Source organism: Schistosoma haematobium, chromosome 4 (assembly GCF_000699445.3).
Source record: "Schistosoma haematobium chromosome 4, whole genome shotgun sequence".
NCBI lineage: Eukaryota > Metazoa > Platyhelminthes > Trematoda > Strigeidida > Schistosomatidae > Schistosoma > Schistosoma haematobium.
In genome coordinates, this window is record NC_067199.1 from 6,865,487 (window position 1) to 6,937,575 (window position 72,089).

A 72,089-nucleotide genomic window follows, 5' to 3' on the forward strand; every position below is an offset into this window, starting at 1 on the left:
TCAAAGTAATTTACAGATTACGAATTACGTGAAACAATATCCCAGAGAATAGCTTTCATTACTTATCACTTCTTTTTTGTCTATTCTTCTCTTCATCTCATAAACATTCCATTTCATCTGTATATATATATCGATCAATAATATGAATTCTACTATGCTCTATTATTTTTGGTAAACTATGCATGTATCAATATAGTTGAAGGTTAATTTAAATTTTATAAATCGATTTCGAACTAATAAAATCAATCAATTTTATTCACATTTCAATTGATGATTACGATCATCCTAATTCTTTTCATTAAATATTCTTAAATACATTAATAATTATAATGTCAAGTGAAATAATACCGGCTAATACATTAGTAAATAATCGTAACCAGGGGGTATTTAATGATGAGATAGGTGATGGAGATTGTATACATGAAAAATCAATACATGATTCTATTTGTGTTCTAACATTAAATGATGAAGATATTACTATGAATAATAATGATAATACCAATGAAACAGCTAGTAATAAACTTTCTATTGATAATAATATTAAAGATAATAAATCATTCAAACATTCAAAATCTTCTATCAATCATTTTGATAACAATATTCAAAACAAATTAACAAAGAATTTAACTGGAAAAGTAATTTCTAATACAAACTGTGATAAATCTATAACGGATACAAATAGTTGTTATTTAACATCAACGGTACAATTGCATTCTGATAAAAGCATATACAGTGATGATGATCATATTCCTATATGTTTAAATAAATCGAATACACAATTGTTACAAATTACTGGTACGATGAATAGTAATTCAATGATTTGTAAACATATTGGAAAGGAAAAACATTTAGTAATAAAAGAACAAGAAATATCTACAATATTAGACAAATCGAATGAAATATCTTGTATAAGTAATATGAATCCCAATGTTTTATCAATGTCTAGAGGTAGGCAGTGTTGTATTTGTAATTATGCACTCAATTACCATTGTTACTCCTTGTGGAACATAAACGATGGATCAGAATTATTCAACCAACTCTGTCATAGGCTTTCTACTTCAGCTCTTTCTAAGTGTTATCCATTTTTTGGATATCTGCCTCCAGTACTTGGCAGTGAAACATGGCCGGTAAGAGTAGAGGATATTGGTAGGTTACTAGTATTTGATCATAGGTGTCTTCGAAACATTGCTCGTATATCATGGGACCATCGAGTAAGTAACACAGTTGTTAGGAAACGGGTACTAGGTAAGGATAGCAAATCAATTGATGAAGTAGTGAAACTTCATCAGTTGAGATGGCTGGGACACGTGTTACGTATGCCCAATTACCGTTTGCCTCGATGTGCGATGTTCAGTGGTATAAGAGTAGATTGGAAGAATGCTAGGCGCGGCCAGACCAAAACATGGCACAAGTCCATGAAGTCACTGACAAGTGGACTGAGCCATGTTGGCAGGTGTAGACTACCTGGTTGGGGACCGCGAGATGATAGCAACCGATGGTTAGAGACCCTGAATGACATGGCTCAAAATCGTTTGCAATGGGGTAGGTGCATCCACTCTTTGTGTTCTTACAAATTCTAATCTCCTGATTCCTCCTTGTCTCTTTTTTTCTCTTCCCAAATTTATTTCACTAGATTATACTCTTTAAATAACATCTCCAAACCCTTATCTTTCCTATTACTGCTTATACTCTTACCGCCTCTATCACTACGGGATTTGAATTGACAACTTTATCTCTGTGCTAGTGTGGTATGGCAACTCGAGCTGATGTAGGTAGGTACGAAGTTCTACGTTGTTACTGAATGACTGCATACTTGGCGGAATATGTGCCCTATCCACATCTTTTCATAATTCGCTCTTCGAATGGAAGCTTGTTTGTTCTCTCCCGTAATAATTTGTTGCTAATGGTATTCAGCCAGTAGATATTTAGTGTCTTGCTTAGACAGTCATTTATAAATACATGTACCATTTCGCTGATGGTTGTAGTAGTTCTTTATGTTTTAGCTGTGTACAATAGGACTGTTCCGACATTCGTATTGAAAATTCTGACTTTGATGTTGGTTTGCAGTTGTTTTGAGTCCCAAATATTCTTCAGTTGTAGGGAATGCTGGCATTACTATGCCAATCCCTGTCTTTAAATCTGCACCAGGCCCTCCTTGTTTTTCAATGATGCTCATTAACTAAGTAAAAATTTCTACCTCTTTCAGTGCTCCTCTATCAGTCGTGATTTGATTCATGGAGTAATTACTTATATGTTAAATATTATTTTAAAAAATAATCTCTTTTCTCCAGGTTATCCAGAAAATAATTCAATCATTACTACAGCCTCACCAGTAGAATCAACAAAATCAGGAACATTAACAGATTTAAAAATAAACAACGAAATTTCAACAACATATAGTCAACCATCATCGGATAATGATAATGCACATGACATTTATAGTTGTAATTATCCAAATGATGCTAGTATTTATCACAGAAATGCCAGTGGATACATTGATGATATTGTTACTTCTGACATTCATAAAATAAATTCAAGTTGTAATGGTAACAGTTCACTTAAACAACAAAATCTTGACAATTTTTTCAAAACTAATATGAAATCACAAGTATCTTGTTCAACAACAACAATAGCAGTATCTATCAATACATCACCGATCTCCTCATCATCATTTAGTGTCAACCAATCAAATAGTCTTGAGTCAAATCAACATCAACGACAGAAACAAATACATCATGATCATAGAACTCTTGTCTCTTCATTATGTCCATCTGATTCTCCTTATTTGTTAAGTCAATGTTCAAGTAAATTTGCTAAGAAAAGACCGGTTATTACTACTATTACTACTACTACTACTACTACTACTACTACTACTACTACTACTACTAATAATAATAATAATAATAATAATAATAATAATAATAATAATAATAATAATAGTAATAATAACTCTACAGTACACGATCATAAGGTAAATGGAAATGATATAAACCATCATTTACATTCACCAACTTCAATTAGCAACAATCCAAAAACTCATTGTCTAACAACTACTAAAAAGAATGCTAATAGTCATAATGATAACAACAATTATGAGCATTCAACAAATAATTCATATGATATAAACATAACAGTGAATAATAGTAATGATAATAATAATAATAATAATGATAATTACACTGATGAAACCAATTTAATAATCAATTACTTACCACCATATATGTCACAAGAAGAAGTCAAAGTATTATTTTCTACATGTGGTCAAGTTGAAAGTTGTAAATTAATACGTGATAAAACAAGTGGTGAAAGTCTTGGTTATGCATTTGTAAAATATTCACAATCAAATGAAGCACAACAAGCAATAAATACATTGAATGGTTTGTCATTACAAAATAAAACAATTAAAGTATCATTAGCTAGACCAAATTGTGAATCAATTAAAGGTGCAAATTTATATATTTGTGGTTTACCTAAAACAATGACACAAAATGAATTAGAACATTTATTTAGTCAATATGGTCGTATTATAACAGCACGTATATTATATGATAATAAGACAGGTATATCACGTGGTGTAGCTTTTATACGTTTTGATCATCGTTATGAAGCTGAATTAGCTATACAACAATTAAATGGTCATCAACTACCATCTGAATATTCAAACGATATGCTAAATAGACCAATTACCGTGAAATTTGCCAATTCACCAAGTTCAATAAAATTTGATAATCTTAGTCTTGTATTATTAAAACAAGCAGCTCATTTACAAGCTATTACAACGTCTACTGCTATGCCATCACCATTATCACGAAATGCTACTTCAGCAGTTATCGCCGCAGGATTATTAAATCCACTACAACAACGAATAGCTGCAATATCAAATCGATTAAAATATTCCATTACATCACCTAGTTCCACTGAAACAGATCTACTTTCGACAATCGCTATGAGCAATTCAATTTTAGCACCGACAATTGTAGCAAGTACTGGTGGCTTAACATCTAATGGTTGGTGTATATTTGTGTATAATTTAGCTCCAGAAGTAGAAGAATCTAATTTATGGCAACTATTTGGTCCATTCGGTGCTGTACAATCTATTAAAATTGTATATGATACAACTAATAATAAATGTAAAGGTTTTGCTTTTGTTACAATGAGTAATTATGAAGAAGCTGTATTAGCTATTCATTCATTAAATGGATTTGTATTAGATAATAGAATTTTACAAGTATCATTTAAAATAACCAATAGTAAATCAAGATCATTTGCATTAAGTGCATTATCATCATCATTGTCATCATTATCGACTCAATCAAATTCTATACCTTTTGATACATCCATAAATTCATCAAGTATACAACAAACATTATCAAATCAACAAGATCATTTTAATTCAGAGAAAATAATTAGCACCAAAAATTCACTGATCATTAATACACCCGTTACAAACAATTATGAAAAACAGCAAACACAACTTCAACAACATGCATCACAATTATATCATCAAAATAATCTACAAAATAATCGAAAAAAATTTTCCACCGAATTAAATGATCATACTTCTATCAAATCAGTCATTACAGATACACTGGATAAATCTATATCCCCTAAAAATTCATCTATCCAATTAGTAACAAATAGTTTTAACAAAGCGAACAGTATTAAGAGTAAATATATTAAAACAGTATTAAATGGTAAAACACAAACAGAATTATTTGATCCATTCATAGTTGAACAATTACCAGTGAAATCAAAACATATAGATTTGGTAAATAATTCAAAGAAACAAACAAATAAGAGTAGTAATTCACAAAAGAAAAAAGAACACGGTGACTCTAAAAAGTAACAAACTGAACAACAATCTGCAATAGTAATCACTTGTAGAATATAATAGGAAAAAAAAGATAGAAGCAAATAGTAAGGTCTTATGAACCAGTAGTAGATCATTATTGATTAGAGAGAGAGAGAGAGAGACAGAAGGATTTCATGCCTTCATTTTTCAATGTTCATTTTATTCTTTGTACACTTAATGTCTATTTAGTTCATTTTTTTTCTTTGATTTCATTTGAACATATTACATTAAGTTGAATCCAGTGTTGAATTTTAACGATCAGTTTATATTTCTATTATTCTATTTACCTTACGTTTAGTTCATGTTAAACACTTTGTACTGTAGTATAGTTAAGTGATAGAAATTGGTAAATTTAGCACTAATAACTAATTAACTAACTTGTGTAGTGTTGTAATGAATCTACTAAAGCAACGAAATATATTACTTTATTCGTTATATGAAATTTGCTATGTTTTCCTTGACTTTTCTAAATTGCAGATATTAAAAATAAACTCTAATCACAAATCAGAGATGGATAGTAGCTAGCAGTGGAATCCAGGACGCGCGTTTCGTCCTATTTGGGACTCGTCAGCTGGATGTACCTGCATCTCAGAGTTGATTTTCACTCCGAGACAATACGGACAGTATGCACATATACTAATAAGAGACTGATTAATTGCAGACCTAAACATCAATGGGAAGATTCAAGTAAAACAATACCAAGTGAATTAAACTTCACTCTATTACACAAGCAAGTGGCTATCAGGACTCAGTAGCTAAGTGGATAACGCGATGACGTTTGAAGCGAACGGTACTGAGTTCGAGTCCCAGGGTGAACATCAACTCAGAGATGCAGGTACATCCAGCTGACGAGTCCCAAACAGGACGAAACGCGCGTCCTGGATTCCACTGCTAGCCACTATCCATCTTTGCTTAGAATGCTTGTAAATTAAGGCAATATCGAGGCGTACGCACAGTATGTACATATGCCAATAAGAGACTGATCAATTTCAGTCCTAAAACACCAATGGGAAGATTCAAGTAAAACAATACCAAGTGAATCTAGTCACAAAGTTACTATTTCATATCATTCGTATAGTAAATATCTATCCTATTCAGTAATATTAAATTAATCTATGAGATAAGATTTAAAATATTAAAAATTCTCCTGTTGGGACTGAGAACAATATTGTTTTCAATTAGATCCTCATCAGGCTTTGACGTAATATACAAGGAGATTTATATACATATAAGAAATCATTAGATCAACCAAGGCAGTTTACGAATCAATGATAACACTGAGATGAATTATATTTTCAAAAAAAACATTAGTAAAGAGTAAAAATTGATAGTGTGTTGATAGGTGAACCAGTTGCAATAAGAATAACAAGGGCCTAAATTAATATTTAATAATAGGAGGTAGGTCAATGACTTAAAAATATAGACAATGACAGTATTCATAAAAAATCATTAGATTACATAATAAGAAGTGTTCAGATAATTGGTCAGTGGAACGTATAAGGGTGAAGAAATATAAACGAACAAAGAATAAGGAAATACTAATAAATAAAAACTTTTATTAAGACTTGTTCGGTAAAGGACGATATAAGGGTGTTATAAATTCCAGATGAATACAAAGACTTAGATTGTTAGCTGGAATCCTAGTAACTTCTGATATGTGTAAGAGCCAAGATCGAAAACTAGTAGTAATCTGACCTAAAAATGACCTATTTCTGTTTTATGCATGACCACTATCGACCAAGTGTAATTGAACAGAGAAATCCCTGGGTCCATATTTTGTTACTTGTGTTTATGACAATAGTTTTGTTTTTCTATCAAACGATACGTTATTTTGTCGACGTTTATGAAGACATAAGTTCGGGATGCGGCATATTCAAACACCGTACGTTACGTATAAGTGTCGACAAATATCCCCCAAATACACGACGTAAGGGTGGAGAAATTGATATTTCCCCTAAATAACCGACATGAAGGCGGAGAAAGCGATATTTCCCCTTTATTTACGCTTTTGTCCCCTTTATCTCCCCTTTGTTGATTGATTGGGAAACTGGCTGACTTGTAAGCTGTTTTTACTGGTTTAACAACTTCATATATGGGTATAGATATTCTTGTATATTAAAGACCAATAAGGATCTGATTGTGCTCATTCAAGGGATCTTCACTTTTAAAAAAACAACAACTGTGTATTAGTAAAACAAACCATTCTTGAAAGCTTGAGCCTCAAGCTCTTGTAGGGTCTTTCAACTAAACTTATTGGTCGGTTACCTGATGTTGAAATGTACCAATTGAAACGACGCTAAGCCAAAATTTGATTGGTAGTTAACTTGACCTTGAGAAGGACAACCGCGGTCAATTTTATATCTTTGTTTTCAATATGAGCTATTGATTGGTAGCAATCTAGAGACTATTAGGTGATCCGAAATGGCATCTCCTTTGCTCGCGAAGGTTGGTACGTGCATTGTACATTCTGCTTTGGGCTCGCAAACATGTACTTTGGACTCATTCTGGCGAGTAAGTCATTAAACGTGGTTTCTAATCTACAAATGATGTTTATGAACATTTAAATCCTACTGGTCATATTCTGTTTTGAGTAAAACTGATCGATACTAGAGCCTTTTTGTTTATCATCGGTAGAATTTATTTATACAACTGACTTTGCCGTAAGCCTTTACTGGAACTTAGTATCAGACTTCAGTAATAAGTATAGTAGGTTGGTGAACCTGTGTTAATCTTGGCAGATTGCCGTCCAATGAAAGTTCAGTTTCTCCTTGAAAATCATCACTGGTGGGGATGATACTACTTGTTCGGGTAAGGCGTTCCAGTCATTGACTGCTCGATGAGAAAAACGGGACCTCACTCTAAGTTTATTAGATCGCGGTTTGTGAAGCTTCTATGACCTCGGAGATTATTAGTGCTGGAGGGAGCAAAAAGATAAGACATATTAACACCCAAATCATAGTTAAAGATACGAAATGCCAGTTTAAGATCACCTCGCGTCCTACGATACGACAAGGGGAAAAGGTTTAGGCGTTTTATGTGCTCATCGTAAAGGAGTTTAGAAAGGCCCTTCACTAATTTTGTCTCCACGCACTGAATACGCTCAAGTGAGTTCGTATCATTTATCAGACATGGGCTAGCTGCTTGGACACAGTACTCTAGTTGTGGTCTTACGTAGGTAGGATATAAAATTCGAAACAACTCGTCGAATCATTTCTTAGTATTCTGTACATCAAAACCAGATCACCTGTGATCTGATCCGTCATAAGACGGAGTAAAGAGGTCTGGCTTTTCAAGTCGCTCTTTGTTTGGTAGACCCCACAGTTCTGGAATTGCACGGGTGGCTGCCCTCTGTACTTTTACAGGATATCCGAGTCACATTTTAAACACGGGCTTGCAGCCTGAATTCAGTTCTTAAGATTAGTTCTCACTGAGGTTGTGTATACTGTAGTGAACATGGTAGCATGTAAACGGGTGGATGTCCGTCTTAAAGCTCATAGGGTTCTTAACCCCTTAGCTGCGACCTCCCGGCAATGGGCCGTAGTCTTAATATCATGACTCATTGTCACCCCAAGATCCTTGTAAGACCGGATCACGGGTACAGGCACTTCCCCTATGCTGTACCTATTTACTTTTGTATTCCCGAAGTGCATTTAGATATAATTTACCGCGTTAATAGGCATCAGCCACTCTTTAGACTAGTTAGCCGAAATATTCAAGTCTGCCTGAAATGTGCATGCATCTGCGTCTCCTGTTATTTCTTGCCAGATTTTTACATCGTCAGCGTATAATAACATTGGAGACTGTACTAAACTTGGGAGATCATTTACATACAGTATAAAATGTAAGAAACCTAGGACAGAACCTTGCGGTACTCCACTAAGTACTGATCTTGTAGTGTTAGTCATTAGTTTTAGCCCATAATATATCTTATTCTAGTTTTCGGACATCCCATTCTATTCATTCTACTTGAGTCATATTTTGACCTTGTCAATTATTCGCTTGTCAGTCTTGACTGTTTTTATATGAGCGTATATGTGTGTACACTTCATATCCCATGACTCATCACATGTCTGTGGCTTTATTTTGTCTGCTTATAAATACTGAGTAACGCTTGACTAAAATGGAGTTGGCTTCCCAGCCATCCTCCCTGCGCGTCATTTTGCTCTGTTCCATTACATTCACTTTACATACAAAATATATGTATTCAAAGGTCACTCTCGTTAATTGACTTATCTAAATTCCGTTATTGACTAACGTGATTTGAGTCGACGATGATATACGAGAAAAGGCGATAACAATCATTTATACGATCTTGGAGTCAGATCCATGGGCCACCAAAATCTCCAGGTGGAGCACTTGGAATTTATTCTTACTTCTTGTCTACGACTAACTAGGAAATCCTTAATGTATTTTAGCAGCGGTTCAGCAATACCAAAATTTTCTAGCTTTAATAGCATTCTATTTGTTGGCGTCTTGTCAAATGCTTTGTTGAAGTCTATGTAGACAACATCCAGTCTTTTTCCGTTGTCTAGAGCTTTTATCCATTGCTCCCTTGCTATAAGTAGGTTTGTTGTGCAAGATAAACCTCTTCTGTCCAGGGTATGTATGGTTGAGTTACCCGATCGTATAACCGCCTGAAATGAGTCTATGCCTTTTGTACTAATGCCCTCGAGTCGATTTCCCAGTTTTCAACCGGTGATGCGGAGTTGATTGCCTCCATATCTACCTTCCATATATTAGGACGGGCCGGCGCAACTGTTTGACAGGCAATCTCAGCCATGAACCTGAATAATATGACTGCATGGTCACTTCTCCCTAGTGGTATGAGGAAAATCATTTGACCGACTTCATCACCGTGTATAAAGACTTAATCCAGGAAAGACGTGGAGCTTTGTATATACGCTGCATTAAAGTCGCTTACTATAAAGCTTTTACCCCTATTACACCAGCGTTTAAGTTTGCTTAGGAGGAAGTCATCTATTACACATTCTGAACTGCGATATACTACAACTAATTCAGTATCTTGCCATCTACATTTCAGCCTGCGACGCACCAGTTCACATGTCCCTAAATCATGTGCCACTGTCTCAACACCTCGTATGGCTAAGGTACTTTTCGTGTACAGGATAACCCCGCCTCCCCTACGGTTTAATCTATCAGCCGTACTGGATAAAAAACCAGTCAATTAAATTTCATTATCAAACAATTCTGTTGTTAACCATGTTTCTGAGACAGCAATAACATCCGGTTTTTCTATATCCATCATTGTCTTGAGCTCCTCCATTTTATTTGGTAGTCTGAGAGCATTTGTGTAGCACACCTTTAATTCTGTGGAGAACTTTCCCTTACGACCCAGAGTGGTTTGGGGATCGTTTTGCTCCGAACTTTTACAATCTGAAAACCCTTAAGAACGAGGTTTCTTTCACCATTACGGCGATGCTCATTTATTTTTACTTATACAGCTCGTCTCTTGATACAGTCAACCGGGCTGTGATCCTCACAGGGGGGTCCACCTTTATGGTCTTGTTCAAATCCAGAGCTGGGCTCATGATAACACTCTCTATTTCCTCGAAAGCGAAATTCTACTCATCTACTGCTGTCTGTTTATCTGAGGGTAACATTTTAGCTATGTTTAACAGCTCGATTGCCTCTAGAATCAGCAGAGACTTAGTAGAACAACATTCTTTACACAACCAACGTGATAATGGCTTGCAGCACCGTTTATATGCAGCCGGTGTGAGTCCGGTGCACACATTATGATGCCGTTTATTGCTGTTATCACATTGCATCCCCTCATCGACCGGGAAATAGCAACGATGTTTTACTTGAGCCACAAATTTGCTTTGTGGTCTCACAGTGAAAACTGATCTCTAGATAAATTGTCTTTTAAGGATTGATAGGTGATATACACTGAACACAAACAAAAAACAGAGGTTTGTATATAACTGTACCTAACAACAACAAAAACCCCGATTTCAGTAGTTACAAAAAGACCTTAACACCTACGGTTACAAACAATACTAAAGGATGCACTCAACGAGGAAAAATAAATACCAGTGCCCTTAGTTTTTTTGTATCTGTACTCGAAAATTACAGACGATAAACTCTAGAAAAAAGCGGTACTGTTAGGGATTACTTTAGCTGAAATAAATTCAATTGAAGCAAAAACAGTAGTCTTGATGCGTAATTTAACGATCAATACCATAAAATATACTCAGAGGAAAATGCCACTGTACTTTTTAAGTAGCGACAGAAATGTCTTGCCAACTTGAAGTGTTATCACCTCCGTGGGCACAAAGATATATTAAAGTACCAGTAGATATCAACTATGTCACTAATCAATTAAGTCTTGTTGAAGTGAGATTAAAGAGCACATTCATCTTTATCCGCACATACTCCTCGTCAAATCCTTGTATCATTAGCGTAAAGAAGCTTGAAATTTCATGGAACTTGGTAACTCTTCTACATACATAACAGATAACGACGAATCGAGTATTTCAGTCAGGTTTCCTGCATTTTAAAGAATTTAAAAAACCAATTTTTTTATTCATTTTTTAAATGCATCTGATAATACATCCAACCCACTTGGGTAAATATCCAGGGATTTCGAAGCTTTGTGGCTTCAAAATTAACCTGGTCTTGGAAACTTCATTGTGCGGTTTCCTAAAACCATTAAGTAATAAGCTGTCATCGGGATTAATAAATTTAATTTGTGTCCGTTGGGGTTGTCCGTTTTCCCTGTTTTTTTTTCAATTTATTATGGAGATTCTTTCAGGGATAACGCTCTTATCGTCCGACTTTTCAGAGGTTGATTTCCTACCAAGAGATTCACATATTGACTTAGAATACACAGATGATATAGTCCTGTTTGTTGAGGAAGGTGAAATAATCCAGGTTTTTTGAAATCTTTGAGCAGCAAACCAAGCATGTTTCGGATGCGTATCTCTCCCTCTAGATACAAAATTTAGCTTGAAAACGTATTTGTGTCTTCACATGAACTAATAAGGGTTAAAGTAGTTGGGCATATTGATCATTTCACTTGAAAGTCGCATTACCCCTAGTGGGTGGTGGTCTACCCGATAAAATATCGGTACGGATTTAAAAATCTTGATTGTCTTTTGCCAACTTACATCACTTGTGTCTTAGTCGAGACATTCGCTCTCCAACTTAAAGGTATGTATACCGCCAAATAGTCCCTTTCCTCTTGTTTTATCACTTCAGAACCTTCGTAGGTTACTATTATTTAATCATAGACCCCTTTGAAGCATTACTCATGAATGTTGGGATCATCGAGTGAGCAATTCTGAGGTTAAACTCCAAGTACTAGGTAAAGATGGCAAATCGACTGACAAGACAGTGAATCTTCAACCGAGGTAGCTGAAGCATATATTATGTATGTCCAACTACTACCTACCTTGACAGGCGATGATGGCTGATGTATGCATGTGTTGGAAGAAAATTAGAGGCGGCCAAACTAAAACAAGTCACCAGTCCACGAAGTTATTAACTGTTGAACTAAGATATATGAATGTTTACAAACTACCTGGTTGGTTTCCGAATGATTATCCTAACTCACGGTTGTACACCATGAATTGCATTGACAAGAATCGTACGCAGTGGCGTAGATGCAATCATTCTCTCTTCCTTTGGATCTCATGTTTCTTATTTATCTGAAAGAAATTTTCGTTTTACTATATGAATCCATATTTTATTTTCGAGTCATATCTCGCATGTGTATTCTCTTCTATTATCAGTAATACTGTTATTACGTATACTACTCTGGTATCTCGCTTTCCCTATATGATATGGCAACTTGAGCCGGTGCATATATGTACCAGGTCCTACGTTGTATATGACTGACTGATTGGTTGAAGGACAGTCAATATATAATATACTAAGTCACGAAGCGTTAGAATTACAATTTTTCTATTCACTAGGATATAGCAAAACATATCTTTATTATTAAATCTCTATCCAAAACTCAATTTATTTCAAAACATAATATGCTAGTTTTCTGTTGTTTGTAGACCATATTCAAATTTCTCTTACTAAGTTTATAGTGTGCAAAAAACTTTTAAAAGGTAGGTGATTTCTGCAAATAATTTCAATTTTGTTGTGCAGTCTTCATCACATCATTTGTAAAAATGATCGGTTTATTATTTAGCCCATCAGTCATAAAAAATACACTAATATACATTGACTTATATTTTAACATCAGTATATTAGTTAGTGCAGGAACAGTTCATTTGTTAAAGCACATAAATTTTAACTATTAGGATTCAGGTTGTAACCTTACCTCACGTACTTCTATTTGCGTATCCAACTAGTATCACCAGCCCTCACACTCAAAGTGGTGCCAAAGCAATTACATAAATCTGTGCTTGGCTAATAATTTGCATTTCATCTTAATTAATTTCTAAATAAATGATCCTTTATACTTCTGTACCTGTTTAAACTAATCCCATACCCAGAGATGGCTTATTTGAAAAGATCTCTAAGGTGGTTTTCTGTAGCCACTACGTTCTCTCTGCATATTGGAAATCATATCAGATTGCTCAGTTCCTTTACTGTAATAGACAAGGGTAACAATGTGCTGTAACAGTTTGTGATCAAACGAGTTGGTCGATGACTCTGTTATCAGCTATTTCCAATAAATAAAAGGTGCGATAGTGCCCCTTACACTAGGACTCCCTAGTTCATTTGATCAACGTTTCAGTCCATATAAAAGGAATTTTTAAATCTCATACTTTAGGCTTCGGTATGCTATTTTTATTTCAATATATGATACTGCACATTACAAGAGCTATAGTAAAAGTTTACGATTATTTGTCATGTGGCACTGTCTCTATAGCCTTTATGAGCATCGATATTTACATACAGCATATCTACAAGTTTATCTGTCAGTTCTACACCTTTAATATTTTCAGGAATTACACTTTGTTAATGTAAATCAGGGATCAAGTGATCAGAGAATACCATCAGATCTTGGGTAGAAATAACAATCTGCCTATTTCGATTCGGCAACCAATTATTATCATCAGGCTTTAATCTTATCGTGTAGCTCAAAGCTCAAGATACAAACCCCTTAGTTACACAGTAGCTCTGATTAATAATAAGTACTGCATTATCATTCATTTCAAATATTACTCACGTTTATGAAACCATGATGACGTCAACGTTTTTGATATCACTATGATTTTGTTGATATTGTCAGAAATGTCTAGTCTCATAATTTCTTTCTATATTAGTCATGTTAAATTTAATTTCTTCTACCGCAGTTTCACCCACTTTATTAATCTCTTTCACAATACTAACTACACGTTTGTCATTCACTGAGTATTCTACTTCTTTTTTTCCGTTATCTCAAAGGAATTTGCATGTAGTATGTAACAGCTTTATTTTCTCGTGTAACATGAGAAACTTTGTGGACCAGTACACGACTAAAAACATGCCACTAATAATTTAGCCTCAAAACTTATCTCAGTGTGAAATATGCTTTGTGTCCAAGTAGTATTTCTCATTTTATAAATATCTGTCTATAACAATGCTTAAGGCTTCGGTAAAAAGCTTTCTAGTATATCTAATAGGTTTCAATGCAACCTTTGAGAAAGTCTGTCGAAGAAGTTAAGAACTACATTATCGAGTAAAGCTGCTAATTGTTTATTGGTAAACTTTCGGTGGCCTGGTTCCAAAGATTTTATAGTCTAAAACATCAATGGGGTCCTCAAATGCCTTTAAACTTCTGGTTGGTCGTTTTTTGAGCACTGTTGAGTAAGGAAACAAAAGGGAAGGTTACGAAATTGTTGCTAAGCCCTCAAACATGTTGTGGGACTTTCCAAACATAGTGCTGAATTAGTGCAGCCACCTACGCTTAAGGTATTGTTGTAAGACTGATAGAATAACCACATTTGATGCATTTGTCACAAGTTATAATGGTTATTGAGTATTTAGACAAACAAGAAGAGTTTTTGGACATAGAGTACTTCTTAGTTTTTCGAACGCCTCCACCGCTGGAGACGTGATTTATAGTACTTTGATTCTACTCTTCAACAGATCGGCTAATGGCCAACTAACTTCATCATCAACTGGCTTTATATTTTACAGTTGCGACCACTTGAGTTGACAAAAGTGCACAGTCACGTCCACTGGTTTATCAGCTCTGCTTAGTAACCTATCTCGAATCTCAGTCACTCATTTCAGCATGCTGAAAAGCAACTGAAGAGTATGTAGAAGCTAGTTAGACTTTCTCATTGTTCAGTGGGTTTTTGTTGTGTATTTTTCTGCTATGACTTATTTTACAATCCTGCCTCTTTGGTGAATCTAAGCATTGGGCTTTTTAACATATCTTTCGAATTCCGGTTCTAGGAGATCAGGGACAACATTTTTAAAGCTAAGGTTGTTAGTACTAATTGGATATGTTAAATAAAATGAAGTGAGCGAGACGAAGTCTGTAATAAATGTAGCTGGCACGGGAGACGGGATTATTCTTTAAAGTCCTGGTAACCTAAGAATATGATAACCAGTCCTAAGAAGTACCTTCTTGAAGTCGTTCCAATGAATATTTAATTTGATTTTTCTTAGATTAACTTTGTATTTCTCAAACCATATCCTTAACATCTTACTAATCCCACAGCTCATTTGGCACTACCTTGTCTCTCCATCTGATTAGGAATTTATTGCTTTTGAACTTATCACAATCGAATTTATTGGCTGGATGTTGTAATAGGACTGATCTTAATGTAGAATGGTTGTGGAAGCTAATTCTTCTCTATTTAACTCCAATAGACGATGTCACGTTCAGTAAATATTTTAGCAGGTCAGTTTTCCTAGTTGATACTGTGATTTAACCGGAGAATACTCAAAAGCCAGAACACTAGTTGTTGGGATAGTGTATTGTTAGTAATTAATAAAATCCACAAGAACGCGGATATATATATATATATATATATATATATATATATATATATATATATAAGTTAGGATGTAAGCATGATGAAAATCCATAAGGTCAATAATGATCATAATAGAAAAAGAGAATTTTTGTGTTATATGGATAATCTCAGAATTTGGTCTAGATAAATATGGGGTTACCATATAACTGGCCAATGTACTCTTCCTGATCTTGTTGTAGTTTCTGTTGTTGCTGAACTATTTGGTCACTATTGAGTTAGTTAACGTTAGATAATTATAATACAAATTTGTATGAGGAGTCCGTTCACGCATAAACCTTGTTTCGCTCTTAGTTGTGTTCTTATGATGATCAAAGACTTCAGATAGTATGTATCAATATCGGTTGGAGTGGCTCGAATGTGTGATTTTTCTTCAACTCCTGAACATAGTATTTGTTAGGTCCCGATAAGCATAACGAATAGTAGTTTTTGGGATCCGTTTATGGACCAATACTAAACGTATATTTTTATCGTATAGTTGTTAAATAACTAAGCTGTTCATATTCATGTCCCTCTTATTATGAGCTTTACTTTGACCTATGAACTATTATTATACGATCTACCATTCTTGAATTATGCCCTGTCTATTAATTACTACCTCCCTCATTCACAGCCACATCTGGCTAATACCTGTACAAATGTTGTTTCATATTTTATTGGTACAATGTGGTCTGTTTGATTGGTATATAAACCCCGTATGTTTGCAATAAATGATTCATATTGCAGAGGCTGAGATTGGTGTTCTGGACTCAGATGGCTGGGCTAGGCGGGAAGCAGGACCAATCAGGACTCTAGACTGTTCGTACGTGTTTTATGCGTCACTGGTCCGATCGATAATTCACTGCTCTCTAATTGGCAGTATCATTAAGTACATATTAGAAGGGCACTCAGACCACAAGTTATAACAGTATTATACCATATTTTCATTTCCCAGTTTCATTTATGTCGATCCTCCTTTTTCCTGCTTAGTTTTACATTGTTATTTCCACTTATTTGACTTTCTTCTTGTTTAATACGTTGGTACACCTGTCTGCCTATTTTTAGTTTGTTAATGAGCGAAAATCCCAAGTCTAATTCTTACCAATTATCCTTTAATCATTTAACGTTGAGGTCATTATTTGTAGATAGCGTTCTGCAAATGTTGAACCAATCCCAGGTACATGTACTCTGCTTCTGTCTACACTTTTAAACGAGATCTGGTTATACTAGATAGTTGCCAGAAAATATCTTCGAATCTGTAATGAATTGTTCAGCATTCGAGTGTGTAAGCTGTTATGCTATTGCTCAATATTTTTATAACGAGTATGCTTCACCATCTGTGTTTTTTTGCTAAGTCATACTTCTTATTTATCGTACATCAAGGATCAAACATGTATTATTACGTTCTTTCGTCGTTTGGGATGTAAATTTTGCCGACTAGAAGCTAAAAATTTGAGTCATTTAAAACCTGCTTTGGATGCACGCAATATTAAATTAATGGGAATTACATTCGATGAAAGTGGTGTAAAAGAATTTTTAGATGGACATTATTTTGATGGAGGTAAATAAACCTATATAAACCTACATTTGTAATATAATAATCTTTTGATATTCATTTCTGAAATTAATTAGTGACGAAATTATGGGATTCATTACATACAGTAGCAGATCAGCGTATGTTTTCAGTAATAATTTACTGTTTATCATCATATCGAGGTGTTCACTCAACCAAGAGGGAAGGATAGTTACATTGATTGATCATTGAGTTGTGACCGGTGTCATATTTTTTTAGTCCCTATTTCTTGTCGATTATCATCGATCAATTTGAAATTTAGCCACTACTCCAAGTGATTAAGATCATGCGCACTATTTTTTGATATTAGGTTTTTTGAGGTAGCTGACAGGAAACCCTGCTCGTGGTAAGTTTTCTAGTAATAGTGCGTCTGACAATTTGGTTTTTCAATACCTTTGAATGTCTTGAATTACGTTTATTTGATAATAATAATAATAATATTGAAGGTCAATGATCGTATTTTCTTTAATATTTTTCCAAGTCGAGTTAATGTAACTTGTCTGTATCTCTATTAATTACTTCCAAGTTTCGAGACATTTAATGCTCAACCAATGTGTCGCAGATTATTTCCTATAAAATTATTATCATTTTCTCCGTTGGCTTGCTGTGTTTCTTATTACATACTAACCATATGACTTAATATTAATCGATTCCCATTGGAAAAGGTTGAGATGCATACTCGCTATCAAAACTTGCGATCCCTACTGAAAATGCCGTAAGAAACATGTACAGTTTCCCAATTAGTGTCTTTAAACAGTCATATAAAGTGAATGGTTTATTGTTAACAGATGTATTCAGCTTATTATTATTATTATTATACTCAGTGTAATCTTAGGAAAAGTATTAATAACTATATCATCCAACGTTCTTCATTACTTGACTTTAAATTAAAACCATTATTTAATATCATTGTAGATCTTTATTTAGATCCTGAACGTAAGACATATAAAGCTTTAGAATATAAAAAAGTCTCCGCCTGTTCTGGTTTCTGTTCTTTACTGACGAAAGCTGGTCGTTCTTTAAATTCAAAGGCAAAGGTAATATGCGTTTTCTTTAATAAAAAAGTCATTAAATCGTCAGAAAATTTAAAGTACACTTTTCCTTTTATTTGTCTAAATGCAATAACATAGAGAATAAAAATAAATCGACTGGGATATGAATTCAAACCAATGGTATCGTTATAATCAATTTAAGGTTATGTCACATGATTCTAACGTTTGCTTAGAATTCTACCAGAAAAATCTCTAGCTCTTTCCATTATGACTCAATCAATAATTATTATCAGTATGGTAATTTGTGGAGATTGTAGTATTTCCACAGTTGAATTCACGAGTCAATCTTTGATATTAACACCGTTGTATGCCAGTTCACTGGTCTAGAGGATGAGTGTTCGCGCGCGAGACCGAAAGTCCTGGGTTCGAGTCATACGTGCGGGATCGTGGATGCGCACTGCTGAATCGTCCCGTGCTGGGATGGAACGGCCGTCCAGAGCTTCCAGGTTTTCAGTGGCGGTCCAGACTAGATCGACTTTTGAATAATAATAAGAATAATCTTTGTCTTCTTATTACATTATCGAAATTGTTAAGATTAGTTTGAAGTTCAACCTGTGTAAATTTAAGCTAAAAAAGTGATAAATAATAGGAGTGTATACAAGGTTACTTTGTATACTTAATCTTTACTATACAAGATAATATCTTACTTGTATTATTGTTGTGAACTAAAAGTCGATTCCGTATTACTGAATGAGAACGATTGAGAGATTCTTTTAATAAGGAAAGTTACCCTATGCGAACTAGATAAACCCGTTGACCAATACACAACAATTCAACAATAACCCACCGATCGACGAAACAGAAGTTATGTAAGAAAGATATCAGTCGGTCAGCTACAACGTACGACCAGGCACATATATGCATCGATCCAAGTTGCCACACCTCATTAGCACAACAAAATGAACACCAAATCCATAGAAGTAGTTAATTCATAGGTGGTAATATACAAAAGAAAGATTGTGTATAAAGAAGTAACACAGGAAGAAAGAATTAGTTGGTAGAAATTGAGCAATTTTAATCTCACGGTTTAAGGGAAGACGTAGAGTGTATACACCAACGCCATCGTGATCGATTCTGAGCCATTTCACCCAGAGTATTCAACCATTGGTTACAGTAGTGACGTGGACCCCAACCAAGTAGTCTGCACCTAACTGCATGGCTCAGACATGAAGTTAGTGACTTCAAGGACTGATGCGACGTTTTGGTTTGGCCGCCCCTAACTTTCTTCCAACCATTCCCCACACTAGTCAGCATCGCGCGTCGTGGTAATCGGTGTTTAGGCATACGCAACACGTGGCCCAACCATCTCAGTCGGTGAAGATTTACAACCTCATCAACTGATTTACCATCATTCCCTAATACCCTGTGTCTAACCCGACTATTACCCGGTAATCCCAGCAGATTTTGGCAATATTTCTAAGGCATCTGTGGTCAAATACTAGTAGATTACGAGTATCTTCTACTGTTAATGGTCACGTTTCGCAGATGTAAAGTAAAACAGAACGGACTGCCGCGCAGTATACTCGTCCGTTAATTGATAGATGGATGTCTCGCCTTCGCCACTGGTGACGTAAGTTTTCAAAAGCCAAACGAACCTTTCGAATCTGTGCTGAGATTTCGTCAGACACCAACCCATTAGGGCTGATCAGACTTCCAAGATAAGTGAAGTTGTCAACGCGTTTGACTACTTCACTCCCTATCCTTAGCTTAGGTGTTGACTTGCATTTAGATGGGGAGAAACGCATTCCAAACACCCTGGGATTGTTGCTCAGTGTTATCAAAACACTCTGCATTTTATCAGTCTTCACCAAACAGGACTATATCATCTGTGTATTCTAAGTCGATAAGTGTACCTTCTGGTAGGAGATCAATGCCCGAAAATTCAGTCGACGAGAACGTTATTTCCATCAGTAGGTCTATGTTGAAGCTAAACAAAAATGGAGAAAGTGGACAGCCTTGACTGACACCACTTGAGGTTGCAAAAGCAGATGAAAGTTTGCTATAAGCTCTGACTCGACTGGTAGTGTTCGAGTAAAGAGCCTTCACAAGGTTTATGTACTACAGCTGTTGCCTTTTCCATCTCTTTTGCTTTCGTCGCCCACCATTGCTCACAGTTGTTCCTTAGACTTTTGGTTAACTTAGATCTGATTTGTTTTCACTCTTCGCTGTGTTCAGAGCCTGATGGAATGAGTTTACGAGGATCTATCAGTACAAGAGACTTAGTAAAAATCGATTTGTTATTCGTAACCCTTTGGTTTAGATCACTAATGGATGTCGCTGCTCTTTCCACAGCTGTTTGTATATCTTTCCAAGCAACATCTGGACCGGCCTCGTTTGTAGAACCGTCTAAGTGTGACGTCACTTGTTCCTGGAATTTACTTTTGGCTTTCTTGACACAGTTCAACTCTAATGGGTTTTTTAAATGTGGATTTTCTGCGTCCAGAGAGGCGCAAGCAAATGCGTGCTCATATTAGAGCATAATCAGAGTCTAACCATGTACTTCAGAATGATCGGCAGTCTTCTATCGAGCCTCTCCAACGATGACTGGTGGTAATATGGCCTATTTGAGTCCATCATTGGTTTGGTGCAGGGGGTCACTATGTTAGACGATGTTTCTTCTTATGCCTAAAACCAGTGCTTGTTAAAAATACACGATTATTTTAGCACTGTTGTAGCAGACGCTCACCATTATCTGTTTGCTGAGCTAGAATACTAAAACACAAGCCTAAATGTCTTTCTGTTTGGTTTAAGCTACCTACTTGGAAATTAAATTCACCTGATACGAGTACTATGTATGAGTGTTTAACTTTCTGAAGAAGTTCAGAGAGCTTTCTGTAAGTTATCTTTCATTTCATCCGAGCTGCAATCAGCGGGAGCGTAGGAAGAAACGACGGAAAGGCGACGACGTGTGTCCCTATCTTTCCGAGTTCTTACGGAGCCATTTCGCCGAACAGCACATAGGCGACTGTTAACGGGGATTCATTCCATTAGTGCTTGTTCTGCCAGCGTACTTAGTGTTATGCCTACACCCACCAGTCATTCAATGTTCACTGGAATTAATGACCAAATATGAGACCTAATTCTTACTTCATCATATCATCGAGAACAATCAATTCCGTTAGTAATTTGCCTTTTGCGTATATTAATGTCTGTCGACTAATCAAATCAAGTTTACCAGAAACTCAATGTTCAAAACCGGGCTCTTGCATACAACAGAAACTGTTGGAACACATATCATAAAATCTAATCTTTGTATTTAAAAAAAATTATTCAGCCTCTGAATTTATCCTAACTTCACTAGAATAGCCTTTTTAGACGTTCTATTAACAAATAGAATTGATGGGTCAATAAGAAGGCATTTAAATAGGAAAACTACCTGGACAGGGTAATATACATATTTCCTTAGCCTTGTGCCTTTACTGTAAAGAAGAAATCTGATCAAAACTCTTATTTATCGAATATGTACTATATGTTCTACAGATATAGTTGAAGAAGAGCTAAACGTCTTGCGTGGTACATTTAGGGAAAATGGATACCTCGGAGGACTTGAGATAATATCCTTCAGAAAATGATCACGATAGTTCAGATTCATCCAGCCTAACTTTTCAATCGTGAACGTCCATCGCTTCTCCTCGAGTTTTATACCATGTTTTCTTGTCACATTCTACTATATGTTATTGACTGTCTTCTTTTTGAACCATGGCCATCACCAGGTTTCTCGTCATAGTATCTTTTTAACTATTCGCGATCACCAGTTATTATACTTAGGTACCTCGACAGCATCATTGATGAACAAAAAGGATCCGATGCCAACGTAAAGGCGAGGATTAGCAAAGCAAAGGCCACATTCCTACATTTGAAGAACATATGGAACTCAAAGCAACTGTCATCAAAAATGGAAATCAGAATGCTCAATAGGAGAGTCGAGCTAGTTCTACTGTAGGGAACTGAAACGTGGAGAACTACCACAACCATGATCAAATTAGTACAAGTATTTACAATCCAATGACAGAATCGTAGTAAATTTTATAAACAGTTAAAATTATGACTACCTTTTTTCAGTGATATCCTGTTGGATAATAGTCAAACCTATGAGGCAGCTTAAATCAATGCGTATTTGTGCCTGATCAATTGACATAAATAGTATTATTTTCAGTTCTTCATAAAGGAAGATTGAATATGCGTTCGTAGTTTTAGTCAAGAACCGATCTTAGCTATACTGCTACTTAAGACCAGGATGCACTGGACGGTTTTTGTGCGGGGCTCCTCAACAGTGTATCCATGACCCTGCCCCAGGGAATGGACCCCACGGCTTCCGATCTCCGATGCAAACGCTTAACATCTTCATCACTGAGGTGTCTTTCACCAAAATGAAACAGCTGTCAAATGCTTCCTCATTTTTAATGGTGGTCTAGGTAAGGTCAGTGCATGGATGTATACTGTACAGACTCTACAATGTCCACGAAACCCTTTACCGAATATACGTTTAATTAAAAATATGAAGAAATTAATATTAAGTCTTGTTTTTAGCTACTAATAAACACTACAGTCATTGATAATACTAAATATAATAATGATTGTTATCTTTTATATTATTTTTATTAGGCTGCTAATATACCTGGTAATATGACTGGAGATGGTTGGCAAACTGGTGGACTTCTTGTGGTTGAAAAAGGTTTGTAATTGTGATTTAATCATGTTTATTTCTATTTTCCTATGTACGTTGTTGTTATTGGTGTTCTCTGGATAGATTGTGAACAGTACATTCACTCTATTTCTAATGTCACGTTTCAAGTAAAAACCCATAGTTAATTCCCACAGTAGGTCATTCCGCTGCCCGAATAGCTCAGTAGTAACGCCTCAAACTGTAAAACTGGATAACACAAGTCCTTATTTCAAAACGAGCATCAGTCCCTTCAGGATTCTAGGTGTACATTGTTAACAAGCACCAAATTGCTGGAACCTTATATCCAAGGTTTCCTGTTGACCACTTCTAACTACATAACGAACACAATTATATTGAAATATTGGGAATTTTGAAATGATCAACCAAAATCCCTACACTTTTAAATTAGACATTGGAAGATGGTCGCGCGAATTCGTGGATTGATTGAAGTTAGACATTAACACCGTCGGACGCCGGATCAGTGGTCTAGAGGTTAAGGGTTCGCGCACGAGACCGAAAGTCCTGAGTTCGAATCTCGCGTGTGGGATCGTGGATGCGCACTGCTGAGTCATCCCATAGTAGGATAAAACAACCATTCAGTGCTTTCGAGTTTTCAATCGATTCATGATCTCATCAAAAAGCTTAACAACCTCATACTGATAAATATATAATTGAACAATAAATGTAAATGCTCATGAAAATTAACAAATGTCAATTAAATGAAGATTCAAGTAAATCAATTAATAAAGGAGCCAGAAAATTAACATCGTATAGAAAGAATAAGAAATTGTCTCATTGCCACAGGCCATATGGATTTATTTGTGCTATATACTCATAGAAATTGGGAACTGTTGTTTTACCATAGAAAAGAAAATATTTCATATATTATGTGTGTATTAGATGGATTTATTTAATTACTTATTGCCTATGATCAATCTATACATTTGTTAATCACATAGGGCTTGTGATTATCTTAACCCTAGTTACACTTATATATTGTGGTATTTGTCATATGGTCCAAATGTGACCTTAAAAAATTAGAGTAATTACTGATTCAACTGTTTGATCCATGTGATTTACTTATTTAACAATCCTAAAATTGAGTTATTTGTATGTTGTTTATCTGTTTATATAAATAGGACACACTCTAAATGAAAGGGGATAAATAAACAGAGATACATACCATATAAATATGATATTCCTGAATTCACTGAAATTGTGATCACATTCCTCATTTATCCTATACAACATCTTTACCTTTTAATTCCCAATATCTAGATGACTCGTAATAAGTAGCTTGTATTTCTTTATACAATCCAATCAATGAATTATTGATTTTTTGGTTAGACACAATATAATGGTTTGGCCATATAGCAATACTACTATATCGAGAATTTAATGTTTAGATAGACTACAATCTAGCATATTCTATACACTTTCCTATCAATTGATTCGGGGTGGATAGGCTTACAGTTTAGCTCAGGAATTTCAATACATACCGTTATGAAGTAGGACAACTGTTTTGTTTTCATGAACTAAATAACCTTCGGAAATGTTAATCATCAAATATCTGTTTGGTTATTGGTGAATAATAATTATCTCCATGTGAACGTGTATGCTACATGTTCAACTCTATCATAAATCAGGCTTACAACAATGTTTTTTGAATTATATGTTTCTGTAAAATAATTATCATTTGATCTATACAAAGTATATAGTATACGTTTACTTCGTTTTCTCTTTTATTATAACAAGGTGGTAAAGTTCTCTATCATTTTGAACAGAAAGAAGTTGTAAATCATCCTGATTATAAGCAAATTATTGATGTTTTGAAAATTAATCCTAAAGATGTACCAGAATTCGCTACTGTTTTATCACAAGAATGTGATGATGCTTGTAAAATGTGAATATAGTCTGATATTTGAAACTATTCAGTGAAGAAGTAATGCTCATTATGTGAAGTTCAACTTCCTAATCTTTTTCTTTAAAAAAAGTTTTTTTTGGTTTATAGTACTTTTTTGTTTGTTATAGTGAGTTTTATTCCATCCTGTTGAACTTTTATGGATGCAATAGGTATCTTATATTGAAAATTGTATTAAATTGTATGTTTTAATTAGACTTTATGTTATACAATGGGTTTTTCATTATTTCAAATTTGTTATTCACTATTAACTGATGAGATAATGAAGAATACAATGTTTGAATGAGTCAAATTATGATTTGATGTGAAGATAAAATTAGAATAAGATATTGTATTAAATACTTTTACAGTACTGAATAATAATAATAACAAAGTTGAACGAAAACTATGTTCAAATGTGAGACATCTTCAAAGTAGTTTATACGATACTCCACCAGTTAAACGAAAATATTATTAGGATTACGAATCAACTTAAGTTAGGCAACCATTGATAACCTAGAAGCAGTGGACGGTTGTTTCATCCTATTGTGGGACTTTTCAGCAGTGCTCACCCATAACCCCGCGACGAGGTATCAAACCCAGGACCTTCAGTCTTGCACGCTATAACTTAACCTCCAGACCACTGAACCGGACTTCAATAAAAATGCTCATTTTTGATTCTACTCTAAACTAACTCCCTAACCAAGTATAGATTTATTTACATTCAGTTTTACTCTACAGGTTTTATGTGTGTCAGCTAGTGATACTAACCGACTGGTTGAATTCAAGTAGTCGGAGTTGGGTTCAAATCTGCAGTTTAGTGATGAGATCAATAATTTACAGAACAAATAATAATTGAGCTGTTGTTTAACTTCGGCCTTAACTCTTGTGTCTATAAATCAGTCTGGCAACCTAAAGTATTTCAGACAGCATAATTAACAATCATTGTATACATTTCATTAATGAATATAAGTGTTCATTAAGTATTTTGTGCAATACGTATTTATCAAAATTAGCTGATGAAATAGAAAATGTCATTTCTGTTAGCTTACTTAATTATACTTTTTACCCATCGTGAAACAGGTCGACAACTAAGATTCTCCAATCAACTTTGTCCTGGGCTTTTTTTTTCCAGTTGTTCTCAAGTGCTATTTTTTTCTTTTTCTGTCTGCCTCCAATTCCCAGTGAAATGTGTTCTTGGGTCTTCCTCTTTTCCATTTTCCCTCAGGATTCCATGTTTTGTCACGTAGTTTGATTATTTCTCCAATTTATGCCCTATCACTCCTAACGTCTTTTGCTAATTTCCTCTTCAGATGGTAGCTGGTTTGTTCTCTACTACAGCGAGTTATTTCTGATAGTTATCTATTTAACTGAAAGGTCATTAAAGTGACAACTAATATGGCTTGTTAAGTAGCTTATCATCATATTTGCACTATTTTTTGCTTCAAAAAAAAGCGAAAGAAAATGGAATAATATCTCTATTAGTTCAAAATCTATCTTTTAACGTAGTTCGCTCGATAGAACATTTGATTACCATAGTTTTATTCTTAACAGTATCAGGTTCAAATCACTTAGTCATTAATATCATATAACTTAAACATATCCACCATCTAAGTAATTACATGAGCAGAACACAGAGAACAGCAAGGGAATTGGAAAGGAAATTATGCTGAAAAGGAATGCATCTCAAAAAGGATAGCTAAATTCATGGAGTAAAACATGGCATATTATTGAATTTCGAAGTCAAGAGATCTGTAATGATTGATCTCACTTTTGACTAACATTAGCTACGTAGATAGATATATTATTTATGGAATTTTTTGTAAATTTCATAAAATCACATAGACAATCTAAAACGCTGTTATTAAGAGTTTGTATTCTGAACTGCTATATGTGCATCCTGAATGGATTGCCTCAATAAAGTGTTATGTTACAAGTTTATGTATTACATTAGCGGTATGTTTGTGTATCAGCATAAACATCAACATTAGGCTGCACGTATAATTCGGCCGACTTGTTCTAATTAAGATGTAATCCGCGTCCTAGATTCTACTGCTAACCACATGCCAAATATAACCGAAATAAAGCATTATTTTAGCTTGTTCTGAAATAGTTATTACAGGCTTAGGAAATATGTTTATATATTATGTGAATTCCACCTTATTATTAATTACTATGCATGACTAGTGTTCTATAAGATAAGTAAATTTTTAACTCAATAACACTGTTGCTCAATGATCTCAATGTGCTCAACTGTTTTTTCTCTGAAGTTTATCACTTTCAATTAGGGAAAATTGTAAACCAATCAGCAAGGTTATAAATAGTTGTGATTTACAAATAATACTAAACATTCTATTCTTAAAATGACAACAATATTGTTGATTTACAACCTACAATGATAATGTTGATGACTATGAAAAGAAATCTTGATATATTACTGATGATATGATCTTCATTATCAAAATTCAGCGAACATTGAATAATTGTTATTCATAGATATTTTCTTAAATTGTCAGAGTATGACTGAATAGTACCATTTTGTTTCTCGATGTACATGACTAAATGAGTCTATAAGCCGATAACGTTCAACATTAAATTAAATGATATTGGAAAGAATATAGTGGAAAAGATTTGTAGCTCAGGTAGATGATTTTGATGAGCACCGAGGTCTACAGGACAAGCTGTGAACCACATGTGGAGAAATTCGAAAACTTCACTTCTATCTGAAGTTTGTGCTGATTATGTTGTTCAGAAGAACGATGAAAGTCCCACGACCAAACTATCCAACTCAGGGAACAAAACTCCATCAAAATGAAAAGAATATTTAATGTTAAATACGCTTTATTTTTCTAATTAACTACTCACCTATGGGACTATGGTAAATATGAAAATTATGACAAAGTCTAGAGAGTAACCAAGGTAACTAGTTCAAATGGGAGTCGATTTTTAGCAAAACATGTAACTAAGGTCATCATCATTAGTGATAAAATTAATTAAAACATGTTTAAAAAAACAAGTATGGTCAATTCATTATAATTGAATCCTGTTGAATTGTATGTTATTTCATTGTTCTAATCTTAATTCAATGAAGCCTCTTTATATTTATAATCTTATTAAACCCTAAAAGCAGCTTGGTATTCATTCCATAAGATCATTGTTTGACTTCATATTGAATGTCAGTGGTGATCAGAAGTAACTTAAACATGTTAAAGTGTTCAATGTTGTAATGAATCCTCGTTTGACATGTATCTCTTGCTTACTGGTATTCTTAATCGACGTATATATGTATATATAATTACAATCAAACTCATTCTCCTGCATTAACCAATCTCAAAGAAGATAGGTTAATGAGATCGATTGAATTCGATAAGAATCGATTGGTGAACAACATAACTAAGGGTTTTACCTTTACACCATTGTACAATAAAACGATACTTCTTTTTTAAGCCATTTTTGGTTTTGGTGCTTAATGTGACAATGAAATTAAATAATGTCTTTAAATACTTCATTGTATTTGTTTCTCGTAATACAACAATAATTGTCTGCGTTGTTTTTTAATCCCATATAAATTATGTGCTGGATATTCTGGTCCCTGAGGCAAGAACAATATTTTATGACTTAGAAATGTAGCTACATTTTTCCAATCAACAAAATATGACATGATATCATAGAAATAAAAAATGCCTTACTATGTACCTTCGAAGGATGGGATCAGTTATAAACAAATCAATTAGTGAATTTTTTAGCCACTTGTGTGGATTGAACTTTAGCAAACAAGTATATTAGTTTTCTCCAAAACGGCTTTCAAAATTATTTTTCAACATTCTTAGGTTTTCAGTAAAATAGGGGGAACGTAATTGCTAACCATAATTGAATTTGTTACAGCGCGTATGTTGAAGGCTGGGTTTTTGCATACTGATGTTAAGAGACGATGTCACAAACTAGTGAAAAGAGATTGGATTTGACACTCTAAAAATAGTCGAGATGCTCAGTAGACAAAGTTCTGAAAAGTAGAACATAGGGAATATAAATGAGGAGAAATGGACGGTGTAATAGGGATATATCCGAATTAGGTAAGCGACTTGTTAAAACTAAGTATCGCTCTGCACCGTTTACAGTCTGAAGAAATAATTTGGAATGATTAGAACTACTTATACTTTGTAAGTAGTATACTATCGAACAATAAAAGGAAAGCGCAACTGAAAAGTGTTAGCAATGTCTTCTCTCACTCTAACTGTACCGACTATTGGCTCACGAAATCCTGACATTCAGACTACCTACTAAGTACTGAAGTCGAACATTCTACATATGGCTCTGCTTCCATCACCCCTTAATTTTTGGTGTCCTACGATGAGTATAACCATTTTGACTGCTTATTACATGGGTATTATGCTCCAACGACTATGACTTAATCTCAGGCCTACAAGTTTCTTCTTTCCTCGACCCATACCAAACCCCAGTTTTTCGGTAATAAGTACTATAATCTAAAACCTTTCTTTGTCACCATTGCTGTCCACGTAAACCAACTTCGATTCCCCGAACAGAGGATATCTTGTGATAGCATCTATGTTATTACACACCCACGTGACTGATCTCAACTTTTGGATAAATTTAAATAACTCAGACAGCAAATGACTATTGAATAACTTTTGTTTTCCTAATAAATCTATTCTTTTCAGAAGAAATTATGAGATCCAAAACATATATCTCTTGTGTCCATGTTTTTTAATTCCATAATTATTCATCTCATTTGTCTTTCTGTGTGTCTGTATGCATTAATCTATTCAACGCTTGTTTCCATGTCTCATTATTCATCATCTATTTCGAGTTATGTCAACGCTTGTAACGAATAATATTCTGAATAGTCACATTTTCCTTCTCCAATTCGCTCATCATCATAATTATCAATAACTATTCAGTCAGATTGGAATCAAACAACGGGCATCTAAAATCTCACTAATTAGCAGGATATAGTAAGCAATAATCATAACTGGCGAATCAAGCGCATCATAAGCAGCTCCTACGTTTCTAAATTCCTGAAATATTCCACTGACAATGTTTTCAGGTAGCTATGTGAAATACATGCCGTATGTTACAACAGTTTTTATATCATTCCGTCTTCATGTTCAACACTAATCATTAGAGGGCTAATCATAGTTTTCGTAGCAACAAAGCTCGTGTTTCATTGGTCAGATATTTTCTGGGATAATCGGTATCCCTTTATATTACTGCTCACGTCTTAGGACATGTAAAATATGTCTGTAGAATTTGTGAGTTACTCGTCCTTCTCTAACAACGACTGAACTAAGTTGGTCACTTCTATGATAGCAAATGTAAACCTGTTGTCACGTTTGATCCCAGAAATTCTAATATTAATTGTTCTACTAACCTAGCTGTCTATACTTTGGACTTAAGAATATCGAATACTCGACAGTAGCATTTAGTATCACTGATTGCACTTCGAAAGCATCTTTGTATGCCTTGATGACTGTTATATTGAATAGAACCTCGTCTATTTGGAAGGACTTTTTAGGTATGTTCATCAACCTGTTTTTTGCAGTTTTCATTACCGAAGATTATTTTTAGTAGAGATTTAAAAGTAAAGAGAATTCAACGAAGAAAATTTTCTATCTTCTTATAGACATTTATTTACCATACAATTGTAAATACGAATGTACAGATTAAGGAAATGATTTCATCGAAACGAGAATTTTCTCTGCCGAATTTTCTTTATTTTTATTCAGTGACACAATGGGTTATTTCGATTATTGTAAAATAAAGTTACTTCGGTCATTTAGCAATATACATATTGTTATATCTTGTGACCGCCGATTAGAGGGCAGTGACTTATCGATCGGATCAATAAGCAGCCTAGAGTTCTAATTTGCCCTGCTTTCCGCCTAGCCCAGCTAGTTAAGTCCAAAACACCAATCCGAGCCTCTGCCATATGAATCATTACTTTTCAAACATACTGAGCTTATATACCAATCAAACAGACCACAACGTACCAATAAATATATGAAACATCAGTTGTACAAGAAGTAGCCAGATGTGGGCGTAAATGAGGGAAGTAGTGATTAATATACTGAGTATAACTCAAGAATGGTAAAAACGTGTAATAATAGTTTATGGGTCAAAATAAAGCTTATAACAAGAGGAATATGAATATGCATAGTTTAGTTACTTAATAATTATACGATAGAAATATACGTTTAATATTGGTCTATCAATAGATCCCAAAAGTTACCATTCATTATTCTTGTCGGGACATAACATATATAGAACAGTTTAAACTAACACACTGAATATAATTGTGTTCCTACTAAAAATGGTTTTGTTTAAGTGAATAGTCTGTTTGTTAATGCTTTGATTTAGCTGGCAAAATTATGTTGATTGGGTTTTTTTAGCAAGATTATTTTCTGCTGGATCGGGTAGTCGACCCCATTCCAAAACTTCTTCCTTTACCCGGGCTTGGGACTGGCAGTAACTCTAGAAGAGGTACAGGATCTTCTATCCCATACGCACTATCACATGCAGATGAAGATAACTAGTGTAACAACTGCCTCTGCAACGGTTGACCTCAACATACACAAAGGAAAAAAACAAGATCCTCAAATTCAACACGGAGAACACCAACACAAATCGCACCTGATGGAGAAACCCTGGAAGAGGTGGGAACTTTCACCTACCTCAACAGCATCATCGATGATCAAGAAGGATTCAATGCCAACGTAAAGGCGAGGACTAGCAAAGCAAAAGCCACATTCCTACAATTGAAGAACATATGGAACTCAAAGCAACTGTCAACAAAAATCGAAATCAGAATCGTCAATAGGAGAGTCGAGATAGTTCTACTGTACGGAGCCGAAACGTGGAGAACTACCACAACTATCATCCAATTAGTATAGGTATTTATAAACAGTTGTCTACATAAGATGCCATCAGCAACAACCTACTGATAGAGAGAACAAACTTGATTGTATTTGAGGAGGAAATTAGGAAAAGAATTTCGAAGTGGATAGTACATACATTACAGAAATCATCAAACTGGATCAAGAGGCAAGAGTTAACTTATAATCTTGAAGGAAAACGGAAAAGAGGAATGCCGAAGAACAATCTGAGTCGGGAATTGGAGGCAGAAAAGAAAAGGATGAATAGCAACTGGAGACAAGTGGAAACGATTGCTTTGGACAGGATTGGATGGAGAATGCTAGTGGGCGGGTTATATTCTTCCACTAGGGTTAATTATGTTGGTTGCCTGGTTTTTGCATGATGTGTCAGGGGATAGAATTGAAAAAAATCATAATCATATCATCTTTGCTTGTATCTGTGATCTTATATACATTTGTACTATAAATGACATTGAAAACAACTGAAGAAAGAATTCACTTTTTTATTTTCTAAATACATCTACAATTCATGTTTAAACAAAAGCATAGCATAAGAAATGAACACTTTAACAATAGTTAGGTTAATAGTCTCTGTATATTTGTAAAAGCATTACGCATCTCTTTTAAACATTTAGTATATTGTAAATAAGCTATAAATAACAACTAACCTCTAATTATCATGAAAATATTCTTTTTTGTCATTCACTAAATACAAAATAATCATATATGTATTTGCACCGGAAATGTAACGTTTTATCTTATTACCATGTTTACATACTTATGACATTGATTTATTAATGAATGAAGTATGTTATACTTTCTGGTATGATCAATGATGTATTATTTCCTTTATAATGTCATTCAATTTTTGTTATGTAATCTTACCATTGTTTTCAATGTTCAATGAATTTATCAGAAGAGGTTTTGTGGAGATTTTTGGAAATTTCACTGGTTGAAATCATGAGACAATTGAAGCTAGACCACCCATGGAAAACCTGGAAGCACTGGATGGCCGTCTCATCCTAGTATGGGACTCCTCAGCAGTGTGCATCCACGATCCTGCACCCTGCGAGATTCGAACCCCGGACCTATCAGTGTCGCGCCAGGCGCTTAACCAACTAGACCACTGAGTCGGCCGGAGTCCAACGGTGTTAATTTCTAACTTCAACCAATCCACGAAGTTGCGCCACCGTACACCATTGTCTTCAGTGAGTTGATATCTCACAACAGACGTGGTTGAACTCCACTGGTAACGGCTTCTCACTAGAACTCCAGGAGTATCTCTTGAAATCAGTCACTAGTGAGTAAATGTTTATTATCAGAAGGGGTTTTATGAAGATTTTAGAAATTTCACTGACTGAAATCTAGTTAGTTAAGCGCCTGGCGCGAAACTAATAGGTCCTGGGTTGGAATCTCGCGGAGTGCGGGATAGTGGATGCGCACTGCTGAGGATTCCCATACTGGGATGAAACGGCCGTCCAGTGCTTCCAGGTTTTCCATGGTGGTCTAGCTTCAACTGACTCATGATTTCAATGGATTTATTTATTTTGCATGTAAACATATTGAAAGATTTATCATAGTCTAATCCTACATAAATTTGTAAAGAATTTCATATAGAGTTATTAATATGAACAAATTAGAAAATAAGACAAAAACGATATTATAGAAAATATTTACTTAGAAATTGGAAATTTACTGGAAATCAGAGGGAATCTGGACAGTTATGTAGTCATAGATGTACACAAATGATGAGTCTTGTACTAAGAATAAAATAGTTGTCCAGTGCTTCATAGTTTTCAGTGACTCGATAATTAATATCAACTAATCACTCTAAGCACCAACAAATAATATATTCATCCTTATACAGTCTGTCAGCCGAAATATATGGTATTGTGTTTACTGGTGACTAATTTTGAAATTAGTATTTGAGGTTCCAGTGCAACGTCGTTACTTGTGAAATTTAACTTTGTTAAGTACATGATGGATACCATCTATAACATTTGATGATCTTTTTGTGATATCATGAAATGGTTATCGTTTTAAATGTTAGTCACTTAAGCTCCAATTCATTGATTTGAAAACTCAGTTCAAATCGTATAACTTGAAGCCCTTAGACTTGATGACGTAGAGAGGGTGTGGATATTCACTGCAACGAAATTCTATTCTAGGCTGAAACAACTCAGAATTTCCTAATTTTCATTAGTATTTGATATAGTACCATTGTCAATATTTTCTACCATATATAAAATCTCATAGTAACTTGGTAACAGTCATTATTAATTAACTGAAATCCATACACAAGTTTTCAATAAGTTTACTCATTAGGCTACTGATAAATACTTCAATTATTAATTTGATTCACAACTGATATAATAATATAATATAATATAGTAATTTTATATTCTGAAAAATAATAATTACAGAATTCATGCCAGTTTACAGGCATGATCAATTTGATATAAATAATAACGTTAGACGTGCAGAACAAACATGCGATAAAGGAAAGTTTTAAGTATACTAGTTCAATAGTTGTTTAAGTAGTACATATATTACAGCGATCCAATGCATCAGCCGGGAATTTTTAATATTTCTTAAATGGACAGCCTGTTGATTAATGAACGGTGTAATTAAGGTCAATTCGTGTGCCAGATCGAAATAATGATAATTATCTACAACTAGAGAAATTAAAACGAAAACAGAGAGCACGGAACAACAAAAAAGTAATTACCAAAATATATGAATCAGGTCTACCTAAATGCGTGTGTCATGTGACACAGGGATATACTGTTTATGTTATTCAAATTAGTTAAAGTTACTAGGGGCGGTGTTGACATATTGACAGCAAGTGGATGGTTTTACTAAGGGAATTCACTAATAAAGATGGCTAAACATTTAAGGTTCCTAAATTATCACTTGTGGAATGAGATACACTTAAAGGCGCTAGACCATTCAATGCATTTTCAGAGGAGCAGTATGCATCGATGCAGCGAACAAACAATGGGAGTGATTTTATCGTGCGGATAGATTGTGGTAGGTTATTCCAGAGTCTAGAAAATTTACAGGTGAAGTAATTCATATAAAGAGATGATTTAGGGTGAGTTTGTTTCACTAGTGCCAAGGAATTACGGATGTCATAATGAGAGGTTTCTGCATATTGAATCGCGTGATCGGATGTAAACGATAGTTTATGGAGTAGTTTGAAGAAAAAGATAAGATTTAGTTTGAGTCTCCTCCTCCATAAAGGGTCTAGCCCAAGTTTATTACATCTAGAATTATAAGTTAAGGTACAATCAGCTCCAAGAATACGAAGTGTAAATCGTCTCTGTACTGATTTCAGCCTTAATTTATCCTTTATGAGCGCACTGCTAAGAATAAACGTGCAATATTCTAGAAGAGGTCGAGCACAAACTTTGTACATTAGAATACGTGACTCAGTGTTGTAAAGATTTCGAGTTATGTAACCTATTAGACGTTGAGACTTAGAGGTCTGTTTTAATATATGTTCTGTAAACGACAAGTCTTGAGAATATCTAAGTCCTAAGTCTACTACTGTATGTAACCTATAAGTCATTCCATATTACCTTTACTTACTTACACCTGTTACTCCCAATGGAGCATAGGCTGCCGACCAGCATTCTACAACCCACTCTGTCCTGGGCCTTCTTTTCTAGTTCCATCCAATTCTTGTTCATTCTTTTCATGTCTATTTCCATTTCCAGGCGTAATGTGTTCTTTGGTCTTCCTCTTTTCCTTTGGCCTTCAGGATTCCATATGGGGGCTTGTCCTGTAGCGCAGTTGGGTGCTTTCCTCAATGTGTATCCTATCCACTTCCAGAGCTTCTGCCTGATTTCTTCCTCTGCTGGAATCTCGTTTGTTCTCTCCCGCAGTAGGTTGTTGCTAATGGTGTCCGCTCAACGGATCCAAAGTATTTTGCGTAGACAGCTGTTAATAAAGTCTTGTATTATTTGGATGACGCCTTTCGTAGTTCTCCAGGTTTCCGCCCCATACAGTAGAACTGTCTTGACATTTGTATTGAAAATTCTGACCTTGATGTTGGTTGACAGTTGTTTTAAGTTCCAGATGTTCTTCAGTTTTAAATACACTGCTCTTGCTTTACCGATCCGCGCCTTCACATCTGCATCAGATCCACCCTGTTCATCAATGGTGCTGTCCAAGTCATTCCATATATTATCAACTATTTACATAGTTAACTACCTCTAACGATATAAATTCCTTCCCATGAAAAAAAATTATATATATATTTTTAATTTTCAAACATTTTTCTTATCTTTACTTTTGTCCTGTTAATTAAAACATGTAATTAGTATTTATTTTAGCTGGAATATTGTGGCATGTGCTACTCATATCTGTCGATATAAGTAGTATGTAACACCAAGTGGAAAACTTGACAGAAGAATGTTGTGAAGGTCGAATCAAAGAGAATAGAAAAGAATTATGAATTAGAAAGATCATACAGAATATGTAGGATAAATGATGGAAATTTCCACATGAAGAATTTCACCAAGATATATTATGCATTGAAATAAAATATTATATTCATATATGTCAATTGATTTTTTCCTGTTAATATTGTGGTGATCTTTCGTCGTTTATTGAAGATTGATTTAAATCATCTGCGAACTTGGATCAATTTTTTTTTCATACTTGCCTACTTCGTATATCATCACCAATTAAACTACCCTATATGTGTAATGCTAAATTAAAGTTCAAATTTATCCTAAGTAATGAATGTTTTATTGAATTTTATTAAAATTGACTGGCTTCAAGAGCTCTTTACTGGAATCCTAGTGAGAAACAGTGACCAGTGGAGTTCAACTGAGTCAGTTGTGAGATAGATAGTAACTCACTGATGACAATGGTGGACGGTGGCTCAATTTCGTGGATTACTTGAAGTTATACATTAACACTGTTGGATGCCGGACGACCCAGTTGTCTAATGGTTAAGCGTTCACTCGCGAGACTGATAGGTCCTTGTTTTGTATCTCGCGAGTCGGGATCGTGGATGCACACTACTGAGGAGTCCCACAATAGGACGAGTTGACTATCCTGTGCTTCCCGGTTTTCCATAGTGATCTAGCTTCAATTGACTTATGATCCCAACTATTAAAAATTAATAAAATGTTGAAGCATTAAAAACCAAAGTTATTTTAAACAATTGAGTTGATATTACTAATTTCACATCAGTTACATATCATTATTTGTACACTGTTTAGACTATATTTGTACAATAATCAAATGTTTATCCTACTACATTGAATCAATTTCCATGAGTTATATCAGTTGAAAAGTCACATTTCAAAACAGGATATTTAAAGTATGTTAATTATTATTATACTGTTAACTAGATCACGAAATCTGTGTATCAAAGCAGTAACCTCTATGAACAGATTTATGACTTTCATTACCTCCTTATCCATTAATGAGGTAACTTGATAGAAAGAGGGAATGGAAATGTTTGATTGAAAGACTTTCTTTTGAAAATCATTTAATTGAATAATAGAACAATCATAATAACATCAGTACATGAACGATGTCTAATCACAACTATGAAATACGTAATACTAAACAATATAATATGAAGGTAACTTTTACTTTTGGAAATTCAAACAAAAAATATAATTTCCAAGAATAGTTAAACAAGAGGATTTTTACACATTCAGTATAAACATAATTTAATGGTATGTAAGTGTTCTACTATACGGAGCTGAAACTTGGAGAACTACAGCAACCACAATCAAGAAAGTACAAGTATTTATAAATGGTTGTCTACGCAAGATACTCATCAGCAACAGCCTTTTGTGGGAGAGAACAAACCAACTTCCAGTTGAAGAAGAAATTAGGAAAAGACGATGGAAATGGATAGCACATACCTTACGGGAATCACCAAACTGCATTACGAGGCAAGCCCTAACTTGGAATCCTGAAGGGAATCGGAAAAGTGGAAGGCCAATGAACACATTACGCCAGGAAATAGAAGCAGATATGAAAAAGATGAATAGGAACCGGAAAGGATTGTTTGGGACAGGATTGGATGGAGAATGCTGGTGAGCGGCTTATGCTCCTTCACGAGGAGTAACAGGCGTAAATAAGTAAGTAAGTAAATGTTTAATTCTAATATTAAAGTACATAGTATCATCATGATTTTATTAAGATTCAACAGATCAAAAATCTGAAGAAAAGTAATTATCATTTTTATAGTTTACATCATAGATTGATCTTAGTTGCAAAAATACTGAGAACTAGAAAGTATTGAATAGCTCTTTTATTCTAATTTCAAACTCTTGTGGAATATCTGTCCACGACTACATCATGGATTAAACCTATGCTGTTCGAACAGTTAACATTTAGTCCGTTTAAATTTTATTCAATAACTTACAATTTTAACGTCAATAAAAAACACAGTGAGATAAATTTTCATAACTACATGTAATATGTAAAACGGGCAAACTGATAGTAAAAAGTCAGGCATACTATTTACTTCATTTTGATCATGGATTCATAAAAAGCTTTAAATGGTTGAATATTTTCATATTCATATAAATTAAAGAACAACTGAATGATGATATAATTTCTAACTTCAGTCACTTCATAATTATTTGATGAGGACGATTAAACATTTTTAAACTAAAATAAAGTCATTAGTTCTAAAGGACTCCCCAGCTAAAAATCCCGGTTTACAACTACTTACTTACTTACTTACGCTTGTCACTCCTCATGGAGGAGCATAAGCCGTCCACTAGCATTCGACATCCAATCCAGTCCCAAGCAATCCTTTACAGCTCTTTCCTATTGTTATTCACCCTTTTCATATCTGTTGCTATTTCCTGACGTAATGTGTTCTTTGGCATTCCTCTTTTCCGCTTTCCTTTAAGATTTTTGTAATGTATATCCTATCTACTTCCAACGTCTTTTCCTAATTTCCTCTTCAGTTGGAAGCTGATTTGTTCTCTGCCACAGTAGGCTGTTGCTGATGATATCCAGCCAATGGATGTTGAATATCTTATATATACCACTATTTATAAATACTTGAATCATCTTAATGAATAAATCATATTCAAAACTCTGATTAATCATTCAATCTCTTTGACATTATTTTTAAAATGTAGGGTAAAATTGTTATTTGATTACACAACCATCATTATCATAAATATAAACAATGAGTTCACATGTTTTCTTCATTTTGAAAATTAAGCAAATTTATAAAAATTTGTTAATATAATAGTTTTTAATTTCAATAATTCAATTGAACACATGATATATAATAAAACAAATCTAATAGATTATTAATAATGGTCATTATAATATAAAAGCATGTAATTGTTGCAGTTTTGTATATTGAGCTGGATAGTTTGGTTATGGAACTTTTATCGTTCTTCTGAATCACATTACCAGAATAAATTTCATCCGAGTTACAAATCTTCTCCTATTTTGGGTCTCCTCAGCAGTGCGCATACACGATCCCGCACGCAGGATTCGAACCCAGGCCTTCAGTCTCGCGCGCGAACACGTAACTTACTGGTTTATATTTACTTCTAACTAATATTTGGAACAGTTTGTGATCAGTTTCTATAGACATACAGTTTTCTTAAACGGATAGTTGAATATTAACTGTAGCTATACATTAGGATTTATGCACATTCAGCTGATGAGTACCGAACGGGAAGAAATGTGATTCCTATATTCCACTTCTAGAAACTCGTTAAAAAATATAGCCAACTTGTAGGCACAGACAATATTAACTCATCTACTCAAAGAATGCGTTTTTCAGTAGAGATTGATCAAATGAAGCGCGGAGTATTAACAACAAATACTGATAAATATAAACTCGAAAAAATCTCTGTAAATAAAAATGTTTTTAAGTCTTAGACCAAAACAGTTATTAAAGCACTTTCATACAAAGGAAGCATCTATAATTTGACAAACTTTAACGAGACTTGAAAATCCTGATGTTCATAACATATATGAATGTGAATTGTACACTGTTTATAAATTCTAAACATAAGAAAGACTTAGTGGCCCTCTTCTCTTCTCTTCTCTAGTTGATAATGATCTATTAAGAAAAATAATTTGGTTTGAATGACTTCCTTTTCACTTAAATACTTAGCCATTACTCAACGGTGATTTTAAATGTACAATTGAAAGGTAGAAATCATCACAATATCAAACTGATCTCAACAGTTTTGCTCTACAGAATGAAGAATGCATTAAGTAAATGGATAATAGAATATTAAGAAAGCATATTTATTTCAGTATATTTATCAATATAGGGATTTTGTGGAGATTGTGAAATATTCCTAGTTTAGATTATAAACTTTTTGTAGTTAAAACACCATTGAAAACCATGAAAACTGGACAGAATTTTCGTTCTAGTATGGGACTCCTGAGAGGTGTACAACCTTGACATAAGTCCTGGGTTCGACCCCCCCTTATGTCCGGATTGCAAGTGTCCACTTCTAAGGAGTCCCATAGTTGGGCGAAACTGTCCAGTGCTTCTTGGTTTTCACTGGTGATCCAATTACAAGTAGTTCATGATTTAAACTAAGAAATGTTTTGGTTTGTTTGACACTTCTCTCAATAAAATATAAAAGTCAGTCGTTTTATATGATTAGTTTGGGGCTCCAGAATTTTAATTTTGTGCCAAATTTCATGATTTATAAAGTTAGGAGACGGATCATACAAAGCATCGATCTGTTCATTTCATGTGATTTTTAGCAGTGAATAGATTTTTACAGAATCTCATCACTTCTTTGTTAGTGGAATATGTAGAAACGAAATCTAAAACGATACATCTTCCTTTTGACAGTAATGAATGTGTCATTTGAGAAATATATCTTTTCGAAATTTTCTCTAAAAAAATAAAACAGTTATCTAAATGTAAGCAATGATAGATAGTGGCTAGCAGTGGAATCCATGACACGCGTTTCGATCTATTTGGGACTCGTCGGCTGAATGTACCTGCATCTCAGAGTTGATATTCACTCTGGAACTCGAACTCAGTACCATTCACTCCAAACGCCATAGCGTTATCCACTCAGATACTGAGTCCTGATAGCCACTTGTTTGTGCAATAAGGTGAATTTAAATCCACTTGGTATTGTTTGGCTTGTGTCTTCCCATTGAGGTTTAAGACTGCAATTGATCAGTCTGTTATTAGCATATATGCATACTGTGCGTATGCCTCGAAATTGCCCTAATTCACAAATAGAACGAAACGCATGTCGTGGATTCCATTGCTAGCCACTGTCCATCGCTGCTTACAAAAAGCGTGTGAATTAGGGCAATATCGAGGCATACGCACAGTATGCACACATGCCAATAACAGACCGATCAATTGCAGTCTTAAACCTCAATGGGAAGATACAAGCCAAACAATAACAAGTGAAGTTATCTAAATGTTTTGGTGTAACTGGAACTGTCGACTATAACAAAAATACTACTTAAAAATACTAGAAATTATAGATAAACGTAACTAGGTTGGAAAGGACGAAATTTAATTCATTGAATAACTTTCCCATGATACTAGAATGTAATCATGGGCTACTTACTTCAGGATTCTTTTGTACATGTTACAAATGTAACGCAATTAACAACTTTCGTTAACTGCTCAAATGAACTTCGCTTTGTATTGGAATTCGAAATCCAACATCAAGTAGTAAGAACACAAATATTGACACTATTAACTGATTTGATTAATGTCGCAGTATCCTGACATTATCCGATTTATCGGTTTTCGATCTAGTAAACTGCTAGATTAATTAAGAGATGCTTTTCGCCACAAACCAAAGTTTATCCGAGAATATCTATTGGATACCAGTCATTTGTTATAAATACCTAAATTTGTTTAGTTTTGACTAGTTCCAAAAACCTAGCAAAACAGAGACTTACACAAGGTAGTATATTTCTCATTCAGTCAACGACAGAGTAAAACACTTGATATTTGAAGTTACGTTTAGGTGTGCTTTGCAGTTACATCTAGTAGTTCAGCCGATTAAATATAAAGTCAGCACCACTAAAGTCATCAGTTATGTTTATAAATGTTCAAGACTTCCTTTTAGTTACAATTGTTGTCCTCATTACAACTAGTTTTGATTGGCCACATCTGTCGCAAAATCACAGTTGCTAGCGTGGAAAATTTGTTGAAATTGTTTAATTTGTGGTCTATGTCATGAACTGGTCCTAACTAGGTAACCATTGAAAATCAAGGAGAAATGAAAAGCTATTTCATTTGAGTATGAAACTCCTAATGATTCATTATGATTCAATAAGGGATCGAACTTGAAGCCTTTAGACTTCACTGAAAGCACGTTACATTTTAAGTCAATGAGTCGGCTTCTAACTGTTCATAAAGTCTTCAAAATTAAATGGTTCAAGGCAATTTAAAGGTAGATTTCTCATCACATGTTCATTCTTATTGTCGATTAAAACCAAATAATATTTATTACCTTTAAGGAATGTAAGGTACTATTGGGATTTCACACCTTATAATTCTGTTCTACATTGATTGTTTATTATATCAATGACCAGTGGACCCAGTTTACTCGCGAATATTTCGATACTCAACAGATAAACACTGGTCAATACTAAATAATAGAGTAGAACATACGAATTAACGGTAAAGTCATCACTAGTTCGAAGTAAAACTCCATTAATACTATGTGAAATGAATTGACCAACGAAATATTATTCTGGAAGCTCTGGACGGCCGTTTCGTCCTAGTATGGCACTCCCCAGCAGTGCGCATCCAGGATCCCGCGCCACGCGGGGCTCGAACCCAGGACCTACTGGCTCCGCGCGCGAGCACTTAACCACTAGACCACCGAGCCGGCATCCAACGGTGTTAATATCTAACTTCAACCAATCCACGAAGTTGCGCCACCGTACACCATTGTCTTCAGTGAGTTCCTATCTCACAGCAGACCTGGTTGAACTCCACTGGTAACGGCTTCTCACTAGAACTTCGGGAGTTTTTCCTGAAGTCCAGGTTTTCAATGGTGGTCGAGCTTCAACTGACTCATGATTTCAATCTGTGAAATTTCTAAAAATCTCCACAAAACCCATTCTGAAAATATTATTCATCAATGAATGACTATTTATGTTTAGTTTTTGTTTGTTGATAAAACCTAAAATGAATACTTATTACTTCTCATGCTCCACTAAACATTGACATGAACAGTATGCATTGGTAAAATACATTGGTTGACTACTCACACATAATATAACTAATGATACAAAAAGATATTATATACTAAAGAATGATAATATCCTAATGTAAAAGTGATTAATGGAAAACAGAAATAGATTTGTTTTATCTTTCCGTGCACATTATACCACCATATGGAAAATGTAATGAATTAAATTATAATTTACAGATTTGAATGAGAAATTCAGGCTGCAGTTAAACGCAACTCGATCTCGTTAACGTGGCTGTCTGCTTAGCGACTAATCAGAATGAGGCGGGAATTATTACATCCGCCATCTTTGTAAGCAATGGTTGTCGGCTTTCCTTGTTCTGTGTTTTTTCAGCTATTTCTTTTGTGTAGCCACATAATTTAATGTTTCAGTGTGCTAAAATGCCGCAGTTATTGTAATACTCTAAATGTCTGCGTAAATTTTCTTATATTCAGCATTGTTTTCTGGGTTTTTGCTGCTGCTACTCAAGTCGACGTACTTCTTCAGGCAAGCTGGCTAGTCTTATATTATAAAATTTTAATCTGTTTTGCTTTGAGTACTTTTTCAGATATGGAGAACCAAAGTTAGTTTCTTTTTTAGCTAAAATATGTGTTGCTACCGCATGGGACTCTGAATGTCCAGTTATTTAATAAAAAATACATTATACAATGACAAGTTCTATGATTACATGAACGCAGATATGACACTGGGCGATACATTAGGTTTACGTGGAAACGTTGCGGATAAATCCACCCGAAATTCATAACAATTAGTAGTTTATAACCGATATATTGACTTTTTGCACGAGAAATACCATTATATAATGAATTCGTTTATTCACACTAAGTGAAATTTCAGCAGCCCCTCGAATATCTGACTCCAATTGGATCGTGTGATTATTGTTATTGTCTTATACATATCGTTAATCCTCGTATATAATTATAGACTTAGCTTGCGTTAGTGAATAACAGATACGAGAATGAAGCTTTGAATGTGTATATTTTGTACAATTGTTCAGAACAATTGATCAGAACAGACAATCTGAGAAACGGAGCGAACGAAACGAAACAGACTGGAGAAGGTATATTAGCCAACTCCATGTAACCAAGCATGAATTGATATTTATAGTCAGACAAAAAGAAGTTATAAACATATAATGAGTAAGATTTAAAAACACACATACGCTTACATAAAACAACAGGCAAGGTTGATAAGCGAATAAGTGACAGGGTGAAAATAGGACTTGAGAAGAATGAATAGATTGATCTGTGTCCAGAGTTTAGAATAACCTCTATGGACTTGACATTGTACCATCGCCTTTACAAAATAATGATCGATTTAGATCGAAATAATGAAAATGAAAACATTTAACGTTTCTAAGCAAAAATGGATAGTAGCTATCAGTGGAATCCATGATGCGCGTTTCGTCCTATTTGGGACTCGTCAGATGGATGTGCCTGCGTCTCAGAGTTGTTCACCCTTGGACTCGAACCCAGTACCGTTCGCTTCAATCGTCATCGCGTTATTCATTTAGCTACTACTGAGTCCCAATAGGCACTTGCTTGTGGAATGGGGTGAAGTTTATATTCATTTGGTATTGTTTACCAAATGAATTTAACGTATCTATTCGAAAATTAAACTTGTATCAAACGTTCATCATAAATACATTTTATAAAAAACTATCTTTAAAGGATCAAAACGGAATAATCAAATCAGGTTACGTTATTGATGATATACAAACTAACTAGATTGGAATAGTTATTATTTAGTAAACTTTTCTTTAAATTATTTAATTAAAGATTATCATGATAAAATGGATTGGAGAGACTATAATTTATGGACGAACCAATCAAGTATAAGATAACAGGTCTCGGATATTCGCGCGAAATTCACTCATCCATCTGGATAAATAGAATTTTGGCATTATAGCTGATGTCAGTTCGTGATGAAAACCTGAAATCTAATTTATAACCCTAGTCATCAACTGTAAATCGTAATTCTAATTCCTCACACTAATTTATAACGCCAATTTGGTCCTAGTTATCAGGTGAACACTCTCATGGTCAGTCTAGCGTCACTCTAAGGTCGACCATAAATTCTAATCTCACCAAGGAATTAACATGATTGAATAAAATGATTTCATGGAAAAATCAACCAAAGTAAATAGTTCAGGTGAATATTTTCCATGGTAATTTTGTAAAAGTATAAGAAAGAATAGTTTTTCTTTTAAAGGTTTTGTTATGAGTGTTTCTCAGTAAGCACTTATCTTGTGATTACTTCACGTAGATTAATCGATCAAATATTGATTTTTATGTTTTGTGATAATAGTTAGTTACAAATTTAATTCATAATAGAGGTTATTTTTGTTGGAATATCAAGAGATCCAAAACAATTGACCAGTTATCGAAGTTTTATCACAAAGCAGATCAAGTACACATGTATCCCTACAAAAAACTTATCCATATATATTCAACAACATAAAAGATGGAAGTAATAGATAAACCATGATGTTATTTATTAATTTAGTGTATTATTTTGTTCGAAGCATTCTATTTGTTTAACATTCTCTTGTATTAATTCAGTGTTATATTCATTGGGATAGATTCGGTATAACTTTTGTTAGTGAATAATTAGTGCAAATAAATTAATATATAAGTGAGTGCATTCGTCAGTTACTTTTATTCGGATTGTGAAGTGAATCTTGATCTGCCAAAAGTGTTTTTCTTTCATTTCCTTGCATCCATTCATATCCTAGTTCGTGCTTCGCAAGTAAAAAAAACCCCAGCCTAAAACAACTGAAATGAATCAGATGACAGAAATGATAACTTTTCTTACAAAATAAAGCCCTTTATGCTACAAGAGATTTCAAGAATTCATAACCCATATTCCATTGATTCGAGTTCTTTTTACAGATTTAGATAATTTTTTAATTGTCAAGTAGGTAATTCAATACTATCATAGTTTACATCACAGTCTGATCTTAGTCAGACATCCATCGGAAATCATGAAATACTAGGTAGATGTTTCATCTCTGTAAAGAGCACCTCACTAACGCACACCAACGACTAGATCCCACGCGTGAATGCCTAACCTCTAGACAAATTAGCTGGAAGCCAATGATTTGTGTGTCCAACTTCGAACAATTCGCTAGATTATGGTGATTTCATCGCTTTTGGTGAGCAACCAATGTAAGTTATAAAAACTTAACAAACTCACTACTAACTAACTTGAAGATAAATTTCAGGAGTTCTGGGTAGAAGCTCTTACCAGTGAAGTTAAATCAGACAATAAAAGATATCAGCACAATATCGTTAATAGATTAATGTTAGGCACACATGCCATTAGCTTCTACGCGTTCGCGCGTGGGATCGAAAATCCTAAATCTTATCCGCAGTGGGGTCGTAGATGTTCACTGTTGAGATGCCCTTTACAGAGATGAAATATCTATCCAGCACTTCGTGATTTTCGATGGATGTCTAATTAAAATCAGTCTGTGATGAAAACTCGAAATCTCTCATGATCAAATCGAAACAATTGCAATAGGCTTTTCTTTAAACTGGATTATATAATCAAATAATAAATGGTTGTCTACTTTTACTCAATGTTCTTAATTAGTATAAGATGATTTCTTCCGCTTGTTAAAAGTGTTAGTTTGATAATAATGATGATAATAATAATAAGCACAGATACGAAGCGACCTCGTATAAACATCATCATACACATATATGCGTACAGTTTTATTAAAACGATTTGACTTCGATATCCATATTCATCGTGTTCAAACAGCCTAAGGATTATCTTTCCATACTGACCATTTTCATTTTATCATTTCCTCATCATGTAAACATCTTTACAATGTTTCATCATCTACTCTTTGTGTTCTCCCAAATTCTAATCTTCTGAATTCTTCATGTTCCTTATTTTCTTTCCAAATCCACTTCACTTTATTATACTCCTTGAATAACATCTTCAAGCCCTAATGTTTCCAATTACTGCTTATACTCTTACTACCTCTACCACTACAGAATTTGAGTCGACAACTGCATCTCTGTGCTAATATGGTATGGCAACTCGAACTGATTTACGTACGTACGAAGTTCTACGTTGTTACTGACTGACTGACTGACATCATTCTACTATTTTACTCCAAATCATCTAGTCACATTGCATAGAACTACCATTGACATTTTTTAAAAATTATCTTGTTAACTGGGTCTATTTACAAAAAGAAGAAGAAAATTACAACTTTTTTACATTTTGAAAGGTAGTGGTGGGCGAAATGATGAAATTACCTGGTTAAAATGTCTATTTCTTATAATTACAATAATAGTACTTTATAGATTTGGTTACATAACAAATGAATCGTCACAATAGCACACACATAAAAGTCACCTATTTCATATGTGTTTAGATACTAAATATTTTGATAGACAGACATATCATAGAATAAAAGCAATAGTTTATCATTGTGATTGGTTACAAAAGTTATTTTAACTCTAAATGGGACATATTTTGCATAGTGTTAAATGTATTCATGCATAGTGTACCATAAATTGAGCGATAAATGAACAGATGATTCTATCCATATGATTTTTCCATCTTTACATTTATCATAAGTTTATTATCATTTATTTAGTGATTATACTACTTATTTATGATTATCACTTGAATCTGTCATATTGTATTCATGAAATGAAATGAACATGTCATGACATTTATCTAATTTCTATGGTGATTATTATAGTTTTCATATTCAGGATATAACATTTAATGAATATTATTACCATAATAATTAAGTAATAAATTAATCCAAATAAGTAATGACCAATTATCGAACAGAATTACGTATACCTGTTGAACGAAATAATAAATCAATAATCAATGATGATTACTTTACATTTGATGATAATTCAATGTTAACATTAAATGACAATTGGAAATATAATAATAGTAATAATATAAATAATTGGGATTCACGTAGTCGTCATACATCAGGTAATGAATATATTTCACATGATATCCCATGGAATAAACGTTTACGTACAACTTCTGCTGATCCTACAAGATATACCAATGTAGATTATCTATATGATGATATGAAACGTAGAATGGAAGAACGTCGTAGACGATGGAATGAAGAATTTAAATTATTGAATAATGATATGCTATTACCTAGTCGATTAAAAAGTTCAAATGATATATTTAGTAGTAGAGAAACAATAAATTCTCCAAATTCACATGATATTATATCAAAAAATCCTTCATCAAGTGGTTATGAACAATTTCCAGATGGAAGTGTACATTTTGTATCAAATTTTAATCTTTCTGGTTATGATCCAGAATTACTTAAAGTATTTGTACGTGATGGTAAATTAATGGTAGTAGCTAAAACTGAACATAATCATTCTACTAACAGTCTTAATACAACTATAAATACAAATAATACAAATAATAATTCTATATCATCTTTTTGTGAATATACTCATTCATTAAATTTACCTCCAGGTGTAGATGATGAAAAACTTTCTGCTGTTTTATCACTTAATGGTGTATTAACTGTTAGTTGTCCTATGAAACCACCATCATTTTCATCATCAACAAATTTACAATCACCATATTCTGAAAATTTATCAGATTCATTTTGGAATAATCATCATCAATATTATCGTCATCATTATCGATCACCAACTATGAAACCACAGCAACAATATTCACGAAAAATTGACTTGAAATCACCTAAATCTAATTATTCTTCACGTTCTTCACATTCAGATTATGATATTATATCACGTGATCAACAAGACTATCAGAGTCGTCATCCTTCTTCTTCAATTCAACTACAACAACAACAACAACAACAACGAAAACATAGATTTCGTTTAGAACTACCAATTGATTCAGAATATTCACCAGGAGAAATACAAATTAAAACTTTGAATCGTCGCATTTATATTAAAGCACGTCATGAAGAACGAGCTCCTAATCGTACTTCTGTAAGAGAATTTTCTAAAGAATACGACATTCCAGATAATATTGATCCAGAAAGTCTCACTGCTAAATTTAGTAATGGAATATTATATATTGAAGAACCAATTGTTTAAATTATTAATAAACTTAATTCAAATATCAGAAATGATCATAGTGAATTAGTTGTTTGATATAATTTCTCATCTTAATACAATCATGATTACTATTTTACTTTTTGTTTACCTATTCTTCAATATTTTGGTCAGTCAATAGAAAGAAGAAGCTAATTAAAATTCTCTGAAACTGTGTATATGATGTTATCACTTAAAAGAGATTTTATAACATATAAGCATATATGATGGTAGTATCATTAGTTTAGTTCTTCCTTATATCATACATGAAAGTGACTGGAATTTCATTTATATGTTGGTTGTTGTTGTTGTCGTCGTCGTTGCTTCTTTTTTTATAGTGTCAAGTTCATATTTTTCTACTTAAATCACATTAAGTCATTATTACTTTTAAGAAATAAAATTTATTTTCACATTTTTTTTGGATTAATTATAATAGTTAAACTTTATTTCCTTGTTGTGTGTGTGCGTTTTTTTTGTTTATGGAAGAAAACAAATTATTATCAGAAAGGGGGGTTTTGTAGAGATTTTAGTCATTTTATAGTTGAATTCATGAGTAATTTGAATCTAGAAAACCATGAAAAACCTGAAAATACTGAACGGCTGATTCGTCCTCCACGATTTCGTCCCGCAACAATCGAACCCAGGACCCATCAGTTTCGTGCGCGAACGCTTAACCTCTACACCAGTGAGTCGGCTGGCATCCAATCGTGTTAATATCTAACTTCAACTAGTCCACGAAATTGAGTGACATATACACCATTGTCTCCAGTGAGTTACTACCTCACAAAAGACGTGGTTGGACTTCACTTATCACTGCTACTCACTAGAACTCCAGGAAATACCTTTTGAAGCCGGTCACTATTAAGCAAATGAGGATAATTATCAGAAGGGGGATTTTTTGGAGATTTCAGTAATTTTATCGTTGAATTCATGAGTCAATTGAAGCTAGACCACCATTGAAAACCTGAAAGCACTGGACGGCCGTTTCGTCTTAGTATGCGACTTCTCAATAGTACGCTTCTACAATCCCGCTCCACGAGTTTCGAAACCAGACGAATTAACTAATGAATTAAGAAGAAACAATTTCACAGCAATTCGTACTACTAATATTTTAGCCTAAATAGTGGAGGAAATGTTACATTTTATCTTTAATCATAATAATTTCATTCGTTTGCCTATTTTTATCAGTAACTGTTCACTATTAGATACACTTAAAAGAGAAATGAATAGAATAATTGGAAATTAATAGAATTGATATAATAAAACCAATACAATATGTCAATCATTGAATAATCAATTGTATTTGGAAACAAAAGGAACGCGTAAATGTAATTTATTTACAGATATGATCATATTACTATTTACAATTAAAACATATAGAAAAAAACAATATTAATTTAATAGTAGAAGTGAATGTGTGCTAAAATAAGATGATTCGAAAAAGAAAAGAAGGAATCAAGAAATGATTAGTTTATCGTTATATACTACTCATTTCATCTATATTCAACCAATAACATAATGATAAACAAAAGGATATTTGAAAAGGGATTCTGTGGATATTATAGTAATCTGAATAGTTGAGATCATGTGTCAATTGAAGTTAGACAATCATGGAAAACCTGGAAGCACTGGACAGTTGTTTCGTCTTATTTTGGGACAACTCAGTAGTGTGTGCCAATGATTCCGTCTCGCAAGATTCGAACCCAAAACCTATGAATTCAGCTATAAACTTAATCAAATCTACCCAAAATCCACCTTCTCATATTCATCAATATATGCTCACTAATAACCAGCTTCAAGAGGTATTTCCTAGAGTTCTGGCGAGAAGTAGTAACAATTCGAGCACAACCAGATGTGTTGTGAGATAGATAGTAACTCACTGAAGACAATGGTGGATATGTCACTGAATTTCGTGGATTAGTTGAAGTTAGATATTAACACGGTTGGATGCCGGCTGACTCAGTGGTGTAGAATTTAAGCGTTCAAGTGCGAGACTGATAGATCCTGATTTTGAATCTCGTGAGGTGGGATCGTGGATGCGCACTGCTGAGGCGTTTCGTATTAGAGTGAAACGGCTGTCCAGTACTTCCAGATTTTTCATAGTTGCCTAGCTTCAATCGATTCATGATCTCAATTAATAAAAGGATTTTTACTGCTTAAGTTCGTCTCGGTTCTTTTCCTTTTTAAAAGATATTTCATGTTAAATCATTATTTCTCTATGGTTTAGTCAAAGTGAACACTATTGGTAGATAACATTAACAACTTGTGTATTATCGATTCAAAAGAATAGTTTCACATCTCAAAGCAGTTATATCTTATCACTGCATGCTATTATTATTGTGTATTAAAAGAGCTCTTCTAGGTGTTGATACAGACAATTCTATAGTTTTACATCTATTCTCTACAAAAGGAATCTGGTCACATCTCTTGAAAATAAAGCAAGAAGAGGTCTGCTTAAAGGATACCGTGAAGAAGCGGTTAAAGTTTATTAACGACATACTGAGAGAAATAGGCTATTGGGGAAGTTTCTTAAATAAGTACATGTATGCAAACAAAAAAAAATTGAAAAATGTTGATTGCTCGTAAGAAAACTTTATTCCTAAAACTGAAACTCAAAAGGAATGTGACTAGCGATGTCCTGTATAGTGGATCGACAAGGGTAGTTAACAAGACATTATATATTTGACATGGTTTATTGACAAATGGTTACTAATCCTATTTACATGCTTTGTAGATATATGAACAGTGTTAGCTGTTTGTATTCTAAGTCAACAGTATACATTAGTTAAGTTTTCCGTGCAGATTTTCAATATTCTGATTGATTGTTTTCAAAATGCTAGTAAAATGGTTGAATCTTGTGGTTATTATTGTCTCTAAAGATGTCTATTCTAAGAGGCAATTTAACATACAGAAATTAGTGTTCAATCTTCTCGGAGATACTTAGCTAAATTCTCATGGAATTGCTTAGCTCCTATACAACATTAGTTTTTCTAAGGTTATAGTAGATTTCAGTAAAAAACTGAAACAAAATTTTGTACTTGAAAGTAGAAAGAAAATATACATCTTCTTCTATCTTACACTCTTCACTTGACTATGCCTACTTATATATAAATCTGAGTGATCTTAATGAAACAAGAGACCCTAACCTATTGATTTAAAAAACGTACAAACACATTATTGAGTTATGATAACAATATTTTGTTATTATTCGGTTTTGTAGAATTAATAGGCTTCTACAAACCATTGTATGATGAAGTCGACATACCATAGTCAATATCAAGAAATTATGACCCCATCATGAATAGAAATAAGGACCTACAAGCCTCTGAGAAAAAGTTTAACCTTCAGATTATTGAGTTGGCTTTCAATGGTTTATATTTCTAACTTTAGTTAATTTACGATAGAGTGAAAATTAATCATTCATAATTAGTGACATTTGTTTCATATTTGACATGGTTGAACTTCACTGGCGATGTTTTCTCATTCAAAGTTAGAGAACCAGAAGTAAATAAATTTTCATTTAAACTAAATAACAAGTTAGCCTTATAAATAAGAACTTTCGTCTAAATTTGAACGAATAGTTTCACAATATTTGGGCGCCGAGTTAATGTGAGTCATTGTTAACGTTGATTGGATGACTTATTCAGTATACAGTAAACTAGAGAACCATGTACCTAATCATATTCGATAATTTTGTTGTTTGATTATATTTTCCTTGAAAAAGCTTGGACCAGATTGCCAGGCGAAACGTTGGATTTACTTCAAATTCTTTCGCTGAGATTCTACAGATACATTCTTCCTCTCTAAGTTAGCCTTATGCCTATCATATTTCAGAGCTACAAGAAATAAATTTCAGTTGAGCTTATTACTTTTGACTGGATTGATAACGAATGTGTAACATTTGATGGTAGCAAAAATTTATTAGATGATCGTGACAAGACAATCAGGGAGATATATGGCTATTGTGATTTCTTGGTTTATTGATTGGATGAGATAAATTAAATGAAATATTGTAGTATATTCATTGGTGAATAGCTATTATAATAACCATCATTTTATGGTTCATTACATTTCTGTACTATATAAGTAAATAAAAGTTAAAATGTCGTTCAGAATATAAATTCGTTGTACTTGTCACAACTAAAGATTATACTACTCATATAAGTAACTTGCTTAGACATAATGTTAAGAAATATCTGTAGGTATCCGTAATTGTTACAGACAAACATATCAATATGGTACATACGAACTAACATACTGGATAAAGAACATATACAGTGAATGTTTGAACTTGAAATGAAGTCTTTATTAATAACTACACTGTGATATGAAGGACTCATCTAATAAACTAATGGAATAAGGGCTGAAAGTGTTGAATTTAAAATACTTATTGAATCTTGAAAATATTGTGTATAATATGGGACATTCCTGTTGTTTGTTTACAACTACTGACAATTAGATTTTACTATTTTATGCACGCTAGTCAAATAGTTACAAATTAACCAATAAATTCCTTTTAAAAAAATTATATATAAACAAGAACCTGTCACGTTTTTCGCCAAGTATTGATTTCTTATGATGCTAGTTCTTAATTCTATCGATAATGAAATGTACTTTAATAATCTAACTAGAAGTATCTGTTTAAAAAAAACGGGGAATAGTTCAGTGTACTCTGTTGGATATTTTGTATTTTTTAAAAATCATTTCCAGTGGTTTTATACTGTTAAGGTCAACTCACTGTATGTAAACTGAAACAATTACGAAGTAATAAGAGTTTCTATGAATTAAAATTTAGTTTGATTTATACTGATTCTTCTTATCAGAAGGGGTTTTGTCAAGAATGTAGTAATTTCAATAGTTGAGATCATGAGTCAATTAAAGCTAAACCACCATGGAAAACCTGGAAGCACTGGATGGCCATTTCCTCCTATTGTGGGATTCCTCAGTAGTGCGCATCCACGATCCCACCTCATGAGATTCAAAATCAGGATCTATCAGTCTCGTACGCGAACGCTTAACCACTGGACAACTGAGTCAGCCGGCATCCAACCGTGTTAATATCTAACTTCAACTAATCCACGAAATTGAGTGACATATCCGCCATTTTCATCAGTGTGTTACTGTCTATCTCACACTTGACCCGGTTGAACTCCACTGTTCACTGCTTCTCACTAGAACTCCAGGAAATACCTCTTGAAGCCGGTTACTGGTGAGCATATTTTGAATAATATGAGAAGGTGGATTTTGTGTAGATTGTAGTAATTTGGACAGTTGAGATTATGAGTCAACTGAAGCCAGACAAACATGGAATGCCAGCTCAGTGATCTAGTTGGTTAAGCGCCTGGCGCGAGATTGATAGGTCCTGGATTCGAATCCTGCGAGGTGGAGTCGTGGATGCGCACTGCTGAGGAGTCCCACAATAGAACGAAACGGTCGTCCAGTGCTTCCAGGTTTTCCATGGTGATCTAGCTTCAATTGACTCATGATCTTAACTGCTGGAAAAATTATTTTTTATATGTTGGTTAGTGATGTGTATTACTTAGTTTAACTTCAAGAATTAGTCAATGAATTTAAGATAAGAATAATAGTCTTGTTCATCGATCAATTCTTGACCAACGAACGACGATTTATACTTTACTGAATTCATAACATATAAACAAACAATAAGACTTAAGTCATATGCATTATATTGAAATTCAAATAAAGTTTGCTATAAGTAGTCGTCACCTTAAATATGATTACTATCTTACTTAAAGGGTGATTTTTCAAAATTATTAAGTGTTTTAACATTTAAAAAAATAAGGATATTTAGAAGGCTATATTAGATTATGATATTCTGGAGGCTCATGGAAGACATACTAGTATTGGTAATAAAATCAACAATTATCCACTAAGGATAATAAAAATGTAATCCTTCGTTTTCTAGGATTCTCTTAAGAGTTCTTAAACAGTACCGTGTAGTAAAAGTGTTTACAACTCTATCCCTACCTCTGAAGACTTTACCAATGAATTATTGGAAGCTCTCAAAAGAATTACTTGAAAGGGTTTGTGATAAAATAATATCTGAATGGATGAAGCAAAAGTTAGAGATTATGGACTATATTGTGATCTTCATTTTTATCCTTAATTAGTCATTTGTTGATTAATATTATATCATACCATATTAATAATATAATCATATAGGTTGATTACCGTTTAAACATAAAATAGTGATTTCCTATAATATTTCTTTTATAACGGGACGAATATTGGATAAGCTAGAACGTTTTAGAACGACTTTTAAAATCAGTATTATCTACATTATTATTGTGTAGTTAGTAGATAACTAATGTCGCATTTCTATATTTCTCCTACTGTAAGCTTTCAGTGGACCTATTGACCACTATTATGTGTCTTACTAGTCCTAAATTATTGATCGTCTTCTACCACGTATGTTATGACTGTGTTTAGAGTATGATTTCTTATTTAGTGTGATGTGTGATCAGACATTTTAAACATATTATTGTTCGAGTTTTAGGTTATAACTGAATTGAGTGCAACATAAAACTAATCTGCTTCTTGTTATTGTCTTCTGATTGGGTAATGGGCTAGAATGGACTTGAAAAAGACCGATAAGCGTTACGAATTCGGTTGTTGTTCTTTGGTCAGTGTGCCGGTTAAAAAATAAAAGATCACCAGTCCCACTAACTCAGCCTGTAGCTCTTTTAGAGTTACTGCCGGTCCAAAGCCAACACAAAGAAGGACGGTTCGGCATGGCGTCAGAAACACGATCTCGTAAAAAAATCTTATCAAAAAACGTTAACCAAATTAAACAAATTAAACCACATAAACTTTGCTCACCGAGTTGAAGAGTCTTCATTTAGAAGAATAAAGACACCTCATGGTGAAAGCCAAGATAATTCGGAAGTCACGAGGCTGATTCTCCTTTCAACAACCAAAGCAACAATTAATACAGGTACATGGAACGTCCAGACAGTTTGAAAGACCGGGAGGACCAGTGAAATGGCAACGGAAATGAGGAGATACAAATTAGCAGTACTGGGAATTAGTGAAACCCATTGAACTCAAGCTGGACAGAAAAGATTATATTCAGGTGAGATGCTGATGTACTCCGGTCACGAAGAAGAAAATGCTCCATACACTCAGAGAGTCCCTCTGATGCCGTTCAAATAAGCACGAGATGCACTTATTGGGTGGGAATCTCATGGATCCAGGATCATCAAATCATCCTTCAAAACAAAGGAGGGAATTACAATGAATGTTATCCAATGTTATGCACCCACTAATGATAGCAACGACGATAATAAGGATCAGTTCTATGAGAGGCTGCAATCGATTATAGCAAAGTGCCCGAGAAAGGATCTCAACATCCTGATGCGAGATCTGAACGCCAAAGTCGGAATGGGCAACACCAAGCATGAAGATATAATGGGATGATATGAACTGACTGGGGGAAAGGGACGAGAATGGTGATGTATATTCAACAAAATGGTTATAGACGGCATAATATTTCCACACAAAAGTATTTGGATCTCACCGGATCACACCACGGAGAACCAGATAGATCATATTCGCATCAGTAAGAAATTCACAAGGAAATTGGAAGATGTGAGGGCCAGGAGAGGAGCTGATATAGCTTCAGTTCATCACTATCTGGTCTTTGTCAAGATGCCAAGATACTGACAAACGCAACCAATTCAAGATAAATTCAGTTGGTATTGTTCATATGAACCTTCCCATTGATGTTCAGGACTGCAATTGATCAGTCTCTCGAACTGAAACTTCACCCGATCGCACAAACAAGTGAGTATCAGGACTCAATAGCTAAGTGGATAACGCGATGGCGTCTGAAGCGACCGGTACTAGGTTCTAATTTCGGAGTAAAAATCAACTCTGGGATGCAGACACATCCAAATGACGAGTCCCAAACAGGGCGGAATGCGCGTCTTGAATTTCGCTGCTAACTACCATCCATCTTTGTTTACAATTCAAATTAGCTTTCAACAACGGGTTTCAAGTCTTAGAGGATATACTCTAAGAAGAAACTAAGGTGGAGGATAACTGGAAAGAGATCAAAGAAGCATTAACTTCAACGTGACACGAGGTGCCGGGCCACAACAAGCATCATCATAAGAAATGGATCTCTATAGAATCCCTGAACAGTATCCTAGAAGGGAAGAATAAGAAAACAGAAATTAACAACAGTTGAACAAGAGAAAAGAAAGCCAAGGCACAAGCAGAATACAGAGGGGCATTAGGACCGACAATGAGCAATACGCGAAAGAGTGAGAAAGCTTCTAATTGGATGCTAGAGTCGGTTTCCCAAGCTCTTCAAGTAGCCATCCGGCTAAATCTAAACACCACCCTGAACACGAGAGTTAAGGAGTGAAATATGGAAGAAACGTTTTATTCCAGAATTCGTTTATGTACAGAAAATCTGGAGTACTTATAATATTTTAGATAGCCTTGGGTTTCCGGAAAATTCTGGATCGCTGGTAAACATAGTAGTAGTAGTAGTAGTATAGGTATTCATCCAATGAGAAACGCAACATGTGACTTTCCACTTTCTAGGTGTTTCTGGTAAAAGTTCTAATGAATGCTGATTGGATAAGACGTTTCTCAGCATTATAAGAGCTTTTTAGTATTTTGGGGAAATTTTCTGGATTTCCTGAACAATGAGCTAGCAAAGACGGCAGGAAAGCTGCAAAAGAAGGAAATATCAGACGACTATATGACATGACGAAGAAAACGGTAGGGAAATACGATAAAACAGAGAGACTGGTCAAGAAAAAACAAGGCAAAACAATCACCAAGATTCAAGAAAAGAGGAGCAGGTGGGTAGATTAACTCGAGAAACTCTTGAATAGAACAGCTCCGTTAAATCCACTGGACGTCGAAGCAGCACACACAGACCATCCTATAGATGTCATTCCACTAACGGTCGAAGAAATCAGAATAGCCATCAGACAAATCAACAGTGTAAAGTAGCAGGACCTGACAATATACCAGCTGAGGCCCTGAAGTCAGACATAGAAGTAACTGAAAAGATGCTTCACGTTCTATTCAAAAAGATCTTGGAAGAAGAGCAAATGCCGACGAACTAGAAATAAGTACACCTCATCAAGATACCAAAGTTAGGAGATCTGAACAAATGTGAGAACCACAGAGGCATTACACTAATATCGGCACCAGGAAACGCTTTTAATAGGCTGTTTTTGAAACGGATGAAAGACTCAGTAGATGACCAACCTCAAGATCAGTAGGTTCAATTCCATAAGGATTGGTCGTGTGCAGACCAAATCGCCACAGTACGGACCATCGTTGAACAATCAATCGACGTCCTTGAATATGAGAAGGCGTTTGACAGTGTGGGTAGAACATTATAGAAACTTCTTTGACATTATAAAGCTCCTGAGAAGATCGTCAACATCACACGGAATTCATACGATGGGCTACCCTGCAAAGTGGTTCATGGAGGACAGACGCATTGCAAGTGGAGACCGGAGTCAGATAAGGCTGCCTACTCTCCCGCTTTTTCTTCTTCTAGTCGTTGATTGGATTATGAATACTTCGAAATCTGAGAGGGAGCACAGAATATAATGAACGTGTTGGATGCAACTAAACGATTCGGACGTTTCAGATGAAATAGCTCTTCTATCCTATACACATCAGCGAATCCGGGTCAAAACAAATAGTGTAGCAGCAGCCTCTGCGTCAGTAGACCCTAACATACGCGAACGAAAAGGTAACATCCTCAAATACAACACGGGGAACACCAACACATTCACACTTGATGGAGAACCTCTTCAAGAGGTGGTAACTTCCACGTACCTCGACAGCATTATCGATGAACAAGGAAGATCCGATGCAAACGTAAAGGCTAAAATTGGCAAAACAAGTCCCACGTTCCTACATTTGAAGAACATATGGAACTCAAAACAACTGTTAACCAATATTATGGTCAAAATTCTCAATACGAACGTCAAGATGCTTCTACTGATTGCAGCTGAGACAATATTTCTACAACTGAAGAACAGATGGAACTCAAAACAACTGTCAGTCAACATCTAAGTTAGAATTTTCAATACTAACGTCAAGTTACTTCTACTGAACGGAGCTGAAACTTGGAGAACTACCACAACTATCATCAAAACAGCAAAAGTATTTATAAACATTTGTCTACACAAGATATTCAATGTCCGTTGACCATAAACCATCAGCAACAGCTTACTGTTGGAGAGAACAAACCGAGTTGTAGTTGAGGAGGAAATTAGAAAAAGACATTGGAAGTGGATAGGACATACATTGAAGAAATCACCAAACTGCACCATCAAGTAAGCGCTAACTTGGAATCTTGAAAGGAAACAGAAAAGTAGAAGGCCAAAGAACACACTGATCCGGGAATCGGAAGTAGACATGGAAAGGATGAATAGCAACTGGAAAGGACTAGAAAGGATTGCATTAGACATGGTTGGATGGATTATGCTGTTGGGCGGCCTATGCTCATCCATGAGGAGCAACGGGTGTAAATATGTAAGTATGTAAGTAATGTCTTACTGGCCATATGGGAATACTTAATCGATAATGATAGTCGCGAATGGACAATATGGCACGTGATATTGATCAGCGAACCCAAGGCACAACTATCTTAGTAACTACAACTATGCCTTTACCCATCTGACCAAAAAACCCTCATTTTAAATAGTAGCATAAATGATCGAAAACAGCGGCCGGAAATACCAATTCTTATGGGCTTATAGTGTCGTTTACTATATTAAGCTCATATAACTTATTCTAGCTTCCGGACATGCCAATTTATCCATTCTTCTCAAGCTACATTTTGACCTTGTTCATTATTCGCTTATCAATCTTGACTATTTTTATACGACCGTATGTGTGTGTTCATCTTATCCTACTCATAACATATCTGTAACTTATTTTTGTGTGACTATAAATATTGATTAACCCTTGATTAAATCAAGTTAGCTCATACGGCATATCCACTGTACGCCATTTCTCTTCGCTCTATTCCTCTGATTGCCTATTCAAACCAATGAGTACATTTGGCTTATTTAGTTCTGTTATTCACTGACATGAATTAAGTCGATATTTATATACGGGAATTAATGGCATGTATACCTCGCTAACAAGCAGAAATGATCCATCTGGAGTCAGATATAAGGCCACTAAAGGTTAAACGCACCTTCTATCCCCAACAACCAGTCAGAAGACGAAGACGGCAAGCCGTCATACTTACTTTTACGATGTTGTCAACCTTAATGAAAACATTACAGGATTATATCACATGAACACAACGTACTGTAAATAAGAATTGACATTGTATACATAACTAAATCACGTGCTAAAAAACTGAGTAACAGATCCATAATTAATTAATAAGTTAGGAATGATAAAAACATAATAACAATTAATGAATGAAACTAATAAAAGAAACCAAAGAGTAACATAAAAACAACAAAAACGAAGTTTTAAATGACAAGTGAACATTATTGGTCAAGAAATTGTTTCATTTTCAAATGTGCTTATGCATGTGAATCGTTGTAGACTAATAAACTTCCTTCTTTACTCTTAGTCTTCGGTTGAAAGTTTAACTGCAGAAAGTTTTGTATTTCAGTAGCAGTATCGGATATCTCGCGTGGTAACAACATTTAAAATCATTTACAAATTTTCACTTGGTTTACAGAGTTCAATCAACATCAAATAGCTAAACAATACAAAATTGATTAAAACACAGTGATTAACGAATATAAATGTTTCAATTATATAAGAAGTCAATCATGATGAAAATGGTCCAGTTGTAACATCATTTTTAATGTTGGATAAAACAAACAGAAATCAAAAAACAAGTTGTTAGTTCTCTTACGATTATAGACATATCTCGTTGATGAATGTTAACCAACATGAATTTCAGATTCAGAACATTCTACTTATTATCCTCAGTCATTTATATCAAAGTTTCAACCCTTATGTAAAGAAATCAACCTAACATTTTGGCGAGACTATAATTTATGAACGAACCAATCAGATTAAGGATAACAGGTCTTAGATTTTGCCGCGAAATTCGCTCATCCATTCGCTAAAAATAGTATCTTGGCGTTTTAGCTGATGTCAATTCGTGATGAAAACCATAAATTTAAATTGACTGTAGATTATCCAACATTGCAGTATCTGCGGTCCTATTGTTTATACTTGGAAATAGGAACCACTATATATTCCACAATGAGAAGTGAGAACTGACTTTCCAAAACACAACGACGTTAAATTAAAATAAACTCATAGATCGATTTTAGTTATGAAGCATCGTATAATTGAAAAGATACATAGGAATTTTACACAGAATGATACAAAGCATATAATTGTCCCATTGAATGAAATTCCACATTTAATCAATACAAACATATTAACCTGAAATAATGTTATACTAAAAGATAAGAACCCAATATATTGAGTGTAAAATCAATGTCAAATCTCATCTTAGGAATAAAACTCATATTATTAAATGTTTGTATCAAGTTAGACAAAAAAAGCATGAATTTGCTTTATTATCTTGACTTATCTAAAGTAAAACATGCCATAGCAAATACATGAGAGAAGAGTACATGTTCGCATTTCTGAGCATGTTCCAAAAAACTTGAGGCTGCGAGGAACTAGGGCTCTCAACAGTGCAATAGCTCGGCATTTACTTGACACCGGGCATACCATCGACATTCCCCACGCTTTTTAAATTATCAGCAGATGAAGGAATATGACTGCTCTTCGTTTTGCTGAAGCGATAGCGATAAAAAAACTTAAACCGGATTTATGTATTCAGAAAAGAGACAGTAGTAAACTTATTGTTACCCTGGTAGTCCATGTTTATTTATTTTTTTGGTTATTGTTATTTTATTTATTTATTTTTAAAATATTTATTTTGTGTTATATCCCTCCCCCATTACCGAATTCTTAAACCAACTTTTCATTCACACATTTCCACCCATTTACCCTCTTAAATCATGTTAACTTTTCAAACTCTATTCAATTATTACGTTACCTATCTTATCACTATTGATTGATCACTGAGTGGTGATCAATGTCATGCTTGTCTAGTCCTTATTAGTACAAATCGAATGCTATCGACACTGCGGGCATTATGTATTGAGATTTAGATGGTGGTTGGAGGTAGTCAACTGCTAGGATAGCTCAGTGGTAACGTCTCTGACTATGAAGCTGGGTGATACGAGATCGAATTCGCCAGGGAGAACCAGTTCCCTCAAGATTACAGGTACACCTTGCTGACGAGTGCCAAGTAGCACGAAACCCGGGTCCAGGGTTTCCTGTTGACTACCTCCAACCACCATCTAAATCTCTATCTTATCACTGTTTAAGTCCACGAATCCTTCATTACCTCTAAAATTATCACACAATTTATGAACTCCACTCAACTACTAAACCAACCATCCTGAATTGTTTCCTTAATTCTAACACCAAATTATATATACATATATATATACATATATAGTTATTATTATAAACCTTTGTCATTCCAATCATTTACATTCATTTATGTCCATTGTTTTACACCATTTATTATCTCAATGTAAAAATTCTATTACATATTTGATTGTAAGCAACTGACGAGAAACCTAGAACTATTATGAATTAATACTATTCTACATCACTATTTGTTCTTGCTTTATTTCAATTCATAAAGGGAACTAATTACATGAAAACTCATATTAATAAATGTTTGTATCAAGTTAGAAAAAAAAGCATGAATTTGCTTGATTATGTCAACTTATCTCAACGTAAAACATAATTTTCGTACATTGAAGATAATATATTCATAATAATTAGTTTATAAAGTGATATAAATGTACTTTTACAAATCAGCTGAGTAAAATAATTCAATCTATTTTACCATTTTATGTGTAACTTAACGAATAGTTTTCTTTCTTTTTTATTTTCTAAGTAATTAAATCTATTCAATATAAGTACACAGAGAAAATTAATACAAAAAGAAATGCTAAATAGAGTTAGTTTAAGACAAAGTCAGAACTTTTTATAGAATATAAATTTACAAAAGAAAGCCTTTTAAGGGCTACTGTCGGTCTTATCATGCCTAGGAGGTTGATCGGAGATCAGTAAAATCAGATGCAACAAGTTAAGGTTCGAGAGTGGAGTGGTACTGATGACTGCAGAGGGTTTTAACAGCAGTAAACTGTTCTCTTCTGACTAACAACATCTGGAGCAGTTCTATACTCTCAGAACGAAAGGAAGGAGTTAGAAAGTGTCGGCCTTAGAAATGTCACACCTCACCTTACCCCAAGGATTCCCGTCTCTGGCGTTAAGGCTTTTTGAAATGCGAAGCTAACAAATTAAAATCTTCCCATAAAAAGTCTATGAGTGACCGGCCCGTCAAGAAGAAATATTCATCCATGGCGTAAGCAACCAGGAAGTGATAACCGCCCTCATACTTCTGTCAGTACACGGGATCACCTTGTTGACGGTTAAACCACTACCTCACCTATTGGTAATCTTTCCATCCCCATGACGTGTCCTTCTCATACAGATTTATCACCATATGCCACCAATCCTAATAATTTAAGTTCACAGTATTATTCCTGGTCTCCTGAAACCACTATCTAAACTACATGCTGAAGCTTTTAATGTTCAAACCTTTTGTCAGATAGAAAAATAGGCTTCTTAAGCTAGGATTCTAAAATTCCGCACCATTGATGTATGCTGAGTTTCTGAAACACGCATACAAGATCCTAGTACGGTCATTCGTTTGACCTCACCCTGCTAACATAAGGAACCGGTACGATTTATCCTTCGAGTATCCGAAAACCACACTCTGCTTCTCGTGGCATTACTAGTGTAGGTATATCATTAATTTCTAAAGCAGAATGGACTCTCCTAGATTGGATGCTAATAGACAGTCTCTTGCGCTCTGTTCAACTAAAAGGGATAGTAAGAACTCGAAAAGATAGGTACACACGCCGTCACCCTTCCGTTTTCTCTGCCAACCTTCCAACTGACTGCACCTCAGATAAATTTAAAGATGATTTTCTTAAGAAGTCATTCAACCTCATTCAAAAATCTATGCGCTGTGTTGTAGTAACAGTAGTAGGTGTTAATAACGCTCCAGTAGGTAAACTAAACACAACCGAAAGTCAATTGGATGGATCTCACAGTGTTGCATCCCAGAGAACATGCGGCGACCGTATGTTGCACCCATGAAAAGACAACACCATATTTCTGTTAAGCACCGACTTTAGGCATAAAAACATATCGTTTGACGTGGTGACCCCCACAGTCGACTCAACGACGAACTCGAATAGACCACATTGCTGTCAGCCATCGTCGGAGAGGCTTGGCAGAAGACTATCGCTCATTCTGGAGCATGTTTAGACCCAGATCATGCTCCAGTTCGAGCACGCATTGGTCCGCTTCTTGTTGGACGTGAAAAAGCCACGAGAAGGAAACTACTTAGAGCACAACCTAATGATGAAAAAATTAATATATTTCAGGAACACCTAGGGAGGGAGCTAGTCAATCGTGAAAATGATATCCACCCCAAGGCAGCTTCATATGATATCCAAAATGCTGTGCAAAAAGCAGTGATATCTACTAGTAACATGAACCAAAAGGTTGGGAAGAATCAGTGGTTTTCAGAGGCGTCCACAAAACTAATAAATGCTCCGAAAGTCAACCCGTTTGACTCAGAACACATTGAGAAGTGGAGGCAGCTTAACCGTAGGACTACAGAAAGCCTACATAATGATCGTGAGCGGTGGTGGATAGTGAAAGCAGAATACATAGAAAATGCAGCAGCGATAGGTAACAGTAGACAACTGTTTAGACTTATCAAGGATGCAGGCATCAAAAATACAGCTGTTAGTGGGAATATCTTAGAGAAAGATGAGACTGTTATTCACTCTAAATACAGGACATTGCACCAATGGACAGAACACTTCAGGGACACAGTACGACTGGTCTTCAGATATACGTTATTTACTCACTATCTCCACCAACTTTTAGTCAGGTTGAAAAAGCTATACGTAATCTAAGGCGAAGGATAACAGCAGGGTCTGATGGACTAAGCCCTGAGAATTTTAGGGATGGTGGTCCAGTTCTAACAGTTAGACCAGATGAAATCTTAACTAGAATCTGGGATCTGGACGTAGTTCAATCTTACTGGTCTCGATCGCTTATTGTCCCAATTTATAAGAAAGGACAAAAGTCCTCTTGTAACAATCACAGAGGAATAAGTTTAATAAATATAGTGTCCAAAATATTAGCCTCAATAGCACTACGTCGTCTAACTACTGGTATTCTGTTATAGGTGTCTTCGAAGCATTGCCCTTGCATTTTGGGACCATGGAATAAGCGGTGTCTGGGTTAGGAATAAGGTGTTAAGCGAGGATGACAAGTCAATTGGTGAGGTAGTAAATCTTCGTAAACTCAAGGTGGTTGGGACATGTATTAACTATGCCCAACCACCACCTACACTGACGGGCGATGTTCTTTGGTGTATGAGTGGGCTAGAAGAAGGGTAGAGGCGAGGAAACCAAGATATGGCATCAGTCCACGAAGTCACAGATAAGTGAACTGAGCCATGTTAATAAATATAGACTATTAGTTTGTGATCCTCATGACTATCGTAACAAATGACTAGAAATCATTTGCAATGGAGCGAGTGCATCCGTTCTTTGTATTCCCTAAAATTCTGATTTCTTGAATTCCTCATAACATTTATGGCATTTTATTTGACTAATTTGTATTTTGTTAAATCTTATTATCGATGCTGAATCTTTTCAATCACCACTGATACTTTTACTGTTTCTATTATTCTAGGATTTGGTCTGATAGTTTCATCTCATTATACTAACATGTTATGGGAACTTGAACAAATGTACAAGCGCACAAGATTCTATGTTGTGAATAATTGAATTAAAAAAACCTCATACATTAAAGACAATGTTTTACAACATTATATACTCGCTTTTATCACACAAATGTTGATTAATTAAAACCTTTGAATTCCAACAACTACTTAGTCTACTTATTATTCATATGTACATTATTTGTTTATTGATTATAGATAACTTGAGACCGGTTACAATGAATAAAGATGGTTGGTGAATGGCATGAATTACATAACAACTTCCAATCGATAAAAATTTCAGATTCAATATATTTGAATAGAATAGTTACATACACACCTTTTTGTGCATTGATAATAATATTATTATCAAATGTAAAATGAGATTCATAAACGAAAGCACATTATTTCAATGTATACATTAGATATATTTGGTGACAGACAAAAGGAAATGGTTTATATATATATACAATATACGTATGCCTTATGTCCTCACAAATTGACTGTTTCATCGATTGATAAGTATAGCTTTTTACAGTGTTCAACCATAGGTGTTGTTACAAAGGTTATTCACTGAATATTAACTAAATTATATTGTTCTAGTTCTCAGTGCTGATAGAATTCGATTAATCAAGTTGTAATTTGGTCACTAATCTAAGCAAATATGTACTATGAGTGGAAATATTCAACAGAGAACCCTGAACTTGGTTAGTATGACGTATCTGTTATCCTGAGAAAACTGACCAGTCAGTTAGCTACAACGTAGAACCAGACACATATATGCATCGGTCCAAGTTGCCATACCTCAGTGGCACAACAAGATGAACACCTGATTCATAAAAGTAGTTAATTTAGTGGTGGTAATATATAAAAGAAAGATTGCATATAAGGATATAGTACAGGAAGAAAGAGTTAGTTCGTAGAAAGAAAGATATGAAGCAATTTTAATCTTTTAGTTTAAGAGAAGACAGAGAGTGTATACACCGACGCCATTGTGATCGATTCTGAGCCAATGTCACCTAGAGTCTCCAACCATTGGTTACGATAGTCACGCGGACTCCAACCAAGTTGTCTGCATCTTCCAACATGGATAAGACTAGAAGTTAGTGACTTCAAGCACTGATGCCACGTTTCGGTTTGACTGCTCCTAACTTTCTTCCAACCTCTGAGAAAACTGATGATTTTTATAGAGTAGACAAACATAACGTAATTTATTACTCAGTGATCGAACCGATTCTGACTATGACACTGGTTGACATAGGTTCAGATCTAACAAAAATTATCAGATTCCTCAAGTTTGCAGATATGATTTGATGACACTTATTAACTGGCACGAACCCGAAGTCTGTTACTTCCGGTCAACTACTTCCAGTCATCCAACGTATCTATTTATCTCTTGCTTCATCTAAGAGTTCCTCCTCACCTAAAAAGATTACATCACATGTAAACACAAATATTACTTAAAACGTGTCATCAGTAAAAATCTGTCTAGAACCCTTTCAGGGTCACTGCCGGTCCCAAGCCAGGAGGGTTTGGTATGGGGTTAACAACCCTATCCCGTAGAAAAAGACGTTAGTAAAAAACACACCGACCAGAAAAATATTTAACTATGATACTAGTAAATCTATACCTTTAAAGGAGTGGAATCTACCCATGCTACAGATCCTATGAATCTGAAATCTTATTTTCAATTAGGTCATATATGGGCAACTAATTTCGAAGGTTGAAATGAATTCATTGTTCGGTTTCAAAACTCTCTATTAGTTACAAAACAGTTTAAAGTTACAAGCCGAAATCTGATCAACGAGTTACCATACTTTAGTCGAAGTACAGATAAATTTTTGAAACTAGACGGGAAATCATAAGATAAAGTAACCATAAAATACGACATTGAACAGTGTGAGGTTGACGGATATTTATTTGTCCTAAGTATAATTACTTGTGGAAGAACGTTATAATTACCAATAAATATGATAAAAGTAGGTGCTTACTTGAATTAATCGACTGTTTAGTCGCTTAATCTATTATAACTATTCATAACGATATCTTCTATCATGGAGTAGGAATTTAAGAACAGGGTTCGATTTGTTAAGTGGATAAAAAAAGTGCTGATTGATACATGAGCAACAGTGATATTACGTGACTGAATGATAACTGCCCACGATAAAGATTTATTGACATGAGCGCATAAGTGGACTGATATCATATCACAAGTAGAATAAGCTTTTTCTCCTGACAAAATAACATGCTCACACGGAAAATATTGAACACATAAGTAAACATGATTACAAATTACTAAATACAGACAATTGTAGGATATTTCGACTACAAGTCATTCATTAACTCTCCGAATGAACTGATGACTAATTATCGGGATTAATCCTTACCCTCCTTAAATGGTTAGATTTTACATGTACTGATTTTTATCAAACTCATAATAAGTTTAGTATCATATTTTGTACCTTCTTACCATATTTATGAATTCTAGTCCCATTTCAAACTTGAAGTAGTTGTCAGAAAATTCTGAATCTAGGTTTCATGCTATTTGGTATTTATCAGCAAGACTAACCTGATCTGATATACATAACATCGGTCACTGCTCAGTGAAAAACCAATTTTACATCTTGATATTCCTTGTAACTGTAAACGAGAACAGAAAAATTTATTCATCCCACGCCTTTGTAAATTGCTGAAAATGTTTAAAATGATGGCGAAAAATTAATTCTCCACACCATAGAGTAAAAATAATGCTGTAAAAAAATGCATCAAGTCTTCGATTTGTTGTCATTTGTATGTACAGACAAATCGACACTTCCTGGATTCTAGTCCTAAATCTCTTATTCCTGGAACGAGCAACGTGATGACACTATATTTTATACACAGATAGATCAAATAGCGTCCCTTACATTTTTACACAAAACTTATTTATCTAGATGACTATATAGAATTTTCGAATTATAAACAAAGTCGTTTCGTAGTAAAAGCCCTAACGATAAAGAAACTTAAAAATCTGTTTTGGTCATTGTAAGGTTTAGATCGAACGGATAATCTATATGCATCAGAACGAATTGATGTCATTATTTTCATCGATTCATAAACAAATCAACCGGTAGAAGACGTGAATAGATTTATCATTTATTGAAAATCTGTTTACATCTTGTAACATTACTGTTTTCATTTCAGAAAATTCTCCATGTACGGAAGCTATTTTTTGATAAGCTAAGAATCAGCTGAAAATTCATCAAAGTTATTTCAAATTCATTTTCATAGTCCATACTTTTACCAATAACACTTTCTATTCTTTCTTTGTTCAAAATTTATTAAGAAAGTTAGATAATTTAATAAGAAGACAAACTTTATCCAATCTCTGTGTGATATTGATTAGCGCAAAACACTTCGACTAATCTGATCACATAAGATATTTATTCATGTGAATGAAATAAAGGTCAATTAGACAAAATGCAAGGTATATATACCTTCACAAATAAAAGTGTATGATCAGACAGTTGAAAAATATCATTGTACTAATCAATAACAGACATAGTTCAAGTGAACTTTATTTATCAATAAGACTAACAAAATTAATGACTCGATTGACTAGATTTTATGAAACATTATGTAATATTATCTAACTTATTTTTTTTAATCAAAAGAATCCGTTTATTTTTGTTGAACTATATATATGCAATTTCAAAAGTTGGGATCATCAGTCAATTGAAGCTAGACAACTATGGAAAACCTGGAAGCACTGGACGGCCATTTCCTCCTATTGTGAGACTCCTCAGCAGTGTGCATCCACGATACCACCTCGCGAGATTCAAGACCAGGACCTATCAGTCTCGTGCGCGAACACTTAACCTCTACATCACTGAGTCGGCCGGCATCCAACGGTGCTAATGTTTAACTTCAACTAATCCACAAAATTATGCGACACATTCACCATTGTCATCAGTGAGTTACTATCTATCTCACAATTGACCCGGTTGAACACCACTGTTTACTGCTTCTCACTAGAACTCCAGGCAATACCTCTTGAAGCCAGTCACTAGTGAGCATATGTTGATTAGTATTAGAAGGGATTTTGTGTAGATTGTAGTAATTCCAATAGTTGAGATCATAAGTAAATTGAACCTGGACCACCATGGAAAACTTGGAAACACTGGACGGCCGTTTCTTCCTATCGTGGGACTCCTCAGTAGTGCGCATCTACCATCCCACCTCGCGGGATTCGGACCCAAGACCTATCAGTTCCTTTAATAAAGTTCTTCTTAGTATATTATTATTGTAAATAAAAATGAAATCACATATAAGTACTTAAGAGGTATATCACATTTTAATGTCATCTTTTTTTTCTAGAAAATTTGTAATTTATGGGTACGGAAAAATAAATATACAACGTATACAGTGAAAAAGAAACACTGGATGTACTTTTGATGGACTAAAATTAAAACGGATATCATTATTTATTACATATCCAAGGTATTATTGAATAATTTAATAGAGTTAAAAAAACAATCATTGATTTTACCAATATGATTCTATTCCATACATTATTATCTATTATGGAATAACTATAGAAAAGTGACAAGTTTACTGTATATAATAAACAGTTTAATACTGTAATATATGCAGTTATTTGGTGATAAAAAAAATAATAACAAGTAACTAACCAATTAAAAGTATTCAATGATTGTTTAGTGGGAAGTAATTTTTAAACTAACTTACACTATTGGAAGGGCAAGAATAAAGTTTGATGAATAATTTACAAGATCTTTATGGTGCAATCGATTATGTATTTTAATCAATACTCAATGAAATTTATTTTTGTGCACAATATTTTGCATATAAATGCATTATGTCCCCTAAAAAATAACTCTCCATGTTAATAATTGATTCTGTCTTTTTGAAGTTCTAAACTAATAATTCACATTTTGATAGTTATCACCGCTCGGCCACACTATTTACAGGCGATCGATCATAACCATAAAATAGCCCCCCCGCCCTGACAAAAATACATTAGTCGAGTTCATCTAAACTTACTGGACATGTGGATTTTTCAGAAGTTCATTGACTTCAAAAGATGTTTGTTAAAATCGTAATTCACATAATAAAAGGGTTTTTTCATTGTTTCACCTCAGTAGTTGATCTCCTTCCTGGAAACTCGTTTATTTACCTAGAGTACGTAGACGACCGTGTTCCGCCCAGTTATGGTGGACCTAGAAATACCTCAGACGAGACTACAGAAGCTTCAGAATTGGCGCTTACCACCAAATGCTTAGTGTTACCTCAGGACTAGTTCGCATCATCTCATAGTTCGACTACAGGAAGTGAAGTAGTTTAGTACGTTACCGCAACTAGCCTTGACAGTCTTATTAGACCTTGTTGATTTGAAGGGATGACGAAACGTTCTCTCGAACACATGAGGTCCACTCTGCGCCTCTGGAAGCTTACGAAACATGTTAATCTAGTAGTATGTTTGTCCGTTCATGAAAAAACTGAGACACTGCTCAGTAATTTTGGTTACGACAAGGGGATTTTGAAGGTATAACATGTGCTATAGTTTTTAGATCTTGCTCATACATACTTTTGAAGCGTTCATTACGCATGGTGAACCTATTGCCTGACTACTGCTGAATTTAGATATAAGGGTGTGGTGTATGCTATTCACATAGACAGACATAAGTGGTATGCAACACCGATCGGAAGTGGAAAACGTGCCAGTAGAATGTTGAGATGACTGAATCGAAGCGAGTGGAAACAGTGTAATCACTACGATAATGAAGGAATGATGACATTTGAGACAATGGATGGAGAATTTTCAAATGAAGTACTGAACGCATCGTCCTCACGTCTGATGAAAGTACTCTGTAATTTTACATTAAAATACAACCGGATGTCCCTCACTTCTGTTTTCGTTCACAACAGGGGTACTAGGTATATTTGATCAGCCTATGATGTAGACTTTGATAAACGGTGGTTAGAATCGCGATGCATGAGCAGGTAACGCTTATCACGACGACCACTTTACCAGAGTGGCTGATATTTATGCGATACC

The 72,089-nt window shown here is 34.5% G+C and overlaps 4 protein-coding genes across 4 annotated transcripts in view; 3 read left to right on the top strand and 1 right to left on the bottom strand.

The window, feature by feature from the left end:
• Positions 1-329: 329 nt before the first annotated feature.
• On the top strand, positions 330-4,846 carry ELAVL4 (ELAV-like protein 4; the record flags this gene model as incomplete). The annotated part of the gene is made up of 2 exons (XM_051219304.1): positions 330-948; positions 2,292-4,846. 2 exons carry the CDS (start codon positions 330-332, stop codon positions 4,844-4,846), a joined length of 3,174 nt encoding a protein of 1,057 aa, XP_051066069.1.
• Positions 4,847-6,738: 1,892 nt separating this feature from the next.
• On the top strand, positions 6,739-27,182 carry PRXL2B (Prostamide/prostaglandin F synthase). The gene is made up of 6 exons (XM_051215543.1): positions 6,739-6,910; positions 6,955-7,363; positions 17,164-17,341; positions 18,269-18,390; positions 23,011-23,080; positions 24,827-27,182. Exons 2-6 carry the CDS (start codon positions 7,274-7,276, stop codon positions 24,976-24,978), a joined length of 612 nt encoding a protein of 203 aa, XP_051066070.1. The 5' UTR covers positions 6,739-6,910; positions 6,955-7,273; the 3' UTR covers positions 24,979-27,182.
• A 20,689-nt stretch (positions 27,183-47,871) lies between these two features.
• On the top strand, positions 47,872-49,561 carry MS3_00007278 (uncharacterized protein; the record flags this gene model as incomplete). The annotated part of the gene is made up of 1 exon (XM_012944078.2): positions 47,872-49,561. The coding sequence occupies one exon, from the start codon at positions 47,872-47,874 to the stop codon at positions 49,150-49,152; it is 1,281 nt and encodes a 426-aa protein (XP_012799532.2). The 3' UTR covers positions 49,153-49,561.
• A 21,255-nt stretch (positions 49,562-70,816) lies between these two features.
• The window catches only part of MS3_00007279 (uncharacterized protein), a gene marked incomplete at its 3' end in the record, with an annotated part of 6,275 nt that continues 5,002 nt past the window's right edge, over positions 70,817-72,089 (bottom strand). The window contains exon 3 of the mRNA XM_051215544.1: positions 70,817-72,089. This exon is cut by the window's right edge and continues 736 nt beyond it.

Coding starts and splice junctions, on each gene's coding strand:
- PRXL2B (XM_051215543.1), top strand. CDS start 7,274: ATGGCATCTCCTTTGCTCGCGAAGGTTGGTACGTGCATTGTACATTCT. Junction 7,364..17,163: donor CTTTGGACTCATTCTGGCGA/GTAAGTCATTAA, acceptor TCGTACATCAAG/GATCAAACATGTATTATTAC. Junction 18,391..23,010: donor CTTTAAATTCAAAGGCAAAG/GTAATATGCGTT, acceptor TATTTTTATTAG/GCTGCTAATATACCTGGTAA.